Source organism: Clytia hemisphaerica, unplaced genomic scaffold, assembly GCF_902728285.1.
Source record: "Clytia hemisphaerica strain Z4C2 unplaced genomic scaffold, Clytia hemisphaerica genome assembly, whole genome shotgun sequence".
NCBI lineage: Eukaryota > Metazoa > Cnidaria > Hydrozoa > Leptothecata > Clytiidae > Clytia > Clytia hemisphaerica.
In genome coordinates, this window is record NW_027103532.1 from 97753 (window position 1) to 164047 (window position 66295).

The following is a 66295-nucleotide window of genomic DNA, read 5'->3' on the forward strand; positions in this document are numbered from 1 at the left end:
GATGGTAATCTAACATCATGCGTTGAAATCCTTCCTAGCCCCACTGGATCAGCATGGGTCAATTTCGATATGGGGCAAAGATTTCAAAGTCTTAAAAACGTTCGTATTATTCAAAAAGGAGAAGCACAAGCATTAAACGTCAATAATGGCTATTCAGGGACTTCACCAGATGCTCTTTGTATTGGAAATGAGAATTTTGTGACTGGCTCACCAGCTAACGGGACATTAGCATGTACAGATCCGAGCAAAAATTATGGTGCTACTTACACTACCATTTCAAAAACAATCAGTGATAATACATCTATGACATTGTGCGAAGTTGAATTCTACGGTGAAAGTAAGTTACATTTGATCTAAATATAGTTACCTTTTTTGGATGAGGAATGTTAAAGAATCGAATGTTTGCTTCCATAATGGGGGAAATTAAGTACACGTTTATTTTTTATAAGGAACCTTAACTTTGCTCTGAGCCTGGAGTTCCTTATTTTTACAGAGAATTTCAGCCTCAAAGTTCCTTATCGAGTTCCTTATTTACATAGCTGCTAAGTTTGGATTCGCAAAAATTGGATTCCTTAAAACTGGTTTTCTTATTCTCAGCCTGAGCAGTTCCTTAACAATTCCTTATTTTTTGGACCATTTTCAGCCTGGAGTTCCTTATAAACGTGTTCCTTATAAAAAAAAACGTGTAATTTAAAACTTTTTTACTCGCAGTCAGCTTTGATTTCGAAAAAAAACCTATAACCTTCAAGATACAGTGGACCCTCGTTAATTCGAATTTCTATTAACCATCTTTCTATAATTCGAACTCATTTTGAATCCCCGTTAAAAAGAGAAACCTTTGAAAGATGCTTTCTATAATTCGATTGTTTATTTGATTTCCCTTTGAGTCCGAATAAACAAAAGTCAAATGTATATAACGCAATTTTTTCACATTGAAAAAGTAGTAAAAAATGTATTCAGCACCTTAATCTAATCCAATAATGGCTAAAACGGTTGATTTCAAACTATTCTGAGTGGCGGGCGCGATGTAATTAGGGTTTTATTAATTACCGAACCGAAACTATTGTATTTAGCACCTTTATATGATCATTGATTTCTAATCATATAGTAAGAGGCCATCATTATAGATTTCTACTGATGCATTTTTTTCAGGTTACGGGTGTTGGAGCGATTGGACATCGTGGTCCTCGTGTGAAAACAATCAGATGAATCGAACACGTTTTTGTAACGATCCTGCACCAATTCCAGCTAATTATTTGACTCGATGTTATGGTCTTGATCAACAATTAAAATCCAGTGAAACTCAGTATTGTACAGATTGTTCAGGCTGTGTCTGTAAGTTTGTTTTCATTTTGTTAAGAAATAGACTAAATCAAGTATTAAATCATTTTTCCCGGGCCATTGTCATTCAGATTATATGAAAAGATGAAATTCAGGAAACTGTTTGCCATACCGATAATGTGTTGGCATTGGAATTGATTCTTGTCATCAGATGGAGCATGAAAACGGAAAAAATATTTACTTACAACAAGTCTTGTACTCAAACACACTAAAGGTAATGGTCAAGTTCGAAATCCTGTCAAATCTTTTACGTTTTGACTACTACTACTATCTTCAAACTTCAAAATTTGACTTCTCCGTATGGCAGAATTCTGAACCTCAAATGCCTGTATCTCAACTTGATGTTGTACACTTCATTGATCAGAACTTTAGTCTCTATCCGATTATTTTCATTGAATTCAACTTTGAAAATTTGCAAGGCCTTTCTGACGTGCTAAAATCTACTTTCGAACTAATCACACGTACTCTTAGGTGTCAAATAAACGGGGGCGTTCGAATAAACGGAGGGGGGTTGGAAAGTTTTCGAAATTTTAATAAACGGGGCGGGGGAGACCTAATTGCCGGGGGGGTTTGAAATTGTACTTCTGAAAACCCCAAAATAAGGTAAATATAGGCTAAAATCAGGCTTTTTGGAGCAAAATAAGGGGACTTTTGCCAACTGAAAATATTCTTAAAAATTAATAAATGGGGGTCCTAAAAAGGTCTGAGGGGTTGGAAAATTAACAAGCGGGGGGGGGGCGTTTATTTGGCACCTAAGAGTAGCCGGATTCCGTCGGATTCAAGTCACAGAATTTTAACTCTTCGAACATCTTCCTATTTTTTACTAGGGGAGCATCTTAGGGGGAGGGGCTTGAGCCCCCCTTAATATCTTAAGATTGAAAAGTGCTATGACCTTGAAATTTAATGATTTACAAAATTTTGGTTCGGCCACCTATATGGTTGGTATTTTGCAGACCAAAATGTAAACTTGACCAAAATCATGTATTGGCTGATTGACTCGTTTGATTTGACTGAAATTTGTTCCTGAAGGCTGATTTGTCAAATAAAAGAGAATACTAACTGAAAAAAGTCGTTGCCATGAGTATTTGATACTTTGCACACCGGTCTGTAGAATACTAGTTGACCAGCTGCCGGAACTCGGGAACTAATTAAAAGTTTGAAATTTTCACAAGTGATAGATATTTACCATCTAAGACAATGTAAAAAACAGGTGGAAAAAAATTGACCCTCTGCCCCAAAAAAACATGTCGTGTAGAGTAGACTGGCACGCCAGTCGGGCTGGAACGGTATCACGCGGGAAAAGTGAGCGTAGGAGTTAGGTAAGCGTAGGAAGAAATTTTGTCGGCGGCGAGGGCTGAAAGCCCGACTGGAGCGAAACCCCAGGAAGGAAAAAACGGCTAAGCTGAAGCCCCAATCTTACAACGCCAGATTTCGGCGTTGTAGAAATGAATGAACTTTGAGAAATTCGTGAAATGAGAAATGAAAACTTCCGTCAAAGTCGCAGATCGTGTTGTTTTGATTTTTGAGGAGGGAGTGATTGGAAAAAATAATGGCTGACTTCTAGTGGAAATTTTTATTTGAAAAGATTTTGTTTCTTGTTTCTTATTGATGAGTCTCTTCTTTGTGTATATGTGGCTTTTCTTCATGGTTCTCTGCATGCAAAATTCTTTGGCTCATTTTTGATTGTTTTTTGTTTTGATTTGAGAGGCAAGAGAAGATGGAAATTCTTGTAACATCAGTTATCAGAACTTGTTGACTTGTTATCTTTTCCTATTCATAACTCATTCAATTTTAGGAATGGAGTATTCAGATTGCAAACACTATGGACTGTGAGTTTTTTTTTCATTTCAGCTTTCTTTTTCCTAGGTTTGCAGGTGGTAATCAAAGGGATAACCCAGGTACAGTAGCTAACAATTATTTACTGACATTCAAACACATAAGACATTTTAATTTTCCAGGACTCACAAGTCAAAGGTTCTTTATCAAAAATATATGGTTGTTGGACTACCAGAGACTACTACACGACACTGACACAATGTCGTGTGTATTGGAAGTGCTACAAACTTTTGTGAATATCTACCTGGTTATCCCTTTGTTTTGAGTTTAATACGTACTGTATCTATCCCTATGATAAAATTACCCAGTTTTGAGGAGAAATAAAGTCATGGTAAAGCGGCACTGACAAATTTCTCCAAAAAATATTTTCTTTCAAATTATGAAATATTAAAAGTCTTCTTACATCTAAAAATGATTAAATTTTTTCGCCATGCTTATGTTTTACTCAATTCTAGTATTTTTTCCAAAACTTATATATACCTACGTAGAGGGAAAATTAAAGAATTCTCAGTTTGGCAACAAAAATTTCTCAAACGTACTGTACACATAGTACCTACTATAACTTTAAACATTTACATATTTTTAAATTGCCAGATTAGTGTGGCAAGAACAAGTGGATTTTTCATTCAGCCATAAATCTTCAAGTGTGAAGTTAATTTTATAGTACACATACTTACAATTTACAGAAAAATGGGTGATAAGTATATGTCACATGTTCAACAACCCATTTTTTCCACAGCTTACTTGTTCAACAAATTCTTGTCAAATTGAATGTCGAACAAGTGGGTTGTGGAACAATAGGTGCCAAAATGATCGACAACCCAGTTGATTGACAATCCACTTGTTCGACAATCTATATAGTTGTTCAACAGACCAGTTGTTTGAGAGAAGAGTGTCGAACAAGTGGTCGTCGAACAACCATGCAGTCGAGCAAATAGGTGTCGAACTAGTAACTGTCAAACAACCGGTCTAACAAATGTACCGTTGGACAAGTATACTGTCGAACAAGTGGGATTTCCCCAAAATTATAGTTGTACGTAGATGAAAATTTGTCAGAATTTATATTACGGTGAAAATTCAGAATTCTCAGTTTGACAACAAAAATTTCTCAAATAGGTAACTTTAATCTAAATAATTATATTAAATTGTAAAATTAGTGTGGCAAGAAAACTCCCAAAAAAATTTAGCCATAAATCTTAAAGTGTAAGGTTAATTTTTCAGCATTTTTGGTGTGACAAGAAAATTCTTCAGTGCATAGCCACAGTCTATAGAAAAGGTCAGAATTTACAATAATTCTCTTCTCATGACAAAAATACTGCATTTTTCTAAAATCATGAATACGTGTACCCAAAAACTTTTCTGTCACCATATAGACTCTGGATTTTCTACCAGAGCTATCTTATCACAGCACTAAATTCTGCAAATTTCAATTTTTCACAAATTAAATTTGTACATGACAGATGTTACATTTTTCATTCGACAGACTGAAAAACTTAATTATAATAATACACTTATAATAATAATTATGCACCAATGTGTCATTGTTTTGAGGTTGGAGTTTTAGTTTAAGTTATTCAAAATATGACATCTTAACTATTAAAAGTAAGTACTTTTCTGTAAGTTTTCCATTTAATTTTCTATGTGTACGTGTAATTTTCCTGTGCTTGGCTGGTACGTTACATGCTGACAGTCAGGACAGGTTGTTTTTTGTAGCAGTGAGTCTGTCGAAGAGGGTCGGACTGTCAGACAGCAGCCTGGCAGTAATGACATTGAGAGTGATGAGAGGGATAATCTTTGGAGTTTCTTTAAACTAACCAGGAAACGCTGTTTATTCTCACGATAACCTAAAAATAGTTTTCAAACTGTACCAAAAAAGTTTTTTCTTGTAAACCTGTGTTAGATTATCGTGAGATATTAAAAGTGTCAGAATTATTGATTATTATGATATGTTATTATTCTTAAAATAGTGTCAAAATTTTTTCAAAAAGGTTATTTTGTGGGGTACTTTTGAGCAGAGTTCCTGCCTGGTTAGTGTTACTGTTGTATTCATAGAAAAGAGTGTTGGAGGGGTTCACTTAGCCACAATGAGACTAGAGTAATCAAGTTCCTTAACAAGTAGTCTGTAAGTACTAAAATAAAAAGCAAAAAGTATTTAGGTGGAACCAAAATAGAAAAAATATTTCTTACCTTGAATCCTAGGCTAGCAAAAAGCCACCAACCTGCATAGGGAAAACTGAATAATCCTTGTACGCTTTTGATGATTGTAGAAAACTGAAGCTAAATTGCAAATACTTACCTTTCTAAGAATGTATGAATAACAAAAACAACTAAAGATGTAAAAGTTTCAAAACTTGAAAGGTGGCTCCTCCACCACCCAAAATTCAAAACAAAGTGGTCTGTCGGCTTTTCTCCCTCCAAAATTTAGGAAAGCACTCCTCCGTTCTCACAACCTCCAAAATGAAGCCGTGGCAGAATGTTCTAGTCTGTATATCAGCAGCCTCTCACCAACTTTTGCTCGCTCTCCTACGCAGCTCCTATTTTAGCAAACGCCCGCCGCCTTTATGTTCCCGCCCTCTGACATGATTAATTTACAGACTAGTTTGCTAGTCTACGTGTAGAGTTACCTCACAAGATTTGGGCAAAAAAATTAAAGCGAAAAAAAAGTTAGAGGGTTTTTCGGTTTTTCGGTATTTTTAAAGAATGATGACATCAATGATGCTGAAATTTTCACCAATGATGCCGATTCATATTTGGGTGCACGCAAAATGTCAAATCAATTCGATAAATATTTGAAAAATTATACAAAAACTTCATTCTAGGGAGTTGCCCCCTCCCTGAGATGCTTGAAGGGTTAATGTACATTTTTTAAATTTTAGTACAATCACACATCACGTGGATCGACGGTGGCACCACACAATACGAATCAGTTGATGAAAACATGCCACCACTTCAATACGTCCATCGTGTCAATACCGTCAAAGTGTGCCATAGTGTGCAATTCCGAATTCAAGGCGGTGATGAACATGGGCAATTTTTTATTGATAATACGGGCCGTATCTACACCTCGACGCTCTTGGATCATGAAACAAAATCGCATTACAGCCTGAGTATCAGTGTTTACTATGACAACGATGTAAACAAGATTGCAACACCTAATGATCCTATTGTAAACATTACAGTTAATGATATGAACGAAGCTCCATATTTCAACACAATACATTACCAAATTCATATCTGCTACGAGCCGGTCTTTAATGAATCAATTGATCATGTGACTGCTCTTGATCAAGATGCAAATTTCACCAATAATGTATATACTGGAAATTCAACAATGGATGATGTATTTTATATCAACGAAACAGGACACATCTTGAAGGGACATAAAGATTTAAGATTGGTTGACGCTGATGAGTTTTTGATCATGGTCCAAGCATTTGATGCGTCAGATGCAACTCTGGCGAGTACTTTGGTTCCTGTACATATTCATTGGTGTGACGTCAACATTCCTGAATTCGTACAACCATTAACTCGTAACTTCAGTATTATTGAGAATGACGAATCTTTCGTTTACCAAGTCCAAACCACAACTGCAGATGAACATTTTTATATTGTAGAAGGGAATGAAAATGATTATTTTCACCTCACTGAGAAAGATGGTAATCTTACGATAAAAAATCCTCCTGATCGTGAAATAAATGATTTTGCACGGTTAATCGTCCAAGCAATAAGTCTTTTTGGGAACGGTGTAAAATCTACAGCAAACCTGACACTCAATTTCCATATTCTTGACACCAATGATAACATACCTCAGATCACCTCAATAAATGATCCAAGGATATTTTATACAAATGTAACTTACATTAATGCCACATTTCCAGCTTTTAACGCTACAGATCCGGATCTTGGTAACAATGGTACTTTAACTTATGAAATTACGTGGAATCAATTGATTTTTCCATCTGTCTCTTTTTTACCTACTGGACAGCTCCGAGTAAATGGTCAGTTTAACATATCGATGAACATGCATATATATGTCAGTGTTTGCGATCAAGGATTACCACCAAAATGTCGGTCCGCCTATATTGGGCTCAGTAAGTTTCACCTTTCCTCCTTTGTTGAAGTTTTAAACCTACTTCCCATTTTGTCTTTTTTCGTCAGGACCAATCTGGTTTTCGATACTAATTAAGAAGGATTTTCGCCGACAAAATATTACATATTCAACTTTAATGAATTCGATCATTCATTTAAAGTGATTACTATCAGTGCTAAAGACCTCCATTATTTTTTTACCTCCCCAAGTCTTTCCAAGGCAGGGTTACAAAAACAACAAAAAGTCTCTCTCCTCACTTACATAATTTATCCACTTGAAAGTGATGGCATTGTCATATCTATCCACTTGTCGTTTGCCAATTGAATCATTTTAAGTCCACTGTTTTTTCGATGACCTTATTAAGTGTTTTTCGTTGTCGACCTCGGATTTTTTTGAGAATTTTCTCTCTTAGGGTAAGTTTTCGCAAAAACTGTTAGTTTCTCTAATTGTCGGTTTTCAGAGGTTTGATCCGCACATACCTGACATTTATCAACTCTAACAGGAAATTTGAGATATATGATACGAGCCCTCAGAATACATTCGGGATGTGTCCTACCCATGAAGTAGTAGGAATCACGGCGCTGACAGACACTGTGACTTGGCAGACGTGAGCTGTAAAGCCATGGCGTATACCATGACACTCGAACGACACTGGGAGAGCGATGCTCACGTGAGGCCGAACCTTATGAGTGCCATGGCACGTCGCAATGTCTATATAATCTATCCACACTCTTGTATCAGAGTAATGGTATCCAATTCTCCTCACATGGCATGGGTTGCCCCGGGCGAAGGTATATTCACTTGCCAAGTGAATCGTAGAGATATGGGGAGTATCGAACTCAGGCCTCCCAGGCGAGAGTCAGGGATGATAACCACTATACCACTACGCTTATACGGGAAATTTGATGCGTTCAATAATCTTCATTTTGTAGGAATCGACAGATGCAATTGTGCACAACAGTGTATTTTGAATGATACAACATTCGATTTATATTGTGGATGTGATGTTGGATATGAATTATCGACGCCCACTGACTGTGCTGGTAGGCTTTCTTATTATGCAGTGGAGTTTATTCAACTCAAACCACTATAATTCGGATTTCTCCCTAACTCAAACAAGTTTCATGGCCCCAGTTAATAATGCGTCATAAACCGTACTCCATAACTCGATATTTCAGTATTCGAACAAATCTTTGTTACAGTTATGGAGGAGACTCCACTGTATCAGCCATACCGGTGAATATTTTTACTCTCTTTACAGCGTTTGGTTTTTCAGAAGAATTATTATAACTTGATTGTTCAAGAGAACCTTTTATTTGAGACATTTCGTTAAAGTAGTAATATTCTGTCTGTTTTGTATTCTTGCTGTCAAAAGAAAGGGCTCAATTTCCAACAAGGTGTTAGTTAAGTAGATACCGCAGTGACAGTTTAAATGTATCCGCATTATAATAAGTTACGAAACGTAACTATATTTTTTTGCAGGGAATGGAATCATTTGTACAGGTGTTATGTTTGTATTTTGTCTCTCTATTTATCTGTCTACACGAGAAGGGTTTCATCTTTTAAAGTGCAAAGGTAATCGGCAGGCAATCAAACGTATTTTAAAATGACAGGGAAGAACAAAATATTATATTCCCACAATATTGACTTTTCATTTCAAGACATTGACGAGTGTGCTGCATCACCTTCGCCGTGTTCAACTGATGCTACTTGCGCAAATACCCCCAGCAATTATTCATGCGTTTGCAATGCAGGCTTTACAGGGAATGGAACAACTTGTATAGGTGTGTGTTTTGTTCATGTTTTACGTATTGTCTGTCTAAGTGTTTGCACTGAGGAAGGAGACTAATTATGATGGAGGGATAGTTTACAGTAGTTTTCTACTTGGGTGATAATCAAAGCCTCTTTCAGTTCATACAAAAATAAAAGTCAACACCAAAATATTATTCATTGTTGTAATTTTCGTTCAAGACATTGATGAGTGTGCTGCATCACTTTCGCCTTGTTCAACTGATGCTACTTGCACAAATACTATTGGGAGTTATTCCTGTGCTTGCAAGACTGGTTTTATTGGAGATGGGATAACCTGTAGAGGTGCGTATTATGTTTGTTTTTTATCTGTCTGTCTATTTGTCTGTTCGTCTTTCTAAGTGTTTGTACAGAGGGGTTTATTTTGGAATAGGGATAGCTGACGATCAAAGGGTTTTTCTTGGTTTTTACTATGCTAAAAAAGTCTAAACCAGAGTCTTTTTTTTCTAATTCTCGTCCAAGTACTATATTTCTCATTCACATTACACGTTTTTTAGTTAGAAGAACATCCAAAATTTTTGAAGCCTTCCGATGTTCTTAACTTTTTTCAGTTTTAAGCCTAAAAATGTTCTAAACGCGTTCTCATTTTCGCCATTCTTTGAATATTTTTGTCCATTTTCCCAAGAATTTGGATGTTTCAGAGTCCACGAAGCCTTAAAATATTCTTAACTTGTTCTTATGTTCTTATTTAGTTAGCTCTTATAAAAGTGCCTTCGTCATCGCCTAAGATTAAGATATCATATTCTAACAATTCTAACAATTCTAACAATATTGAATTTTCATTTCAAGAGATTGATTAGTGTGCTGCGTTACCATCCCCGTGTTCAACTGATGCTTCTTGCACAAATACCCCCAGCAATTATTCATGTGTCTACAATACAGGTTTTTTTTAGCAGATTTTAGTGAAAGAAAACAGCTATAAATTACAGGGTATTGTAAGGGATTGTGGTGCCTATTTTACATGTTGCTTATTTATTAAAAATGGTTGGGTTTACATCGATGATTTAAATTCTGACAAAATATAAATGAGATGTTTTCTGAAAATGAAGGAGGATGGTTTTTGCATTTTATAGAAAAACTGATTCTGAAAAAATTGATTTTGTTATCAAGAACGATCCTCTTCAAGCAGCTAAATCTGTTGCTGAAAAAGCTGATGACGCAAGTCCATTGCGAACGAACGAGACCGCCCTTGTGGGGCGCCTCACCTTTAGCGTTGTGTTACACACTGATCGAATACACCCTCATAATATAATGAATTGCATACAATCTGAACAGTTTCGACTGAATTTTCACTTGTGATTTTCTTACGCATGCGTAGTACAAGTTTGGGAAATTGATTATCACAAATGTGAAATCAATATTCCCAATCTAAACTTTCTAGGTGATATATTTTCAGTTTTTTTGTATTTGAGGTTTTAGAAACAAAGTTTTAACTGGAAATTCCAAGTTAGAAAACTAGTCTAGAGCACTGACGGCGTGTGTTTGTCATATTGTGTACACACCCTTCTCACAGACCCACTGGGAACCCTTCCAACTGGAAAAATTGAAAAAATGTCGTCCCAAGTGGTCAGCAAATCCTTACTGCAAGTTTTAATGTTTTAAAAGGGTTTAAAGTTAAAACCAAAATCACAAGTTTGGGAAATTGCAAATCCCAAACTTATGGAATTTTATGACAAAGTCTAGATATATATCACAAGCCTGGGAACGGCATTATCCCAAACCTAGTTGGTTGTTTTAGCTTTAAGTGTTTTATATAAGTTTTCCACATTGTGATTTTGGTTTTCCCAAGGCATTTCTAATTTAACTTAAACCCAAATCCCAATCGTGAAATGCAATATCCCGAACCTCTCAGAATCCCAAACTCAAAATTACAAAGTAAACATAATGTGAAAACTTCCAGATACGTAAATTAAAATTCCCAAATTTGGGAATCGAGGATTTTTTCCTGTGGGGATACAAAATCAAAACAAATGTCACATGCCAAAACATTAAACCATAACAAATATGGCAGACTTTCTTTATTTCTATTGTTTTCAAGTTTGTTTTTGTCAGTAATATTGATTATTTCTTTTAATGACACGTGGTATGCGTAGTGTTTACATTTTACTACTTTTATGTCCCTTTAAATACGCAAAACTCCTTGAGAAATGTCATTTACTAGTAAAACATTATTGGACCTTCAAATGACTAAATTTGTGTATTAAAAAAAGACGGTGGCAGTTAGTCGCAACTATGACCTAGTTATAAGTAATAACCAACTAGTTTACTAGGCTAGAGAACACTCAGAAACGCTAGCTAGGAGATTGAACATCTGGAAAGAAGGAGACTTTGATAAATTGTTGAGGAAAACAAGAGAAATACAGAAACGTCTTCCCCGAGTTGACGCTTTAAAGACTAAAGACTAAAACAAGCCAATCACACTCTTCACGAAGCACATGTTAAAGGGCAACATCTCCGCGGCAATCAGAACTCTTGAAGATACAGCTTCGAGTGGTATCCTGCAACCAACTGGGGATGTAATAAACACTCCTAAATCGCTTCATCCAAATACAAACGAACACATCGACGATCGTATCATCTCCAAGAAAGAAGTAGTTCCAGTTGACCCAATCATCTTTGAGTCCATTGATGGGACTTTTTTCCATCGAATTGGAAAAAAGCAAATGCTGTCCCTGTTTATAAAAACAAAGGGGACAAGAATGTGTTAAAAAACTACAGACCAGTATCTCTTCTACCTATTTTTGGTAAAATCTTTGAAAAATGCATCTTTGACTCTGTTTACACCTATTTTGAAAACAACAATCTCTTTACTAATTCCCAATCTGGTTTCCGCAAGGGTGACTCTTGTGTTTCCCAGCTTTTGTCCATAACGCACGACAACCTGGTAGGTTTCGATTCAAATCCACCTCTAGATACTCGTTGAGTATTTCTTGATATTTCCAAAGCTTTTGACAGAGTTTGGCATGATGGGCTGACTTTCAAACTTAAGTCATATGGTGTGTCCAGGCCCCTTCTCTCATTACTTCAAAATTTTCTCTCAGGTAGGTTACAGCGGGTGGTTCTTGATGGCCAAGCTTCCAATTGGACGGAGGTCTTGGCCGGTGTACCTCAAGGCTCTATTCTAGGACCGCTCTTCTTTCTGATATATATTAAAGACCTCCCTGAAGGAATTATTTCCATGATCAAAATTTTTGCTGATGACTCGTCAATATTCTCCCTTATCCTTGATCATATTCGCTGTTCAGACGAATTGAACAGTGATATGCAGAAGGTTAGTGAGTGGGCTCATCAATGGAAAATGGCCTTCAACCCTGATCCTTCTAAACAGGCTGTTGAAGTGTACTTCACTCGGAGGATAAATCTACCTGATCTTCCAGAAATTTATTTTAACAACGCAGCCATTGCTCGACAAGATCATCAAAAACATCTTGGTCTCATACTTGATCAAGAGCTGGCTTTTGACCGTCATCTTGATTAAAAAAAAAAAAAGCCAATCAAGATTTTGGTCTTAATCGTCGGCTTCGTGCATTCCTACCTAGGGATTCACTAGTCACGATATTTAAAACCCATATTAGACCACATTTAGATTATGGAGATGTCGTGTATGATCGTCCAGGTAATTCCAATTTTTCTGAAAAACTAGAATCAGTTCAATATGATGCTTGTCTTGCAATAACTGTTTCAAATGTTTCAGAGGAACATCAAGAGAAAAAATTTATCTTGAGTTAGGTCTTGAAAGCCTGTCGGACAGGCGACTAAGTCGAAGACTAATTTACTTTTATAAAATAATCAATGGCTTTGCACCTACTTATCTCTCAAATGTTCTTCCTCCGCAAAGAGGGGAGGAGGAACGTAGGGCAGGGCGGAGGATACAACCACCATTTGAGGCACCATTTTGTAGGACTGAACGTTACCGTGCCTCCTTTTTTCCGTTTTGCATCAATGAATGGAATAACCTGGGCGAAAATATACGAAATCTTCCTTCTATTTCATTATTCAAACAAGCAATTCTTAAAATTTTTTAGACCTTGCGCTAACTCAGTTTTCAGGGCTAGTGACAACGATGGCGTGGTTCTACTTAACCGATTAAGGGTTGGTTTCAGTCATCTTCGGGACCACAAATTTAGACACAACTTTGCAGACACAATCGACCCATTCTGCAACTGTCGAAGTAATTCTGTTGAAACGACACAACATTTCCTGATGCATTGCTCTGATTACTCCAATAACAGACTTGTTATGTTCGACAGCCTTCTTCAACTTGACATAACCTTGTTTCCATTTAATTCCAAAACATTGTGTAGAATACTTCTTTATGGCGAACCCGATTTTAGCATTATCCAAAATCATGATATATTGAGTATAACGATAAAATTTATCTGTGATACAAGCCGTTTTGGGGGACCGCTATTTTAGTCTTTTACTCCAACTGCTCTCCTAGCTCTTTTAGTTTTTGTTTTTAATTTCTGTTAGTATTTATCCTCTGTAGTTAGTTTTTTTCCCATTTATTAGTTCATTTAATAGTTTATTGTTAGCTTAGTTTGGGTTCCTACCTCCTGGCGGTATGATCTGGTCACGGTCCTTTTGCGGGAGGCTAGGAACCTTTAGTTTTGTACTATTTGTTCGTGTTACCTATATATAGATAAAAAAAAAGATGGCAGCCATTAAGACAAAGGGTGCTGCTGGACTATCAGGACAAGATGCTGACCAATGGAGACGTATCCTTGCCTCCAAGAACTATGGCAAATACAGCTCTGATTTGAGGGAAGCAATGGCACGCATGCTAAAAATCTTATGCCGACAAGAAGTTGATGTTAAAAGGCGATCAATTGAAGCTGTACTTGCTTGTAGATTGATACCTCTAGACAAAAACCCAGGGGTACGACCAATTTGAATTGGAGAAGTGACGAGACGTATCTTCAGCAAAGTTCTGATCAACACCATCAAGCCAGATATCCTTAAAGCAACTGTTAGTGTTCAAATGTGCGCTGGACAGCAGGCTGGCTGTGAAGCGGCAGTTCACGCAATCAACCAACTCTTCCAAGAAGATGAGACAGACGGAGTGATAATAGAGGTACAGCGAATGCTTTCAACAGCATTAACAGAAGATTACTGATCCACAACATCAAAATATTGTGTCCAGCTATGGCTCAATATATTCACAACTGCTACCACCGCCCATCAAGACTTTTCCTCTTGGGAGGAAAGAAAATTGCATCGCAAGAAGGTACCACACAAGGCGACCCTACAGCAATGCCAGCATATGCAATTGGATTGATGCCACTGCTTGAGATCCTCAAGAAGATTTGCTGACACAAGGAGTTAAAAATGCTGCATATGCTGGTGACCTCGCTGGTACTGGGAAGCCTCAAGCCCTGAAGAAGTGGTGGGATAACGTCAATGACTTAGGACCTCTGCTAGGTTACAACCCAAAAGCTTCCAAGTCGTATTTGATAGTGAAGGAGGAGAAGCTCGAAGAAGCAAAGGTGCTATTCAAAGACACAGGAATCAACATCACAATTGATGGACACAAATATCTTGATGGTTTCATTGGTCAAGAGGGTGACCAACAGGAATATGTAAAGAAATTGATAGGAAAATGGCAAGCTGAGCTCCAAACACTGAGTGATATCGCAAGATCAGAACCACACCTCGCCTACTGTGCATTCGTTGGTGGGTATGTTAGCAAGTTCACCTACTACCTACGTGTGATGCCCAGAATTGAGGAATATCTGAAGCCCCTCGATGAAGTTATTGCCAAACATTTCATTCCTTCAATTGATGAAAACCATCACTAAGGAAGAATTCCAAAACTCCAGAGAACTTACAATGAAGTTCTCCCAAGACATCATCGAACAGAAACCAGTGTACGAAGTTGACAACAGGGCAGCAAAGTCTGAGATCAAGAGAAAACGGAAAGAAGGAAGAACAATCATCCTCGAAAATCTCCGCAGGGAAATGACACATCAAGTGGTGAAAGCGAACGATCTTGCTCAAGCAAAAGGTGCATCCAATTTGTTGACCACTGTACCCCTGAAATTTGAAAATTTCAACCTATCAAAAAAGGGAGTTCTTCGATGCAATTGCCGTCCGATACAGATGGAACAAGAAGCACCTACCATCGACATGTGCGTGTGGCAAGTCGTTCTCTGTCGAGCATGCACTTTCCTGCCCTAAAGGAGGGTTCATCTACCAGTGGCACAACACTTTTAGGGATACAATTGCTCAAATGTTGAATCAAGTGACACATGATGTCGCTATCGAACCAATGTTGGAGCCGATCACTGGCGAACGTTTAAACAAAGGTGCGATCACGACTGACAACGCGAGAGCTGACATCAGTGCTGGAGGCTTTTGGGTTCGTGGACAACGAGCATTTTTTGATGTAAAGGTATTCAACGCCTTTGCTCTGAGATACACAGCCCAAATTCTCAAAAGCGCTTTTGTGTCAAACGAACGGGAAAAAAAGAGAAACTACAACGAACGAATTATCAAAGTTGATCATGGATCATTCACTCCGTTAATATTTTCCATGAATGGTGGAATGGGTGTAGAGGCTGAGCACTTATTTGGAGTGTTAGCTAATCTACTAAGATAAGACTGATTCTCACGCGTCTCAAACTAAAAATTGGATTAGAAGAAAAATTTTGTTTGCTTTAACGAGATCAGTCGTAACATGTATTCGCGGTACACGAACACTTAAACCAAACCTTAGGTTTGATGAAATTGATTTGTTAAATAACAATATTTTGAAATCTTAGCTTTTCATAGATTTTAGTACTTCTCATAGTTCTGGTTTTAATTTTTTCATCGTATTTTCCATTGCTTTTGCTTATGCTTTTGGGGCTGGCATGACCCGCTAGGTTGTGCTATTTCGACAGTATTGCGATTCAGTTTACACTACATTTGTTTGTGTCGTGATCTCAATTTTTTATTCAACTTTAAATTATATTTCCTAGCTCTACGTATTTTAAGCAATTCAATATTGAACGTTTTGATTTAATATTTAATTATTATTAATGCAATGGTTTCAAATCCAGGAACAAATGAAGAAAAAAAAAGAGATTTCATTTGGTCTTGGATTTTGAAATCGTTGCATTGCAGTGTAACTTTGTAACGTCAGATTTTTTTATGACGTATTGTTTTGAAAAGTTCCCCCTCTGAGAGGAGGAGCTTGCATCAGCCAACGCCAGGGTATTCATGATATGCACCACTGGAGAGTCTTCTGAGAAGAAAATTTTCCACCCAACACGTCACTCAAACAATAGAAAAAGTGACGTATTGGGTGGAACAAAAACAGAAAAGTTGCATAATTTCGTGAATTCATTGCAGTGGTGTATATCATGAATTCTCTGGCGTCAATAAATAACGTAAATAAAGCCTGGAGTAAACGGGAACAAGGGGCTCCTGTTCATTGTAATTGTAATTATTTGGTTATTCATTAGCGATCGGTGGTGATTGTTGGCAAGGTGTGAATTGTGGAACATGCGGTGGATGGCAAGGCAGTATCAACGGTGTTTCCGTGTGCTGCGCCTATTGTGAAAAGAGTGGAATGGCTTTAAGTCCAACTTCTTGTAATTGTTTGCACAATGGTAGGTCTTGTAACCACGTGACCATTTTAATGCGAATTAAGTGAACTCTTTGACCATGTTCACACGTTACCGTTCCGTTTCACTCCGGTATGATTTTCGTTACGTTTCATTACGGATCGAGTGTGTTCATATTGGTTTCGGAAGAGCAAGAAAACGAGCAAGAAAACGAAGCAGTTCCGTTCCGATGAAAAAAGTGAAGTGAAACCGTTTCGATCTGTTTTGCTTTGTAACGTCTTCGTTTTTGACGTTTCGAATTTTGATGTTCACACTTGTTTCGGAACTGTTTCGTTTCGAAAAGGAACGTAACCGTAACGTCTGAACATGGTCTTTATGTTTACATTCCAAATAGGCTGCACGCATCCCCTCAAATATGGGTTGATCAAGGATTTATTATACACTGGATATACAAATAACAGATTTTTGTAATCTGATAACAGCTGTTCATAATTTTCTTACGTGCACGGTAAACCTCTGAAGGCACTTGAAAATTATACATCTGAGGAAAATAGTTCTCCCGCGGAAAATTCTACAACAAGAATCTTGTTGTGCGCCTGAAAGTAAAAAACTGATACGGCGCCCTATTCATAAACACAATCACGCAACTTTGTTGTTATCCCCAGTCCTTTTAGACGAACGCGGTCCTTACGATTTTGAGATTGCCCATCCCTTTAGAGCTTCAGCGTTGTGGGCAGAAAACAACCACAATCCGATCTCAGGTTAGATTTTTACCGATTTCTCGTGTACTAGCTATGTCCGCAGTAATGATATTATTGTTCACTCTCCTTCCCTCGTTAAATGATTTTTCGAAGTATTTTTATTGCATTTCTTCACGAAAATCACTCATCCAATTCCCAAAGAGACTTAAAACTTTCCTGTGAGAGTTAGATTCTTCCACTTAAGTAATTGATAATTATAAGTCGTTATGACGTTTCAAGCTGTGAGAAAGATGCAAAAGACGTGTTGTGTATAAAAAATTTAATGTTGACACCGGAAATTTTCAAACTTCAACCTCAAAAAAACCACCTTGCCACCACGTGCCTCCAAAGGATTTTCATACCACAGTGGAGCCAAGACACTCAAGTCTTATGTATGTTAATTTCAGCTCTTCTGGGGACAGTCTTGGAAAAATATTTTCAATTGAAAGTTTTGTGTCACTATAAGCAATTTTGTCTGAATTTCTTGTCTAATGATGTTTTTCTCACATTAGATTTCACAAATGTATCCGGCTTGGAATGCTAGCCTTACTTTCAAACTTTTTTTTCTGCAAATGTACAAAAAGAAAGAGCTAGAGAACTTTTTAAAATTAACAATGATAAACATTTTTAAAATTCAGACATCTTCGAGCCGCCATGACAGTTGTCCTTTACGGACAAAGCTAGAACATCAATTGTTTTCTGATACAAAGGAAATACAATGATCGCTCTCCATCGTTTTATGAGTCGTTTATCCAGTGTATAATAAATCTTTGGGTTGATATAGCAGATGCGTATTGTGTATAGAATTTCCGTCTGAGCATTACCGTCCTTGTTTGTATGAGCAATTTGATTATCTTGATTATTAAGTTTTACACAATACACGTCTTTTTTTTTTAAGAAACACACTTTTAAGAAACATGAGGCTCAGAATGCCTAAAAACTAAGAAACATCTAAGAAACATGCTGAGGCTGAGAAAATAACATTTTTTAATTCGGTTTTTTATAAGAACCTTCCAATCAAGGCTAATTATGTCAAAAAGTTTAGAAACATGTAAGAAACATTTAAGGCTCAAAAGGCCGATTTCTTAAGAAACATTGAGGCTGCTTGGTAAAACTAGTTTCTTTAAAAAAAAAAGACGTGTAGATTTTTAGATTCGTTAAATTTGCATTAAAGATTTATATGACCAGAAGTTAGTACAATCCTTAGTTAGATTTCTAAACCTTTTAAAAAAAATTGAAATTTGGTTGCTCCAAATTTGGGGTAACTCTCGCGGACGGGGATTTTGTACACGATTAGCATCCCCTATATCAAAAACATACCAGAGGGGATGCGTGCAACCTACATTCTATTTTAAGAGACCAATGTTTTGTTTTGGGATACAGAAATTACTGCATCCAAATTTATTAAAGATTATTTAGATTATTTAGATTATGGCCTCGCTTTTACAGCATTTTTAACGTACTCTGTACCAGAGTGTATCTCACGTTTACCGTTTCGTGATCCTCTACGGCAATGAATTTTTAAATTAGTCGTAGATATCGGGTCTGTGTAAAAACTATTTTTAGAACAAACTTTTTCACCCTCAAGTGCCACAAATTCCAGTTGATTTTGTTTGCAATCAAAAGAAGCACTGTCTTTATCTCAGGTGACGACAAGCCAGAAATAAGTGGTAACTCAACGATCATTGAAAACGAACAGCTGGAACTTAAATGTACATCCCTTTGGGGCAGGTCGTTTACTTCGTATAAATGGTTCCGCAATGGAATGGTTATAAATGGTGAAAATAATGAAATATATCAAACAATCAACTTCGAAAGAGGAGCTAGCAATTATTCTTGCCAGGTTTCAAATGGTATTCTGACAAAGACGTCGGATAATTTAACTGTCATAGCTTTATGTAAGTAACTAATATTCTTCTCGTGAAGGTACCTCTTACACAGCTTTTTCTAAGAATATTTTCCATAACACCCCTGAGTGCCCTTGGAAAATTCGGCCAAAATGTCTTCCTCGTGAGAAAATGGAATTTCAGCCCCCACTGGGAAATTAATTTTTATTTCATCCCGATTCGAAATTCAATGTTTATTTTTGAACACCAAAACCATCTCAACTAGATTTTTTAATCTTGGAAAATAAATTTTCTATTCCCATTGGGATTTCAATAGAAAATTTCATCCCCACTGAGAAAAAAAGTCCCATCGGGGTTGCGAAACAGGGTGTTTAATAAAAAAAATTTGCAAAAATATGTAAGATTCATGCTTTACACCCGTGCCTTGCAGCTCTGGTAAAACCACAGAGAGAATAAATTAACTTATTATTGTTATTTTGGCGCTTCATAGTCACGTGATGTTAGACTTTAAAAAAAGGGTGGCTGTCCGAAGCTATTCACAGTTTAAATTAATTACAACCCGCCAACCCGCCCACTTAAGTAGCTATTGCCTTATTGCAGTCTCTCTATTTACAACAAATCTTGTCTTATGACTGCTTTAGCGCTAAAGTATTAATACATTGCTACGTACGTTGAATTAATATGTGGTATTATTTCAAAGTAAAATGGTGCTATTGTCGATAGCATTTATAAATTCGTTGTTGGTATATATTTACATTTATGTTTACGTAATTATCTTGCACCAGTGAGAGTAAAAGACTAGAATAACGGTCCCCCAAAACGGCTAGTATCACAGACTGTACGCTTTCTAGACGACCCGCCAATGTGACAAGAAAAGTTGTTTATCTGTTTTTTTTGTCATCTCTTTTATTAGCAAAATACTGTAATGGTATATAATGGCTTGATTATATCATACTAAACGCTACTGTACTAAACTGCCATTTTACTGTAATAGTCACACGACAAGTTTTTGAAAGGTTACTAATTTCTAATTCACGTTGCTAAGAGCGGTTAATAACTACTTGTGGTTTAAATAGGGAATTTCCCAACAAAAAAGGAATTTCCCTTAATTCGAATCCCTGAGGTAATAAAAAAAGACCTATAGAGCGTTGAAAATGGGTAATCAGATCAAAACAAATCCGGAAAAGTGTTTTTAATAATGATAAAACAAGAAGCCCGTGGGGCGTGAAAGCCCATCAACTTAAAATTATGAATATGTAGGCAGAAGAAGAGACCAGCCTTGAAGAAGTTGAAAACTGACATCACCAAGGAAGTTAGACTGTTATAGAACGGTGTTGAAATTAACAAAATTGGTCATGACGGTATTCATAAATTCAGTTTCAGTAATTAGTTCTTACAAAGTAAACAAAGGAGGGTGCACAATATTTTTCTTATAAGCATATACTTTATAAGAATCAACTCAATAACTCTTGATAGATGGTGATATACCTTTCGGTAAATTCACTGAAGGTTATTCACTGAAGGTTATTTAAAAGCCATTGCAACGTCTATCAAGAGTTATTGATTTGATTCTTAATCAAATGAGGTGAAATCATATTCAAAGAGTGCTCGATAAAACCAACCAGGAGTAGAGCTTCTTTAATCAAAAATATATTTCAAACCAAAAAATTTAAAAATCCATAACTCTTCCATATCCAAATCCATAACAGAAAATGAATATGCTCATATTGTGCGCCGTCCTTTGTTTACTTTATAAGAACTAATTACCGAAAGATATATCACCGGCTATCGAGAGTTATTAATTTGATTCTTTTAAAGTAAATGCTTATAAGAAAAATGAATATGCTCATATTGTGCGCCATCCTTTGTTTACTTTGTAAGAATTAATTACCGAAAGGTATATCATCATCTATCAAGAGTTATTGAGTTGATTCTTATTAAGTAAATGCTTATAAGAAAAATAAATATGCATATTGTGCACTGTTCTTTGTTTACTTTGTTTAAGAACTAATTACCGGAAGGTATTTCACCATCTATCAAGAGTTATTGAGTTGGTTCTTACAAAGTATATGCTTATAAGAAAAATAAATATGCTCATAATGTGCGCCATCCCTTGTTTACTTTGTGAGAACTAATTACCGAAAGGTATAACACCGTCTATCAAGAGTTATGAAATTAAGGAAAAAACATGACGCCGTTATCGCAAAAACTTTTGGCGAACGGAACCACAAACCACAGGCACATCTATTTGAAAGGCCCTTTTCGCTACACTGAGCCAACAATAGAAATACAGTCAAGCTAAGAATGTTAGATCGACTCTATGAATTATATCGTAGATATCAAAATATGATAGTCACTTTGACTAGGCGTAATAAGAAAAACCACTACACCACTACTAAAAATTCTAGAAAAGTCTGGTCTTCTGTTCGTGATATAATCTCAACAAGGGCTAGCTCAGAATCACCCATTTCAATCATTACAGGTGACTCTTTGACATCAGATCCTGAGAAAGTAGCCAATTCCTTAAATGATTTTTTCACTACTATAGCTGATTCTATTCGTGAAAAAATGCCGCTTTCTTACAATCACTTCAGCAGTTTCATGAAAGATCCAAATCTGCTTTCCATCCTCTTAGCACCAACCACTTGTCAAGAAATTGCGAAGGTCATTGGCTCTTTCTCAATAAATAAAGCAAGTGGTCCTCATAGTATTCCTATAAAAATCCTTACACTTTTAAGACTTGAAATTTCTGTTCCAATATCGGCGCTAATAAACTACTCCTTTCTCAGTGGTATTTTTCCCTCTACTCTCAAAATATCTAAAGTGGTGCCTGTCTTCAAACACAAAGGTTCTCCCCTTGAAGTCTCTAATTATAGGCCAATTTCACTTTTATCTTACACTGAAAATTTTTTTGAGAAAGTGATGTATTCACGTCTCTCTGACTTTCTTGAAAACCATAATCAAATCTACTCTCGACAATTTGGTTTTCGTAAGGCTCACTCTACTGAGCATACACTCATTAATATCATCGAACGTATTCGAAACTATTTTGACAATGGTGGGTTTGCCTGTGGTGTATATTTGTCGATCTACAAAAGGCTTTCGACACAGTTGATCACGAAATCTTACTTGAAAAACTCGATCACTACGGAGTCAGAGGCATTGTTAACGACTGGTTCCGATCTTACCTCACTAACCGCTCCCAGTATGTTTCTCTTGCAGGCTCAAATTCCCTTTTAAAATCTATTAATCATGGAGTTCCTCAGGGTTCAGTCTTAGGTCCTCTGCTGTTCTTGTTTTATATAAACGATCTTCACCGCTGTATGAGAACCTCTGAAACATATCATTTTGCTGATGATACTCATTTACTAAATTTTTCAAAAACTGTATGGAGTCTTTGTGGAAGGGTTGCTGATCTCAGAGTTTTAGTCAGCTAGCTTAATGCCAGCAAAATTTCCTTGAATGCTAGCAAAACTGCGTTTAATAATAATAATAATAATAATAATAATAACGATATATTTCACAGTATCTCCAAAGTTTTACAATTGGCTCTTCACCTGGAAATTGAGTATGATAAATATATATGTAGCGTATAAAAAATATGATTTTCATTAAAAATACTGAGACCGGTTGTAACTAGAGACTAGAAGTTTGTTATTTTTTGTTCTCCTTGGAGACAGATGGACTGTATTCCATGAATTAAGCTTTGCAGGAAAATTCTATCACCAAGTAAGAGTGTGAAGTATTTGGGTGTTCACCTTGACAATCATCTAAACTGGAAAAGTTCATACTTCTTTCGTTGCTGCTAAATTAAGAAGGGCAAATGGGGCAATATCCAAACTCCGTCACTATGTTCCAATTCACATCCTTCTAAACATTTATCATGCAATTTTTGCTTCTCATGTTCGCTATGCTAGTCAACTCTGGGGACTGTGTGACAAACTATCACACATAGAATTCTTACTCTTCAAAACACTGTACTAAGACTCGTGACCTTTAGTGAGCCAAGAACTTCTGCCACAAATTTTGGACTTAACTCTTCCTCTCGTCTTTCGTCAAAACAATGGAATAAGTTACTAAAATCATCCTGACACTGATTTTCACAACCTTGATACTGATGAACTAAAATCTTTAGCTACAAAATTCTATTTAGACAAATACAAAGCTGTGCGTGTGTGTATGTTTTACGTTTTGTCTGTCTAAGTGTTTACACTGAGGGAGGAAAAAACTAATTACAACAGAGGGATGGTTGAAATTAGTTTTCTACTTGGGTGATAAACAAAGCCTCTTTCAGTTCATACAAAAATAAAAGTCAACACCAAAATAATATTCATTTTTTAAATTTTCGTTCAAGACATTGATGAGTGTGCTGCATCACCTCCGCCGTGTTCAACTGATGCTACTTGCACAAATACCCCCAGCAATTATTCATGCGTTTGCAATGCAGGCTTTACAGGGAATGGAACAACTTGTTCAGGTGTGTGTTTTGTTCATGTTTTACGTATTGTCTGTCCAAGTCTTTGCACTGAGGAAGGGAACTAATTGTGACAGAGGGATAGTTTACAGTAGTTTTCTACTTGGGTGATAATGAAAGTCTCTTTCAGTTCATACAAAAATAAAAGTCAACACCAAAATATTGTTCATTTTTTTAATTTTCGTTCAAGACATTGATGAGTGTGCTGTATCACCTTCGCCTTGTTCAACTGATGCTACTTGCACAAATACTCCTGGCAATTATGCATGCGTTTGCAATACAGGCTTTTCAGGGAACGGAACAACTTGTATAGGTGTGTGTTCTGTCTTTATTTTGTCTGTTTAAGTGTTTACACAAAGGAAAGGACACTAATTGTGACTGAGTGATAGTTTACAGTAGTTTTGTAATTGGATAACAATCAAAGCTGTTTTTCAGTTCGTATATTTATAAAAAACTACACAAAAATGTCATTTACTTTTGTAATTTTCACTTAAGACATTGATGAGTGTGACGTAACAAATTCGCCTTGTTCAACTGATGCCACTTGCACAAATACTCCTGGCACTTATTCATGCGTTTGCAATGCAGGCTTTACAGGGAATGGAACAACTTGCACAGGTGTGTGTTTTATTCATGTTTTACGTTTTGTCTGTCTAAGTCTTTGCACTGAAGGGAACTAATTGTGACAGAGGGATAGTTTATAGTAGTTTTCTACTTGGGTGATAATCAAAGCCTCTTTCAGTTCATACAAAAATAAAAGTCAACAACAAAATATTCTTCATTTTTGTAATTTTCGCTCAAGACATTGATGAGTGTGCTGTATCACCTTCGCCGTGTTCAACTGATGCTACTTGCACAAATACTCCTGGCACTTATTCATGCGTTTGCAATGCAGGCTTTACAGGGAATGGAACAACTTGCACAGGTGTTTGTTCATGTTTTACGTATTGTCTGTCTAAGTGTTTGCACTGAGGAAGGAGACTAATTGTGATGGAGGGATAGTTTATAGTAGTTTTCTACTTGGGTGACAATCAAAGCCTCTTTCAGTTCATACAAAAATAAAAGTCAACAACAAAATATTATTCATTTTTTCAATTTTCGTTCAAGACATTGATGAGTGTGCTGCATCACCTCCGCCGTGTTCGACTGATGCTACTTGCACAAATACCCCCAGCAATTATTCATGCGTTTGCAATGCAGGCTTTACAGGGAATGGAACAATTTGCACAGGTGTGTGTTTTATTCATGTTTTACGTTTTGTCTGTCTAAGTCTTTGCACTGAAGGGAACTAATTGTGACAGAGGGATAGTTTACAGTAGTTTTCTACTTGGGTGATAATCAAAGCCTCTTTCAGTTCATACAAAAATAAAAGTCAACAACAAAATATTCTTCATTTTTGTAATTTTCGCTCAAGACATTGATGAGTGTGCTGTATCACCTTCGCCGTGTTCAACTGATGCTACTTGCACAAATACTCCTGGCACTTATTCATGCGTTTGCAATGCAGGCTTTACAGGGAATGGAACAACTTGCACAGGTGTTTGTTCATGTTTTACGTATTGTCTGTCTAAGTGTTTGCACTGAGGAAGGAGACTAATTGTGATGGAGGGATAGTTTATAGTAGTTTTCTACTTGGGTGACAATCAAAGCCTCTTTCAGTTCATACAAAAATAAAAGTCAACAACAAAATATTATTCATTTTTTCAATTTTCGTTCAAGACATTGATGAGTGTGCTGCATCACCTTCGCCTTGTTCAACTGATGCTACTTGCACAAATACTCCTGGCAATTATTCATGCGTTTGCAATACAGGTTTTTCAGGGAATGGAACAACTTGTATAGGTGTGTGTTCTGTCTTTATTTTGTCTGTTTAAGTTTTTACATGAAGAAAAGAAGGAGACTGATTGTGACGGAGTGGTAGTTTACAGTAGTTTTCCAAATGGATAACAATCAAAGCTGTTTTTAATAAAAAACAACACAACAATGTCATTTATTTTTGTAATTTTCACTTAAGACATTGATGAGTGTGATGTAACAAATTCGCCTTGTTCAACTGATGCCACTTGCACAAATACTCCTGGTACTTATTCATGCGTTTGCAATGCAGGCTTTACAGGGAATGGAACAACTTGCACAGGTGTGCGTTTTGTTCATGTTTTACGTTTTGTCTGCCTAAGTCTTTGCACTGAAGGGGACTAATTGTGACAGAGGAATAGTTTACAGTAGTTTTCTACTTGGGTGATAATCAAAGCCTCTTTCAGTTCGTACAAAAATAAAAGTCAACAACAAAATATTATTCATTTTTTTAATTTTCGTTCAAGACATTGATGAGTGTGCTGTATCACCTTCGCCGTGTTCAACTGATGCTACTTGCACAAATACTCCTGGCACTTATTCATGCGTTTGCAATGCAGGCTTTACAGGGAATGGAACAACTTGCACAGGTGTGTGTTTTGTTCATGTTTTACGTATTGTCTGTCTAAGTGTTTGCACTGAGGAAGGAGACTAATTGTGATGGAGGGATAGTTTATAGTAGTTTTCTACTTGGGTGACAATCAAAGCCTCTTTCAGTTCATACAAAAATAAAAGTCAACAACAAAATATTATTTATTTTTGTAATTTTCGTTCAAGACATTGATGAGTGTGCTGCATCACCTTCGCCGTGTTCAACTGATGCCACTTGCACAAATACTCCTGGCAATTATTCATGCGTTTGCAATGCAGGCTTTACAGGGAATGGAACAACTTGCACAGGTGTGTGTTTTGTTCATGTTTTACGTATTGTCTGTCTAAGTGTTTGCACTGAGGAAGGAGACTAATTATGATGGAGGGATAGTTTACAGTAGTTTTCTACTTGGGTGATAATAAAAGCCTCTTTCAGTTCATACAAAAATAAAAGTCAACAATAAAATATTATTTATTTTTGTAATTTTCGTTCAAGACATTGATGAGTGTGCTGCATCACCTTCGCCGTGTTCAACTGATGCTACTTGCACAAATACTCCTGGCACTTTTTCATGCTTTTGCAAGACTGGTTTCAATGGAGATGGGATAACCTGTACAGGTGCTCTTCTAAACTATTTTAAACAAACTATAGTCCTTGACTAAATTGTGCCCATTGGTTGGAAAGTCATTCCCCCTTGATATTAACGTTGATGTGTTGACTTTTTCTTTCCAATGGCAGCTTCGATACGGCAATATTGACCTTACGGGGATGGGAATCTCTGCCACAATGTTTAGTCCGGGATTAAGGTCAATATTACTTAAAGATGCATACTCTAAAGTTTTAACGACTTTTATGCGCTCCAAAAAGGATACATTTTGATCTTTATAATATATCTTGATACATCTTCTTATGCAAAACATTTGACACATTTTTTGTGCCTGTTTTTCAACAGATATTGACGAGTGCTCTGTAATAACATCACCTTGTCATGCTAATGCAGCATGTACCAATACACTTGGTGCTTTTACTTGTGTTTGTGACGATGGTTTCTATGGTGATGGCCAACAATGCAGTGGTAAGTGAAAACTGAAAATTGAACCTTAACCGAAGGTGCTTTTAACTCCGGGAGGGGGGATAAATAAATATATCTTTCATAAAGAATTCTCCGAAAATATTTTATTCTGACAATTTATATATTTTCTTCTTTCAAAAAGGTATATTACCGAACCCTCCACATTTAACCAGCAATTCATATACCGTTATCATTGGTAACAATACTCAACTCGGTGAATTTGTAGAAGAAATCAAAGCAATTTCACTGGATGAGAGTGGAACAGTCGTTCAAACATCTGGTGTCATTGAAACTGGTAAGAATCAGTATTGAAAATTTTCCGTCTCAGTGAATATATAAAGAGGCTTTTACGCTTCAAATTTTTGCATAGTTCACCAAAATTTTAAGAACATGTGCTAATTTGCAATTTTCCGTCTCAGGCGATAAGCTTTTACCACTATTAAATTTCTAGCAAAGATTCATCCTTTCTCTGTAACATCGCCAAGTTTCTATCTAGTAGTAGTCGTAGTAGCAATCTACCTTTTTCTCGGATTTGCGAGCAAAGTGTTATTTGATAAACGTAAGCTCTCTTTAAAGAGACAAGTATTTGTGAAATTCGGAAATAAATTTTATGCAGCGGGATACAAAATCATAGCAAATATGACAAACGAGTTTTTTGACGAATGGTCCCCTGGATATCCACAAAAATGGCTTTATTTTTTGACCTGCTAGATATCCAGCCCTTTTTACGTTTACATCCTCAACACCCTCATCGCATGCAGTCTTTTTCTGGAATAATGTTCTACTCCAGAAAAAAAATAATGTTCAAAATATGTATCACATTTCACCTTGCTGAGCCATAATCTCTTTCAAAATATATTGAGAATTTTGGTTATTTCCTCGCTTTTAAAAATTTGAAGACTGGGCGAGAAACTCGCTTTTAGGTTATTTAATTTAAATGTAGGCGAAAAGTTCCATTTGGGAGGGTTTATAGACTTGCATGCGATATCTTGAGCCTTATTGGACCAATCTTGAACGTTTTGATCCTCAGAACACTCGAGTTAAAACTCTAAACCTTAGTAAGAGCACCTTTGCAAAATCCTTTTTGGCTATAAGACTTCGTGGGAATTTCCCTTTTTTCTCAAATATTACGAAGTTGATTGTAGCTCATCTTATAATTCATATTATCAAGAAACACCCTTTGTAAACATTAAACATATTACAAATACCTTAGTTAAAAATACTATTTTATTATGGAACAGAGAGATTTGTATCGAAAATCTTCTTTTCTTTATTTGTAGACGATTGCAATTCGGCTTTCACGTTATTCCTACCAACTCACTCCAAATCAAGTTTTTACATCAAACTTGTCAAGAATGCCACAGATGTAATGGATACTTGTTCCATCAAACTTCGATTCTCAACTCCAACTGGTGCTTTTGTTTTTGCTGATGTCTTCTTTGTTCGCAGACCATACGATCGACCGAAATTCGATCTTGATTCGTACGCAACGTACGTCAGCGAATCTGCCAGAGCTGGAGACAGTATTCTACAAGTTAACATCATCAACCGAAACGCAACTCAAAGAGAAGAAATCTTTTACAGTTTGATAGCTACCGACCACAACTTTGGATTCTTCAATATCACCGATTCTGGATCGATCTCATTGCTGAAATCTCTGGACTATGAACAATACACTGAATTTATATTCTCAATTGTAGCTTATGATAAGATAGGTGATATCTCATCTGAAAACACTCCAGTTCGTATATTGGTTGCGAATGAAAATGACCATAACCCGGTGATTGATAACTCTACCTACTTTGTCACAATTTCAGAATCGATCGGCGTCAATACTGAGATTCTCCGAGTCTCAGCTTCAGACGGAGATGCTCTTGGCGAAGGAAACAAAGACCACCAATCAACAACATTCGGTATTGTTTTCCGTAACGATAGCAACAAGTTTACAATGACTCAAGATGGTATCCTCACAGTGAACACAGCTTTAAATTACGAAGCAGCCACAAGCTACAAGCTTTCCTTCCTCGCCTACAACCTTGATGGAACTCAGTCCTCGTTAGCTGACATATACATTACAATCCTAAACGCAAATGAGCATGCTCCTGTATTCACACAAGCCAACTATCATTGGTATATTAATGAGAATAATCATCCAGCATCTTTCAACGATATCAGTGCCACAGACATCGACGGAGGTGTTGATGAAGGAATGTCTAACATAGGTTACAGTCTCTTAACATCAACACCAGTACTCACTATCAATCCTACATCAGGATTAATTACACTACAACAACCTTTAAATTATGAATCCATCTCACAGTATTTATTCACTGTACAAGCATCTGATGGTATATTCACCAGTACGGCCAACCTACATATTCATGTTTTGAATTTAAATGACAACGATCCAGTCTTTGGAGATGACGATAAAGAAATAGAGGTTAGATCAAAGATATATTGGGCTTTTCCAGAAAAAATTGGAATATGGGGGGTGGAGGATATAACATTTTTTGAAATTTACCCCCCCGAACATCGTGACTTTTGACCCCCGGACAGCAGGTCTAACCGCACGGACAAGCATTAGCTGACCGCCCTAGACATTAAAAATTACCCTCAAACAGAGTAAAATTACCACCAAAGAGAGCAACTTAACCCCCAGAGAAGGCAAATTTTGAAGATTTTTCACTATCCCCCCCCCCGAAACATATCCTCCACCCGCCCTGCCCCCTTGTACGAACATTTTATGGAAGAGCCCATTATATAAAATACTAGATGGGGCTACTGTGGTCTAATCTAGCGTTTTTTATATCTATGGGTAGGACAATGTAAAAGCGCTTCTTTTAAATATCCTTAGTTTCTCTGGTGTGTACTACTTTTGAGGGAGCTACGACTACGGATTACGAATGAAGTTTTCGATCCAAAAATATTGAATTGTTTGAGTAAAGATCTCACTTCTGTTTTCTTTTTGAGTCTCAACTATTCCACCTTTCCCCTGAATTATATCAAGGTTATTTTATCTTCAATTTCTTCTTCAAAGTATCCAGCTGTCATTTCATTTTTCTTCTTTTTAGCTACAAGAAAGTCAAGCTATCGGATCCATCGTTGCTTTGTTCGAAGTCTCAGATGCTGACAATGATACGCTGACTTTCAACCTCTCACCACCACAGACACAATTCTCAATCACTTACCAAAATGATTTTGCTACCATTACTTTAATCCAACCTTTAGATTACGAAAGGAAGAGCTTCTATGATTTCAATATCACAGCAAGTGATGGAGGACTGAGAAAGGCTGTGGTGAATCTAAAGATAAATATCACTAATATTGATGAGAATCAAGTTGTGTTCTCCAAAAGTATCTACGAGTTTGAAATATCGGAAGCCAGTGATCTTGATTTCGCATTTGGCCTACTTCAGGTCATTGATGCAGACTTGAACCCAAGCGTAACTTTCACCTCGACTTCGAGTCTTTTCAAGGCAGAAAAATCAGGGCCTCTCACTGCAATCCTTGTTGTTCAGAATGAGCTCGATCGGGAGACTCAAGCTTCGCATTCTATCGATGTCACCGCTCAAGAAGGAGGTGTGACCGCGCGAACACGAGTGATTGTCCATTTAACAGATGTGAATGATGTTGCGCCACAATTTCAACAACAAGACCTTAATTTCTATTACTTATCATTTCCAGAAAGTCTCAGTCCGAGGACTATAATGTTTAATCCGTCCTCCTTCAACCAGATTATCGACCCGGATAAATTTGGAAACCCGTTTTTCGAGTTCGAACCCCCACAAAATGATTTCGAATTGGACAATAGAACAGGTCGTATCTCAATCAAAGACATAGATCGGGAACGAAAGGATTTCTACACATTTGAACTTGTGTATAGTGATGGTATTTTTACTGCTCGACAAGAATTTAATTTCACAATTACAGACGTGAACGATGAAAAACCAATCTTCAAAAACTTTCAATCAGCTATTTCTCTTTTTGAAAACATAACAACACCTTCTGAAATCATTCAATTTGAAGCCACCGATGCAGATATACCAAGTAACGGAATCATCCGATTCAAAATGACCGGGATAGAAGAAGAATTGACCTATTTTGGCTTAGATAGCATCACAGGAAAATTGACTCTCCAAAAACCTCTCGATTTTGAAGAACGAAAGTTGTTCACTTTATTCATCTCGGCATTCAATGTGGACGAAAACGGCCTCATGGTGCCAAACACTGAAAACGAAGCGAAAAAGTTTGAAGTCGACGTTTTGGATGTAAATGATGTTCTTCCAGCCTTCACCAAATCGGAATATTGGATTCAAATTCGGGATTCTTCGCCGATCGGAATGCAAATTCTTACACTTTCAGCAACTGATTTAGATGGGCCAGAAGAGTTTTTTTATTCGATTCTCCATGGTAACGATGATGAACTGTATCAAATCAATCCCTCAACCGGTGTTCTGGAGATTACAAAGAGCTTAAAAGATGCTGACAATGCAACTTTGAATGTCTCTGTCACTAACAATGGAGGTTCACACGAAGATACATGCTTGGTGCATCTGGCAATCACCAAAGATGCAGCATCTATTTTTACACAAGCACAATACAGCGTTTCGATCCAGGAAGGTGTTCAACCACAATTCTTGGTTAATCTCAATATCTCTATTACAGATCCAGCAATCGAAATCTCTTTTGAAAATCCAACTCATAATGACTTATTCGAAATCAACCAAGAGACCGGAGATGTTTCCACCAAGGTACAATTGAATTATGAGGATTCTCCTGAATACAATCTTGTCATCAAAGCTACAGATGGACAGTTCATATCCACTGTAATTGTCACTGTCTCTGTCATTAATATCGACGATGAGGGACCAACGATTACTTCAGAATTGACCGGAACATTCTCAGTACAAGAAAATGCACCGATGGGAACCATTGTTGGATACATTGAAGCTAATGATCCAGATTCACCAAATCTTATATTTACAATATCAACAACACCTCCACCATTAGCTGCTCGCCGTAAACGAGCTGCCACTGCACTTCCTTTTGAGATGTTATCATCAAATGGTACAGGCTTTTTGGTGGTGACTTCAACTCTAGATGCATCAACTCAAAGTGTGTATCAAATATATATAACGGTTGCCGATAGTGCTGGCAACCTATTTCCAGAACCTCTTCATCGATCAATCGTTATTCAGGACATCAATGATAACGCACCTCAATTCAACCAGACTGAATATCGATTTAGTGTATCTGAAGACACAGCGATAGGAACCACTATTGGACAACTATTTGCCAGTGATATCGATATCAATGCCACATTGACTTACAATGCACCTGGTGATCAACAAAAGTTTCGCGTCAATAACCAAAGTGAAATCGTGGTACAATCTGAACTCGATTTCGAGACAAGGAGAACTGTTCGATTTGTTGTTCTTGTCAGTGATGGCACTCTTATTGGTATCACAAACGTCATTGTGGATATTCTACCAGTATTTGAGCACAAACCGATATTCGAAGGTCCTTTTGTGTATGATTTCAAGGAAAATACACCCGTCGGTAAGATATTCCAAGTGGAAGCAAGAAGTGCAGATCAATGTCTTGATCCATGTACGATGACCTTCGAAATCACCAATGAGACTGTTTTAACCAGAGATGGCACTACCGTAAATGTTACCGATTTCCTTCAAATCGAAGCTTCAGATGGAACAGTATCCTTGCTGAGGTCTCTAGATTCAGTGTATTCTGAAATTCAAGTTGTGGTCAAAGCATCTTGGGGACTTACATGGAACTCAACTACAATCACAATCTACATTCAAGACATCAACAATAATCCACCAGAGTTCATTGGAGAACCGTATTCTGCCATAATTGCCGAAGACAGTGCTCTTGGTACAACTGTCATATCTGTTTCAACCAAAGATGGAGATTTCGGAGATAACGCTGAGGCTGAGTACCGTTTGATTCAAAACAATCTCTCAGAGCTTGACTATCAAATAAGAGTTCCTTTCTACATTCATCCAACGTCAGGTCTCATTACCAAAAGCTCACCCCATTTAATGGATTTTGAACAAGTGCAAAACTATACGTTAGTCGTTGAAGCCAGAGATAAGGGTAGACCTTCCCTAGCCTCTTATGCTTTAGTTGATGTGCAAATCATAGATGTGAACGATAACCGACCTGTCATCTCGCCTACCTTCTATCAAGTTGTTGTTCATGAAGATGCACCTATTGGTCATCAAGTTGTTCAAATACAAGCTGAAGATAAGGATAGTGGAATACTTGGTGATTTAGTGTATTCGTTAACCACTGAAGATTCAAGATTTACGATCTCATCTACTACAGGGATGATAACCGTTAATGCGTCGTTAGCATCTGATGTCGAACAAATCATTACTTTGAGCGTATCTGTATCTGATAAAGGTGGCCTGTCTTCTTTAACAGAGGCGATGGTTAATATCACTATTTTACAGACGGTTCGTTCAGCACCGAGGTTTAGCCAAAGTGTTTACACTTTCGATTATGCGGAAGGTACTAATCTATTTCTCATCCAATTCATTTGGCCAGCATTAGAGGTCACCGACTCTGATTCCGATCGGATTACTTTGAAAGTGATATCGGATTACGGGGATTTATTCGGGATTGATCAAACGACGCGAAAAATCACATTAAACCAAATACTTGATTTTGAAACACAAAGACATTATTCCTTTATGGTAGAGGCTAGTGATGATTCGACACCTCCATATACAGACGCTTGCCAAGTTATTGTCAATGTTCTAGACAGGGTTGATGAAATTCCAGTCTTCACCACGCCGACAAACTTTGTGGTTAACATCTCAGAAACGACACCAGTTGGGCATACAATCGCTTTCCTTCACGTAGATGATCAAGACACGGCCTCGCAATTAGATGGTGGGATGCAATTTCAATTACTAGGAGATACAGATCCTTACGAGTTAAAAGTGAATAAACTAAACGCGTACATTTTATTGAAGACACCTTTACATTGTGCTCAACAGCAGATGGTATTACAAGTTGAAGCAAGAGATGCTCAGAATTTCAAAACAAATCCAAACACGTTCATAACAGTCAATGTGATGGATTCAAATGATAATTGTCCAATGTTTATTGCTCCTTTATACAAAGCAACACTTACAGAAGATTCTCTGTATCCTAATTTATTTCCAGTCAAAGCTAATGATCTTGATTGTGACCAGAACAAGAAAACAATCGAATACAGTTTGGCACATCCGTCGGAGCATGTAGAACTTCATCCAACAACGGGTATGCTATCTATTGTGACACCATTTGATTACGAAAACACAACGCGTGTCGAGTTCACTGCCATAGCAACCGATATAAACAAACAGTCATGTCAAGGCTTCACGAAAATTGTGTTCGATATCCTTAATATAAATGACCACGATCCAGTCTTTGTGTCAACCAATAGATTCAGTTTCTTTGAAGACACACCAGTTGGGACACAAGTCTTTAAAGTTGAAGTTGAAGACAAAGATGCTGGACAGAATTCAATGCAGTTCTCAATCAGACCAAACTCTGTTTACTGGGACCACTTCCAAATCACTTCAGACGGGTCTATTTTCCTAATGAAACAGCTAGACTACGAAAATCTAATGGCTGGTTCAAAATACAATATCTCGATTCAAGTTATTGATACCGATTTGTCACCAATGAAAGTAGTTTTCCAAACCATAGAATTTTCAATTCTGGATGTCAATGATCACAAACCTGTTTTCACCAGTGAAGACCACTTATTCGAAATCAATGAAGAGTTTAGTGAAAATGTTTTTATTGGTTGTGTTAAAGCTATAGACGCAGATGGCACCTCCCCAAATAACAACATCAGTTACAGCATCTTCGACACTGTTTTTTCCGATAGCTTTACCATAGACTCCAATGGTTGTATTCATACAACGAACCTTACCATCGATGTTGACAATCTACTTCATAAAAGCCAAAGATTCATCAAACTCCCTCTATACGTCACAGCTCAAGATCATGGTATACCACTATTAGAATCAAGTACCACGTTAACAATCGATGTCTTAAACATTAACGACAATGCACCAGTATTTCACCAACCAAAAGTTAATATCAGTATCCTGGAGATTTTACCGATCGGTAGTGAAATTACCAAACTTCAAGCTTCCGATGTTGACATGAACGATTTAACCTATCACCTACTCAACATAACTGATGATGCGTCAAGTGAAAACACTTTCTCTATCGATTCTCGCTCAGGAATTATCGCGCTGGAGAGAGAATTAGATTTTAATCACCAACATAATTACACGTTATTTGTCAATGTAACGGATGGAAAATATCATTCTCAATGTCGTATTTTCATTACAATCATCAATGTTGATAACCATCAACCTAAATTCCATATTGCCAATTATGAAATCACAATCTCAGAGCAAACACCTGTTGGACCTTCTGTATTATTGACAGTGACAGCTTCAGATTTGGACGGTGGCAAAATTGAATACTCTCTTGAAGATTCAGATTTCTTTGATATAAACCCAAACACTGGTGATATCACTCTAAAACAATCTTTAGACTATGAGACCCAAAAACTACACGTTCTAAAAGCAATTGCAATCAATAAAGTTGGTGACAATCAATTCACCGGAACTGCCAACGTTTTCGTCAACATCGTAGATGCGAATGATCATCGACCTGTTTTTAACGAGACTGAAAAATCTGTCTATCTGAAGGAGAATCTACCAATCGGATCCTTCGTTGAATCTGTTTCAGCAACAGACGCTGATTCTGGTTTTAACAGTAAAATTAAGTATGAAATTTTGGAGGCTTTGACTGTGCTTAGGGATAATATAATTGCATCATTTCCATCAAGTCCGTTCACAATTGACGAGCAAAGTGGAAACATTTATCTGCAAGCACCATTAGACGCTGAGATAGTGATACGATATGTATTAACCATCTCAGCAAAGGACCAGGGTGACCCAGTGTTGATCTCCACCAATAATGCGATCATAACAGTCCACTTAAATGACACCAACGATCACTGCCCAGTCTTCCAACAACCATCATATCAAACAACCATTAATGAAACATTCGCTCCAGGAAAATCTATTCTCAAAGTGAGTGCGGAAGATTCAGACATCAGCTCAACGATTTATTACTATATATTTGGTACTCCATACTTCATCACTGACCAGTTTGGTGAAATCAGTCTCAATAAAACATTACCGGACTACAAAGATTACCCGAGACATGATTTCTACGTAGAGGCTTCAGACCAATCAGCTAGACCATGCAGAAGTAGAGTTCCTATACGAATTGACATTCTAAATGTCAATACTCACCAACCTACCATCAAGACCACCACAACAACATACAGAGTGCCTGAAAATACCGCCGTTCTTGAACGAATATTCGAATTTCAAGCTGAAGATCTGGATGGTGACACTTTGGTGTACAGTTTAGAATCTGTGGACGAGAATCCAGTACCTTTTGATGTCATTCATACCAAAGGAACTGTGTTTTTGACCGAAGCTTTAGATTATGAAAAGCAGAACCGATACGTATTCAGAATCAATGTTAAGGATGGTTTGTTTACAACATCGAAAGAATTTACCGTTCTGGTGATCAATGTGAATGATAACGAACCAACATTCAATCGTGTTAATTACATCTTTTCTGTGGTCGAAGAATCACCAGCAGGCACCAACGTTGGTTGTGTCCAAGGTACAGATGTCGAAGACCAAAGCAACCTTAGGTACGACCTCACCTACATTCGTGGAAGCAGCTCTGCAGAGGTGTTCAGTATCAACCAAACAACAGGTTGTATCCAGACTACGTCTTCTTTGGACATGGAGCAGTATCATACACACTGGCTTCGTGCCAACGTCTACGATACAGGTGTACCAGCTTTGACTGATGTAGCCACTGTCGAGATCCAAGTCACAGATATAAACGACAACCCTCCGAATGTAGTCTGGCTACCTACTAACCTCTACCTCTCAGAAGATACACATGTACCCACAACTCTTTTCCCAATTCAAGTCACAGATAAGGATTCTGGCGATAACGCAAGAGTATTGGTCCAATGGAAAGCTGGTAGCTCAACATCATCGTTCTATCTCGATTCTTCTTCACCGATATCCAATGGACGTTTTGATGGTCAGTTTATGCTGGTCAAAAAATTGAACTATGAAGAGGTAACTTATTGTTTTTTAACGTTTTTCGTACACGATTCTTTTCATGATAAAAGATTTATTAAGCGTAATTTAGGCCAAATTCTAAGTTGAATAAAAGGAAGTAGAATCAAAAAATAATGTCCTAAAGTTTTGATAATGGTTTATAATTATTTTCCTCACATATTTTGGATTTTTGAAAAAATGTGTGGCAAAAAATGGAATTTAACTATTGAATATGAAATTTAATATAATTGTAACATAAATGCATCTGCAGGCCCTTTTTGCCAACCGTGACATTTTTTTCTAAAATCCAAAATATGTGAGAAAATGATTATAAACCATTATCAAACTTCGGGGAATCGTTTTAAGGGGAAGTACAGATATTTCTTTCCATTTTTAGGCAAGTACACACGTGGTTGATTTTGTATTTTTCGATATGGGTTTCCCACAGAACAGTGTCTCAAGAAATGTCACTATTCACGTTCTCAACACCAATGACAATCGACCACGATTTGAAAAACCATTCTACAATATCACATTACCTGAAGATTACCCTCTCCATGAAGTCTTTCTGAACGTGTCCGCCGCGGACGATGATATGGATAGCAAACTCAGATATGAGATTCAAGACACAACTCAAAACACTTTTACTATAAACCCTATTACTGGTGAACTCTCCCTGAATCAAACGCTAGATTTCGAATTGCAGAAAACACATACTATCTCAGTGACGGTAACTGACCAAGAACATCTATCTCGCATTGCCAACACCATTGTGCAAATTACCGTCTCCAACGTTAACGATAATTCCCCAAGATTCACACACGACCAACAAAACATCACTGTGAATATCTTACCAGATGAACCAGTAGGATCCCTCCTCTTAACTCTCACAGCAACTGATGTAGATTCTGTAACCAATGAAGAACTTACTTTCAGAGTTGCACCAATACCTACCCAACCACCAGAGGTCTTTGCTGCTCCAAGTCTTATCCCTGGTCTCCCATTTACGTTAGATTCCAAAACAGGAGAGATACGCCTTTCGAGACATCTTACTGATCATGATCCAGTAGTATTTTATTTCACCGTACAGGTCTTTGATGAAGACCAAAAATCAGATTTGATGGTCATCATTATCAAACAAGTTCTTGGTAACACTTTACCAAAATTCGACGCTGATACGTATGTCTTTACCATAGCTGAAAACACTATCAGTGGAGACCTTCAGATAGCAGTAACAGCAAACGATCTTGATTCTGGCAATTCTGGTAAATTGACATACCAAATCATCACTATCGAGAAGAATCTACCTTTTGGTATAGAAAATAAAACTGGTGAGCTCATCCAGAAAGAATCATTGAATTTCGAGCAGCAAAAATCATACACATTCGTCGTTCAAGCTATTGATCATGGTTATCCACAAAGATCAACTTCAGCTTTGGTCAAAATCAACGTCTTGGATCAGAATGAAGTTCCAATTTTCACTAAAACTCAATACGAAACACGAATCAGTGAAACTACATTGCCAGGGCAACCAATTGTCTTATTGAGTACCTTAGATATCGATTCTGGAATTGATGGTCAATTAGACATGGAGATTTCTGGTAAATCAAGTGATTTCTTTAGAGTCGAATCAAATACTGGAGCTATTCTGTTGAACAAAACGCTCAATTTTAACATCAAAAGTAGATATGAATTAACGGTCTCACTTCGAGATAAAGGAACACCTTCATTGGCTTCACCAGAGAAAGCTAATGTCACTATCCTTGTCACCAAAGATATGAATAATGGTCCAACGTTTAATGATACCAGATATATCTTCTATGTCCAGGAGAATCAGAAAGGAGTCTTTGGTAAAGTTTTTGTTAACCACGACCAGTCTTCCACATTGGTTCTTGAAATTCCCAGTCAAGCTGATAAATCAATGTTCAGTCTCACCAATGATGGAACTTTGTCGATTGTCGGTAATTTAGACAGGGAAGTGAGTCCAGTTCATCACTTTTTGATTGAAGTTTACGAGACAACTGCTCAATCCGTGGTCAACCGTGCTGTGGTAACAGTGCACGTAAACGATGTTAATGATAACTTACCAAAAGCATCCATCAAAGAGATTGATGAATCTATTCCAGAATCAACACTCGCTGGTAGCATCATCAGTGTATTCCAAGTTACAGATGCTGACACAAGCAAAAATCAACTCTTCGTTTCCTGGTTGTCACCTAAACAAGATCATTTCGCTTTATTACAAAATGGTAGCACTGTTATGTTGGTTTTGTCAAAAGAATTGGATTATGAGACCTCCAAGAGACATCAATTCATAATCTCAATCTCTGATGATATTGAGGATGACAACGAAGATATTATACCAGTATCGATCCAAGTAACAGATGTCAATGAGTTCGCTCCTGTCTTTGACCAATCATCTTACACAGTGTCTATCTTCCAGAATTCCACAATCGGCCAACAGCTTTTAACCATCAATGCAACAGATGCAGACGCATCAGAGCAAAATTCTCGCATTACCTACAACATTTTACCACAGTTCTCGGATAGGATTCGTTTGAATGAAACGACTGGTGTTGTCACTCAAATAGGATCATTTGAAAATACAGAACAAACAGTTTTTCATTTCACGATCATTGCTAAAGATAGTGGAACTCCTTCCATTCGCTCCGAAACTACTCTCACCATTATTGTCATCCAACAGAATCTCAATGCACCAACATTCACCAAAACTTTCTATAATAAAGACATTTTAGAAAACTCTATGATTGGTTTAACTGTATTGAAATTCGAAGCGTCAGACAAAGATAAGGTTGGAAAACCTCTCATCTTTGCCATCAGCTCTGGTGATCCTGATTCTCATTTTAGAATCTCACCTGATGGATCCTTGTTGATCAACAAGAATATTGACCGGGAACAAATCCAAGATTTCAATCTAGACATCACACTTCGAGATAGTGGAGCACCAGTGTTATATTCACCACAAAATGCCATAGTGAGAATCAAAATCCTTGATCAAAATGACAATAAACCTGTATTCAACACAACCAACACAGTCAGTATTCTAGAAACACAACCAATCGACCAATCTTTTGTCATGTTATCAGCAACTGATGAAGATTCTGGACTCTTTGGACAAATTGAATACTATTTCCAAGAGGCAAATCTCTTGGAAGAATTCAATTTGAATGAAAACACTGGTCAAATCAGCGCACGTAAACTTTTGAAACCTGGAGTGGTCAATCTCTATGTTGGTGCTCGAGACGGGGGTGGTAATACTGCTCAACACACTATCAAACTAACCATTGGTGATGTCAATTCACCCCCTGTTTTCTCGCCTTCTGAAAATACTATATCAGTTTCAGAATCGATAGAGGTTGGGGCAACTGTGATAACTCTGGAAGCAAATGATGTGGATCAAGATGATGAGCTCGAGTACTCTTTTGCTCCAGAGATGCAAACATTTGACTCCTTTGAAATCGTTGGTGATAAAGTGGTGATAGCTCAAACTCTAGATTATGAGACGAAGAACAGTTACCTCGTGGGTATAGTCGCCAAAGATAAAGCCCGCTCTTCATCGAATATCTTTAGATTGACTATCAATGTTGTTGATAAGTTCTTTAAACCAGCTTTCAACCAGAGTTTATATGAAACAAGGATGAGTGAATCTTCTGAAGTCAATACTGAAGTCCTTCAAATGAAAGTCACATCTGAAAGCACAGTCTCTTTCACAATAATCTCTCAACAACCAAATGCTCAATCCTTTGAAATATCTCCTACAGGTCTAATCACTTTAAAGAAACCACTAGACTATGAAAATAACGAGAAACATCGACTTGTTATTCGGGCTAGTGTCTCTATTGACACATATAGTGATGCAGTTGTTATTGTCAATGTCATCAACGAAAATGAACATAGACCACAATTCAACCAGGACTCGTATCAATTCTCCATTCGAAGCCCAACCTTTAACAATACGGTGGTCGGTACCATCATTGCTTCAGATGCCGACAAAGGGTCTTTTGGAGAAATTATTTACCAAATTACCAGTGAAGATGATACACTACCTTTTGTATTGGACCAAAACCACATCATTACGACCTCAGATCTACTATTTGCACAAAAGAGTCGATACACGTTGGAAGTTAAAGCCACAGATGGAGGAGATTTAAGTTCAAACAATGTTGAAGTGATTATCAACGTAGTCGATAACACTGACCGTATACCATATTTCCAACCAACCATTATTGAGCAAAACATAGCAGAAGATACATCTTCCGGAACAAGCCTGCTTCAGCTGACGGCAAATGATCCGGATACGGGAATATACGGACAATTGACATTCTCCATCAATCCTTCTGACGACGCTTCAATATTCTCCCTTGATGAGATGTCCGGTGATTTATCATTGAAAGCGGACCAGAAACTAGATTTCGCCATCAAACAGAAATATGTACTTATTGTGAGAGTGACAGACGGAGTTGGGTTAACATCACTCGGTACTGTTATTCTAAACGTTGTCGATAAGAATAATCACGCACCGATTTTCCAACAACTTCAATACAAAGCTTTTATTGCAGACACGGCGCCAGTCGGTCTCTCGATCACAAAGGTTCACGCTACGGATAAAGACGTTGTCACTGGGCATTTGATTTTTTACTGGATTATTTCCGGCAACGGTGGACAATATTTTGATATCCATGGACAAAATGGTGAAGTTAAATTAAAGAAAATAATTGAACCAGATATGGAACAGAAATTATTCACCTTAGAGATCGAAGCCTTCAACAGGTTAGCAGATAACACAGAAATTGTCTCAGTCAATAAAACAAAAGTCATCATTGAGATCCTTTCACAGACATCACTATACATCCCAACCTTCCAGCAAACAGAATATAACAAAACCATCCAAGAACCAGGAGAATTAGATCAAATCCAACTCCGAGTGTCTGCTACAATTTCTGATGACCGCATTGCAGAGACCATACGATACAACATCCAAGACTCCAAATACAACGATGTTTTTAGAATTGATCCATTAAGTGGTGACATCACTTTACGAAAATCTTTAGATCGTGAACAAAATGATCTGTACGTTTTCACTGTAATTGCCTTCACAACCTTCCACGGTGAACAAGATAAAGCAACTGTGTTAATCAAAGTTTCCGATGCCAATGATCATTTCCCAATACCAATAAATAGAGAATATGAAAGAACGATCGACATTGAGGAAAATCTACCAGTTGGTTCATCAGTTCTCACCATATCGACATCAGATGAAGACCTTGGTGAAAACCAGGAAGTCCAATTCACAATCAAATCTGGTAATACTGGGAACATGTTCGAAATCTCCAATAATGATGGAATCCTACGTGTTAAATTACCTTTAGATTTTGAAAGCGAACCTAAACGGTATGTCCTTAAAGTCAGTATATCAGATTCTGGCAACCCGCCAAGAACCAATCCCCAAGATATGACTGTTACCATAAACATCCTAAATTCCAACGATAATCGACCAAGATTCGACCAGCAACAATACCAAACAAATATCAATGAAACCATCGATGAAAATCAACTTATTTTGACCGTAAACGCCAGAGATGCTGACAGTGATAAACTTGAATATGCCTTACAAGGGACCGAATCTGAGAAATTTAGAATCGATTCTGAATCTGGTCAATTGTTCACCAACTCTAGTGATTTCAATGCGAACATGCAAAATAAATTCTGTTTCTTGGTGAAAGTTACTGACGGTAAATTCTCTGCATATTCCAATATCATTATTAACGTTTTGGATATCAACAATAATGATCCTGTTATCATCAACCAAGACAGAATCATCAACATCCCTGAAAATCTCAATCCAGGTACAATCCTTAAAGTCATTGAAGTGGAAGATGAAGACCAAAAAAACTCTGGACAATTATCAATCACAATCATATCTGGCAATCAAAACTTGTTCAGTATCTCAAACAAAAATCTCTTGATTCTATCTGGTGATCTTGATTTCGAATCTGAAAGTCAGTATTCTATCACATTACAAGCAACCGACTCTGGATCACCACCAAAGAAATCACAACCAGTCACCTTCCAAATCATTGTTGAGAATGTCAATGATAACACTCCAAGCATTTCAATAAATCCTGAAGTAGATTTGCAAGAAGGAAATTACAATTCTAAAGAAGTGTTGACTTTCAGAATCACTGACGCTGATGGCTCCTTGAATCCACTTTCAGTCAATCTTCTTGGAGAGGAATCTTTATTTACCATCCAAAAGGTATCTGAATCAGATTACAATCTTCTTGTAACTGGTAACATTGATTTTGAAACGAAACGCGAATATGCATTGACTCTTATTGTATCTGATGGTAAATTCACCAACGTCTCCACAATCAATGTCAACATTCTCGATGTCAACGAGCAACCAGTTGTACCAGTGACTTCCTACAAAGTGAACATGTCCGAAGCTGCACCTACCAACACCATCGTTGCTCAGATTCAAGCTTCAGATGCAGATACTGGCATCAATGGAAAATTAATCTACATTCTAGTTACTGATACAAATCAATTTACTATCAATACGGAAACTGGTTTGATTCGTTTAGTGTCTCCATTAGATTATGAAACGCAACAACAATACCTACTCCGTGTTTCAGTATCTGACCATGAATTACAAGCATTATCCAACGTATTGGTACTAGTCAATGTCCTCCCCATTAATGAACATTCACCAACTATCTACACTTCATCAAAGATTGTCACAGTATTGGAGAACAACCCACTGGAGTACAAAATCTTTGCTAACGATTCAGATTCTCACTTAAACTACCTTTGCTGTCGATTCTCAATCAAGTACCAAAGCACACCAGGGTTGTTTGAACTTGTAGAAGAACCTGGTAACCCTGAATTGGTGACTTTGAGAAATACTAGAGTGCTAGATTACGAAGAAGAACAAATTCATATCGTCACGGTTGAAGCGAGGGATGGAGAATCACCAAGTCGTGTTGCCGTCACTGGTGTCCAAATCATTATTGAGGATCAAAACGACCACAGTCCAATCTTCGGTCAAATTCCTCAAACCTTGCGAATTCCTGAAACTTATCCGATAGATTCAATCGTCGCATTTATACCAGTTACAGATCTTGATTCTGGAGTAAACGCTGAGATTGGGTTATCATTCGAAAGTGGAAATACAAATGGAGATTTTGAACTCACACTAAACCATGCTCTCGTTGTCAAGAATGCTTTGAACGTACAGCGAACCTCAAGCTACAATCTCGTTATTGTCGCCAAAGACCAAGGCACTCCATCTCGCGATAACAAAACATCAATCAAAGTAGAGATCATCAAAGAGAATATACATCCACCAGCATTTGCAGTTACTTTGGTTAGACGGTCAATAGATGAAGGAGTTTATGATGATCGGGAGATATACAGAGCTGTCGCCACAGATCAGGATGGTGATTCTCTTCAATACACACTCCTTGGTCAAATGCCAGGAATAAATATCACTGCAGATGGCGCTGTTGAAATTTCTGGATCTTTCTTGGTAAAAGAGAAACAGGATTACAGTGTTGTTATCCAAGCCAGTGACGGACGATCCAGTGCTACAATGGTTTTGCAATTGGAGATTCTGGACATCAATGAAGCACCAGAGTTTTCAGAAGAAGAGATCACGATTGAGATTCCCGAACAAACGCCTGTTAATTCTCTCTTAAACGTTCTCAAAGCAACCGATAATGACCTTGCTGATAACGCAAATCTCTCATATGAAGTCATCTCTGGGAATGGTAATAACATCATTCGTATTAATGATGATGGAGCTGTAATCTTGGCAACTCAATTGGATTACGAAAGCAAAAACTCGTACAGGTTTGTCATCCAAGTGAAGGATGGTGGAAGCCCATCCTTAACTGCAAATATAGATTTTAATCTGAATATACGAAACTCGAATGAACATGTCCCAGTTTTCGATGTCAAGCAATATAATTTCACAAAACCAGAAAACACAGTTTTCGTGGAAACGTTTACTGCTCGAGATGTTGATAGTAACACTAATATAGTCTACTCTCTCGAAACACTTTCAAACTTCAGAGGTATGTTCAAGATTAATTTCAATACTGGAGAAGTAGTAAATGAAGCTATACTTGACTACGAGAAATATGAAGAAATTATCTTCAATGTCATTGCCACAGATGGGAAATATGAAGCTTTCACACAAGTCGTGATCAAATTGACCAATACCAATGATAACAAACCAGCTTTCATCAAAACCTCCTACAACATTCCAGTATCAGAGACAACCTCAATTGATCAGCTATTGGTAACCTTGGAAACTTTAGATCCAGACGAAGACCAGGTTAGCTTGAGCTTTGATTCTGGCAACAATGATGAGACATTCCGTATCCAAGACCACGGGATCTACCTGAATAAGAAACTCGACTTCAAAGTGCAATCTATCTACCAACTCTCAGTGAACGCCTCTGATGGTCTTTTCACAGCTGATCAAAAAGCTGAGATAGTGATCAGAGTTTTGAACGAGAATAATTTACCACCTGTATTTGGGCAGTCTTCAGTTGAAATATCGGTCAATGAGTATGTTGACGATGTGGATATCTATACAGCTTTGGCAACAGATGGAGACTCTTTGGAGCCTTTGTCTTACTCTCTGCGTGGTGGTTTAGGGTATTTCCAAATCGACCGAAACAATGGTACTGTTAGAATCATACGTCCTTTAGACCATAAGATAATCAGCCAAATAGCTGTCAACATCATTGCATCGGATGGTTATTTGCAAAGTGTAATGACACTGGTGATTGATGTTGAGGATGTGAATGAGAAACCAGCCTTCCGACAAACAGAATATGAAATCTCACTCAGTGATGCCACATCTGTTGGAACCTTCCTGGTGCATTTGCAAGCTTCAGATCCAGATTCCACCAGTAATTCTCGATTGACGTATCAACTCATCTCTGATAACTCTAAAGGTGCCTTTGAGCTGGAAACAAGCACTGGCAACTTGAAGCTTGCCAAGAAACTTGATCATCACAGAAATAGTTCATTCGTTCTTCAAGCTAGGGTCTCTGACCAAGGCCAACCAGCACTGTCATCAGATAATCTAGCAACCATCAATATCCAAGTCTTCCTCGACGAGATTATTGTTCCTTATTTCCGAAAATCTATCTATAATGAACGGACTGTTGAAAACGAGGATTTCAGATTCTTCTCAGATGTGATTATTCCAAACCCCCATCAAAAAGTTGAATACTCCTTAACTGAGGAACCAACAGACGGACAAAAATATCTACAAATCAACAAAGATAACGGCGAAGTGACCAACTTTGTTAAACTAGATTATGAAAAAGTTAAGATAATCTTTGCCACGATTTACGTTGCTGACCAGAAAACGCCAGATGTCAAAGGCCAAGCTTCGCTGTTCGTTAACATTGAAGATAAAAATGAATTTGCTCCAGAGATTCGTGATGAATCTGTGGAAATTGAGATTCCAGAAAATGCAATTTCAGGCACAGTTTTGTTCAACTTTGAAGGTTACGCCACAGATAATGATACCAGTAACCAAGGAATATCTTTCCGCATCTTGAACAGGGATGAATTCTTCATTATTGAGAATGGAACGAATTTAATCTTAAACAAGACTCTGGACTACGAGACTTCAACAGCTCATTCCATTAGTGTCCAAGCTATTGATAGTGGAATTCCAGCATTACGATCGACCAATACCATCAATGTCAACATCAAGGTTCTCAACGTCAACGAATTCTCACCAGAATTCCCCGATAATTTGCGGGAAATAAATATCAATGAAAATCTGAATATTGCAGAAACTTTCAAAGCTACAGATGAGGATCGTGATGAAGTTATTACTTATTCAATTGATGAGACTTCACAATATACTTTCGAAATTAACCAAGATACTGGTGTCCTGCGAAACACCACAAGAATGGATTATGAGCAAGTTCCCCAGTACACCATCACCATTTTCGCTACAGACTCAGGTTTGAGATCCAATCACACGATACTTTTGATCAATCTCCAAGACATGAATGACAATACTCCAACTTTTGATCCTCAAACCTATAGCATCAAGATCTTAGAAACAACACCAGTCAACCTAACACTTTTGACAGTTTCAGCATCAGATTCAGATTCTGTTTCTGAGGGAAACATTGAATACTATCTGACAAAAGACTCAGATAAATTCAGAATCAACCATCAAACTGGTGATCTCAGTTTAATCCAACCAATAGATTTTGAAACACATGATAACGAATACATTCTCCAAGTGATTGCCAAAGATGAAGGGACTTCTCATACTTCTGAAGCAGTTAACATCACAGTCCAAATCATTGATCAAAATGATAACGCCCCAGATTTTGGATCGTCAGGAGAAAAAATCACTTTCACTGAGACAAAAGAAATCAATCAGTTTGTCTTCAAAGTCACCGCATCTGATGATGATCTTAATGATCAAATCACATTCTCAATTATTGGTGATTCTCCATACTTCAACATCAATTCAACAACTGGTGTTATCACAAACATCAAACCCATCGATTACGAGAAACCATACGAAAAGAGTTTCCATCTATTCATCAAAGCATCTGACAGTGCTGGCACTTCATCCACAATCAGAATCGAAATTATCACCTTGGATCAAAATGATAACCCACCCTCCTTCAACCAGACCACTTATACAGTTCAGTTACCAATGAGCTCCAACTTTGTCGTCAAAATCTTAGCTTCAGATCCTGACAATGGAGCTAATGGTCAATTGGTCTTCGAAATCAATCCTCCAATACCAGGTTTCACTATCGACAGTACCGGTTTGGTCACTGTCGACAATATTTCAGCACTCCAAGATATCGAGCAGATTGATTTAAAAATCCGAGTCAGAGATAGTGGGTCACCTCCATTCTACGCCAAGCAAAATGCTATTGCTTATATCACCATTAATGGTCGACCAGAGCCTACAGTTGTTTCACCAACATCCTCCATGTTTAATCTTCCTGAGAATGCTGCTGTCGGTAGCAATGTCACTCAGATTGTTGCCAGAATCAATGGTGGTCATGGAAAAGTATTTTATTTCATTAAAGATCCAATCGAAGCGAATTTCTTCTCCATAGATATGGAAACTGGCGTCATTAAAACAACCAAACTATTCGACCGTAAAAAACAAAATGTACACAAATTTTCGGTCATCATGGAAAACACGTTGGAAAGAACAAAAATGACTTTCTTCAACATCATCGTCAATATTATCGATATCAATGACAATCGACCAGTCTTCGAATCTCAATCTAAAGATATCTTCATTGAAGAATCAACAGGAATCGATCGCCTTATTGCCGTAGTGCGAGCAACAGATAAAGACTCTGGTGAAAACAGTAGAATCACATACACGATTACCAATGCAGCTGATAATGATGATAAATTCAAAATTGATGAATACGGTTCTATCCGTTTGAAAAATAAATTGAAATTCTCGGAGAAGGAATTCTACAATCTGGACATCATTGCAACAGACAATGCAGCAGAGAATTCATTATCTTCAGACATTTTAACGTTGAGAATCACAGTTAAAGAGACACCAAAGGTTGAACAACCTCAAGCATTGGTAGAGATTCCAGTGAATGATTATTTTGAACAACAACCAAAAGAAGTGAATATCGAATTACAACCGGATGATCCCGGCGATGAAGATTGTAAGTCTTTCTTTTCGTTTGAAAAAAGCTTGATTTGATTTCTTTGATTATCCCTTAGTTTTTTGTTTCATGATTTCTCTATCTGTTTTTAACAATAAGGAGTATGTGATTTTTTTGAGCGATTCACTCAGTTTTTACTTCGCCATTTATCATGGATAATTTTAACTTTGCTGTAAGTCTATATAGTAGGGGGAAATTTGTAAAATCGCTCGATTTTTTAGTCAAAGCCCTTGTTGTACATTTTTGGAAAGCTAAGGGGTAGGGGAATCAAAATAACTTGGGTGCCAATTTTTTTTCGGACACTTTCGTGTGATTTTCGGACAAATACGACGGTCTCAGGCAAAAATCATAGGTTGAAAAGTTAATGAAAATTTTAGCTTGAGAAAACGTAGACCTGTTGTATATTTTTGGAAAGCTCTCAAAAAATTAAGATTAGGGATATATTGCGAGTATATGTGATTTCTGTACCTAGCTCGAGATATTAACCCTTAAAAACAGTGTTTTTCAGCCAGAACAGGCCAGAAACAGCTGTTTTGCCCAGTTTTTGCGCTTTTGGAAGCTCAATATCTTCTTCAAATTAAATTTCAATCATAAATCTTTAACTCGTATAATTAAATTTTTGAACCTTTTAGATGGCTATTACAGTATGCTTCCACGTATGTCGTGGTATCAAGTCAACTACCAAGCCAATACAAACAAAAATGGATTGAGAAAATATCTAGCCTACTCTGTCACTCTCGACGCACAACAATCCCAACAAGGTATCAGCTATATAATGACAATGTTATCCATATGCAATGCTTTCTCCCTAATCTAAAACGTCCTAAGAGTTACTGAAAAATATCGAAAATATAATCTGCGTGTAACATACCTTATCGGGGAAAAAATGTCGGCGGAGAGTGACGAAAATTTTGAGGGGTTGACGAAAATTTTCCCCGACAAAATATTTCCCTGACATTTTATAACCCGACCAAAACTTGTACCCGATTTTTTTATCCCCAACCAAAACATTTCTTTTGGGCAGCTTAGTCGGGTGAAAGTGACGAATTTGACGAAATTTTTCCCCGACTAATTAAAACCCCGATATTTTTCCCCGATAAGGTAGTTAAGAGTTGTAAATCAACTTTATTTTCTTTGACTTGCCATCATTGTCATTTTCTTGGTCTCTTCAGATTCTTTTTATTAAAATGATACTCAGTTGACGATCTCTAATTCGTCGTTCTACCATTCGGTACGCTCCATTACTTGATGATATTGCGAAAGTCATCGTCAACAAGAAGTAACTTTCTTAAACGACGCTTTACTATCCGATGCGGTCCTTATTCGATGAAAAATCCAATTCCCTGAGTCAACTGTCATATGCGTACCCTGCAAAATTTATGACGGAGTTGCAGACGTTTATGACATATTCATAATTTTTTATTAAACAAAGACAATAATTACAGTGTCGTAAAAACCGCTCTCATCCATAAATTTTGCAGGGTACCTCGCTACACGCCTATGACTGTAATTGATACTTGACATATTCATTCTTTAGGAGGCACCCGTAAGAGACGTGCTTTAGACAATCAAAATGGAACGGTGTTCGATCCGCAAAGTGTTCAATTTGAAATCGGATCACAATCAGAATGTCCAGATCCAAGAAATAAGGACGTCCCTTGCAATGGTCCTGTGCAACAAGGAAAGAAATTCAGGTGCAATTTTCAAAATCTTTAATTTTGCTTTATCTGAAGAAAGAGCAGTTGTTTTAAGATACCTCATAGACTTTTGGTCGATCAAATGCACTATAGATCCAAATAGTACCGTGGGATGGCTAAACTTTCTTAATCCCGGCAAAACTTTCCTATTATCACACTACAACAAAACAGACTAGGTGTTAGGTACGAAAGAAGATTCAACATCTTTTTAAACGATTAGTCTCGCGGCCGTAGTGTGATGTTTAGTATTTGTAAGCTTCAAAAGAAATATTTTTACTGTTTTGTCCGCGAAAAAACAGCGGAAAGGTCCCGGAAATGCGTCAGGAATGTTTTCCGGGAATAAGAAAGTTTAGCCATTCTACGGTACTCATGAATGTCTTTGGAATCACCCTCACAGAAAACGCGAAAATCTGTAGCCCGAGACTCTCCAATTCTTATTTGAACTTCTATTTTTTATTTCAGATACGAATTGACAGCTGGAAAAGTCGGTGAAAATGAAGTTCGTTCCAATCGAACGGTCAATCGTGAAAATGCAACTAGCACTGATGATACTGTAGTCACTGGTATGTATTTATTATCTTCTTGGATCATGGTGACTTGATAGCTCAATTGTTTCGTGTAGAATTTCGTTTCAGTCTCGATTTCTGTCACATGCACTCTCATTAGCTTCATAACAATCTGAACATATCAGAAGAAAAGTGTGGAGAAATCCTCCACCTTGCGCGATGATGAGAGAAGACCCTCTAAGACGTAGCCAAACGTAAATCTCGTGATATCCAAGCACGACAAACCTCCAATATGAATATCACTGAATCGGTAAACTCAATCTTGTTTAGATTAGCTAACCATCTGGAGAAAATCTTCGATAGTCGAGTGTATGAAAAGAATGCCATATTGTAGCTACCATCATCTGTGACTGGCTAAAGGGTACAAATAGAGATCTTAACTTTCGTAACCTGTTATCTAAGCTCACTTTTCTCTCCCTCTCTTATTCAATAGCGACATCAATCACATTGGAACCGTTTGTGGATTTGAGTTCAGGAAACATTCACTACATGATCGGACTTGTAATAATGGGAGTGCTTCTTGTCATCTGTATAACCATCATCTCGTTTCTTGTTTACTACAACGGGTAAGAAATAATTTATGAACTTATTTACCAAAACATGGGTTTGGTCAACGGGGTAGGGCGGAGGAGGTGGGAAATAGTAGTAAGTAAGTCTGTGATCGCAGTCGAAGGTAACTGTATATCTCCTCTTTCGATATCTATCTACCCGAAGGTAGGGGAAGGCACTACTCTTTCTCCCTGGATTGCTCTATTTACCCTTGATACTTCTATTTAAATGCTGAGCATCAAGAGTTATCAAGTTCAATCTTTTTTGTACTAAGTACGAAATCTTTGGTATGAACCGGTCGAGAATTTAACCCACGACCTTGCGGAAGCCGGATACTCTACTACTGTACTAAGGTGCCAGATAGTCATGAATGACGTCCTAAATTATTTTTGAGGTCAAATCCTGTTTTTATCCAATTAAATAACGTTTTATGGTTTGGAGAAGGTACAAAGAGCTAAAAAAAATAATTGGCGGTGGGCGACAATTTTTTCACCAAAATTTTGGCCATCTTATTTCAAGCGGCTCAACAGGGCTTATGTAAAAGACTGATTTAGATTTTATAAAGCCAACGAAAATGCACCCAGCATTAGATTTTTTTGTCAATAGTCGCAACTCTCTTTTGAATTTTTTTAAAACCGTGCTAGGATAAGTTTGCTTGCAGTCAGATAAAAAAACTTTTCATCCAATATTATGTGATATCGACGTAATTTTTCCTGCTTTTCATTCCGGATGCATTTACGTCAGCCTTTAGAGTAAACCCGTAGTTTTGTTATCGGAGAATTCTCGGGATAAAGATTAATGTTACGTATAATACATATAATGATTAAAAATCAATTTCAGATTTTGGAGTTTCAATTTTTTAAGGCGAATATTAAATATTCTCTTTGAAAGAGCAATGAATATTTCGAAACATTTAATAAAGATCTTCCTAAAAAAGTACTGGTGCTAAAAGTAAGTGTTATTCAAATAGAAACAAAAGAAAACACAAAACAATGTATCTTTTACAAACCTCTTACTCTGATCATTATCTTTCCCATTTTCAACTTCGTGTCTTCAAAAAGCTTTTTAAAGATATTGAATAATTTAGTTCCCTTTTACATATCACTCCCCAAATACGTAATGAACTCTTTTAAAAAAAACCCTACAGTAACGAAGTATTGTATCTATGTAATTCCAAAATTTTCTTTGACGGAGGAACATGGGTCAGAAGCCATCAAGCAAAGTGTATGTAACATGATATTTTTGCCTATTTTTCGAAACATCGTATATCGGTATGATCGGCTGGCATTGTTATTAAGAAGTTATATCAGGGCATGTCTTATTAGTCCAGATGATTTAGTTGAAATCTCACTCTCTGAAACATGGAAAATTGAATTCCCAACAAACTAAAACTTGGTAAAGCACTTTCTCTACTAGAAAAAAATCGTCGATAGGGCGCTAACGAAGGATCGTTGGAAGGGGTGGATGATTTCTTCATATATCACCACCTCTAATTTCTTGAGCTTCAGTATGCTGCAGTAAAGTGTCGGCTTGTTGGGGCTTTCATCCACGTAAAACACCAATAGTCGGGCTATACCAAAGATTATCAAAATGGTACTTGATGCATCTCTGCTTGATGCTCAGCAATTAAGAGAAGGGTCAGGAGTAAGAGGAGCAATCCAGGGAGAAAGTGTGGCGCGCTCCCCTACCTTCGGGTAGCCATAGCTATCGAAAAAGGAGCCTTTGGGTCGCCTCCGAATGCAGTCACAGACTTACTTACTCACTTACTGCAGTTATATCTCTGATGCAGGGTTTTGAGTGTATGATTTGGAGGCAGATATTGATACAGGTTAGCTTTGGCGGGAGGGATTAGTGTCAATGATGATATGGTTTTCTTTACCCCCCTTATCCCCCTATTATTAGCTGGAACTAAAATAAGAAAATCTTTTAGCCTTCATCATTTGCTATTATCAGAAAAAATTTGCCGTGAGGCCTGCGCTCTTCGATTCCATTTTTAAATTCATCTCCATACCTACTTTAATTTCTTTAGCTATTGGAATGAATCGTACGACACATTATACCCACCATCCTCTGCTTCCTCCTTCACACTACCGATGCAAATCAACGATCGGCTTATTGCACGTTCCCGATCGGGATCCATAGAAACCACGTCATCACAAGGACTTCAACCACCCTTCATGGGACCAAACTCAAAGAGACGGAAAGCTCCTGATAAATCAAGATCTAGCTCCTCGGCTTCGAATAGTTCCAGAGCTTCACGAACAGGAAGTGGGGCTAGTGACGGATCATATTACGTCCCACGGGCTGCGTGAGTTTATTTTCTTCTTTCAGTGTTTAAAAATCTTATGTTTCAGACTGACTTTCGTCTCAGCAAGACGTATATTCAAGCCGTACAAACATTCGCGAAAAGGTCGGAAACGGTCGCGAAAAGGTCGGAAACGGTCGAAAATATTATAAGGGGCATTCGCGAAAGTTTATGCACGCGAAAAATTGTCGACAAAATAGAAAATATGTAAAACTAGCCGGTACCCGGCGTCGCACGCCGGTTAAGCTGTAGCTGACACACTAAAAGTCCTTTGGATGTTGAAGCTGGCTTAAAAAATGATCAAATTAATAAAAAGATATCTTCAAAGTTTGACTCTAACCAGTGGCGGCCTGGCAGGGGGTGCAGGGTGTGCAGTGCACCACCCAGAAAGACCTGAGAGGGGCGCCAAAAAAGCTTTTCAAGGGGGCGAAACATTCGCCAAAATTCTTTTTGATGTTTAGTTGGGCGATTTTGCGATCTTTGACACGTTTTAAGCGCCTTCTATAAGTGCAATGTAAGTTTTATTTTACGATTTCAAAACTACTATCAACATTGAATTGCGAAAAGTCAAAGCAAGAGAAGTGTTATGTATCCACCAGGGGTTAAAGAGGATGCTCACCCCCAAAATGAGAGATTGATCGAAACTGCTCGCTGTGGTTTTTGTGGTCTTATGCGAACTAACTTTCTCCTTTTTAGAATATCTTATAAGCTGTTTGACCTTTCTTACACCAAATTTTTTTGCCTGCGGCGCCAGAATTACAAACATCCCTTATTCTTGCCAACTTGTTGAATTTTAGGGGGCCTCTTTCAGCCATTGATCTTTAATCGAGAGTAAAGTAAGACCAGGAAATAACAAGGAAATAGATATCAAATTATCATTACCACTTACACCACCTTCGTATAAATAAAAGTTTGTTAACTCAGGGATTCCGGGCGTTACTTTCAACCAGTCACTGCTCTTACAGTTTAATAGTTTCACTTAATGGTATAGGGCGCAAATAAGGACAAAAAAACCAGGGGCGCCAATTTCATAGTTTGCACCACCAAGACAATTAAGCCAGGCCGCTACTGACTCTAACCCTCGAACCCTCCCCCGGAGATCTTTTTCTCGCTTCGCTCGCATTAAATACGCCGTCCAGCTTTCGACAATTTGAGAAAATGTCATGGTAAAGAGGAGTGAAATGTAGACATGACAATTCTTTATGAAAAAGCGGGAAAGCCACAAAGAATAGTGCAACTTTCGAACTTTGTTTTTATCAGATTTAAAAAGGTAAATAAGTCAATTCTAAATTGCTTTTTTTAAAACTTTTTAATTTTCATGTTTTGATTTACATTTGAAATGTTCTTTTCTATAAAAGAAACTTGTTTTGTTTTGAAAAGAATTCGAATGTCATTAATAAATACGATCGTTAAATACATTCGCGAAAATATTTCAAACAAAAGAAAAGAAAAAACAGGATCGGCCAAAGCTGGGCAGAAATTAAAATTACTAAATGTAGATGGGCCTTAAATTTCAAAACAAAGGCTGAACAAAGTCTAAACCATGCTCTATTCGATCTGTCAATCAAAGCAAACTTATCGAGAACAAAACATTGCTTGCGAAATAGAAAGTGTGCAAATCGCGCGAATCCAATAGAACAAATTTGTGGAGCAAGAGACTAAAAGTCATAATTTTAAAACACAAACAAAGCGAAAACGAAAGTGGTGACACACAGACACACAAAGCACCGCTATTAATATATAGACTTCTGACTTAAAATTAAATGTGGGATTTATGGTGTCTTTTAGCCTGTTAAAGCCTCGTGAGTCAAAAGACAAATTTTTCAACCCATGTCAAGAAGTATTTGTCCTTCGAAACCATCTTTTCTTGTGAAAATATTCATTTTTATGTCTTGATTCACGAAGGTTTATGCTCGCGAGAAGGATTTCTTTTCAAATTCGCAGAAGTAAATTTATTCCGGTAAATTTTGCGATTTTCAGACCCCGCTAAGGTTTCTGCTCGCAAGTTTGTACGCCAAAAGTAGGCTTTCCATCTCAATTTTCAGTGAAACTTTATATGAAACATGAATCTTGGTGTGTTAATAAATTTTCCATCCAATGATTATAAAGAGTCACGCATAAGAGCCTTTCCTGGAGAAAAAAAACGAGACACTCAATTCTTTTCATTTCAGGCGGTACAACAGTCCAACGTACGATTACCGAGAGAGTGGCTATTTTCATGACGTCATAAGGTAAGAATTTTAACACACACCCCCTTTTTGAGCCATTGGGGGTAAAAGTAACGGACTGAAACTCGATGGGGATTGATATTCCCATGTTTTTCATGAATTCCATTATTTTCGAGTCAGAAGATTTAGTGGGGATGTAGAGTGGATCTCCAGAGTTTACTTTGATATTTTTTGATAATAAAACATATCAGAGGAAATGTGTGCAGCCTAGTGGGGATTGAGAAACTAGCACAAATTTGTTTTCAGTGAGGATCTGCTCATCTGATTATTTTCAGCGTGGACAAAAATAAGAGTACGATGAAGAATTAATTGCCAAATAGAAACTCTGAAAAACCTTATTATGCTATTGACTTGTTTGAAGCAAACAGTACAACCTTTAAAAGTTCACCTCTAATGGTTTTAACTAATTTCTTACCCTAATGAAAAGCCATAAAAATCACAAAATCAGGCGTATCTATTGTGACACCCTGTTTCACAGCCTCGGTGGAACTTTTTCCTAAAAGCGGGAATAAAAAGTGTCTACTGAAATTCCAATCGGGATGAAAATTCTATTGTGCCAAGGTTAAAAAATCCAGCGTGACGGTTTTGGAGTGCAATATCTAAACATTGAATTTCGAATGGGGATAAAATTAAAGTAATTTTCCCAATGGAGCTAAAATTCTAGGATATTTTTCCCACCGGGAACGAAATTTTTGCCAAATTTTCTAGTGGGGTGGTGGTCCCAGCGGGTCTGTAACACAGGGGTGTATTGTGAAAGGACGGTTAAGTAAATCAGGCCTTGGTGCTTTAAGACTTCTCGGTAATTCAAATATTTGTAATCTTCAATTTATTACAGAGCGAAACAAGTGGAATTTGAACGTGAAGGGATAGCTTACGACGAACCTGACGATTATAATGATGGACACGCTCATACGAATCAAGGTAGAGTTTTATAGATATATCATACTTTCTCTTAACTACCACTCTCCAATATACAACTCAATATCCACATAAAGGCCATCCCTAAAGTTTCAGATATTTTCTTGAAAATGATGTGCGAAAACCTCTTTGGAGAAAATAAAAATTTTTAGAACACCTGGAAACTTTTCTTAAAAATTTGAATACGGGGATGGAGGATATAGCATTTTTTGAAAATCTACCCCCACCCCCGGACATTGTGAATTTTGTCTCCCGGACAACAAATCTTACCCCCCAAACAAGCATCAGTTGACCCCACAGACATTTAAAATCACACCTCTGATCAGAGCAAGTTTTCCTCAAAACAAAGCAAGTATTGCAGATTTTTCACTACCCCTGGACAAAATATCCAATATATCCTCCACCCCATGTACAAATATTTTCTGGCTGAGCCCAATGCATCCTAAAAATGTTCATCCCTTTGATTTAAGTATAAAAAATGTCAACATTGAATTTTCATGTAATGACAATTTCTCCGTGTACACAATTTTTTTCGTTATAAGCACTACTTCTTTATCAAGCTCTCAGAATGCTTAACATTCCATTTTTCTTAAACAATCGAGCCATTTTTAGGTATCAAGAACTGAGCCTGCATATGCTTATAAACGTTATGCTTATAGAAATCTTTTCTTTTTCTTCGTTTAGGTCATTCTCCACCATATAAAGAAGAAAACGTTCCAACAAAGAATTTCACATACATGGATGTCAATGATATCGCTTTCACCAGGAAAGGATCGCCCATATTCTTCGAGGTTGACCCTGAAGGTTGGTACTTTCCCTTTCAGCCGCCCACACGCCCTTTTTTATTTATTTCTTATCTACGTGTTTACATAACACGAACCTCTATAACTCGAACAAGTTTTTTCTTCCCTTAAGTTAACAAGGACTGCGGAGTGACTAAAAACTGAACAACCCGCAGTTCTGACCCACAAAATCGGGGATATGGTGAAAATGTACTGATTTATCGTCGTTCTTAGTCAAGTCAAGGTGTAAATAAATCATAGCTAACCGTCTCTGTCACAGCAAAAAACACACTTACACGCTTTTTTTATAAGAATAACTTCTATAAAAATATCGTTAAGATGTAATAAAAGAATCTTATTACTTTTTCTAAAGAACGCGTCATCTCTATCACTTTAAATGACCAATTAGTGAAGTATCTTGTAAAATCTCCAGCTCATCCCGAGATTTCAGAGTCAGCACAATAGGCCTTTTGTTTAGAACAATAGGAAAATAAGAATACTGCTCACCCTCAGCCAAAGAACACTATTTTTATTAAAAAAGCCATCGTTTCAGATTCCCAATAAATTTACTTTCCATATTTCTTTCAGTTCCCAGCAACATGCAAAAACGTCCTGTCACTGGACCTGGACTTGAATCTGATCCCGCAATCGTTGACCCGCAAAAAGGCACACCCGAAACAGCTACCCTCGAAACTGACTTACCGGCTTATTAAAGTAAAGTATAGAATTTAATGCACAATATTTCTTATTACCTTGTATGGCACCTTTGATACTTAAAAAAGAACGGCACGTTATATTATAGAATTTGACCTAAATTACATAAACAATCATGGTCTAAATAAATTGAGATTTTTGTGCATTTTAACGTTTTTCAGCCATTTAAAGTCCGGGCGAGAATAGTTATTTTAGCATTTCCACTTTCTTTCATTGAATATTTCGATTTTGGAGGGGTTCCGTTGCCTCTAGGCTATATTCCAAGCCTTTTTGGAGCAAATTTGAGCTTTTGAATTCTGAGATCCCAAGGTCCTAAGTTTTAAGTCTCATGTTAAAACTCTACTTTCCAACTGTAGTTTAACGCGTATAAAAATTATTTGTGGTGTTTAAAATTTCGCAGGGAAATTCCCTTTGTCTCAAATATTTTGTCCATGATTGTAGTTTTAAATTCGTGCTATGTAACAACTATCTTTTTAAAATAATACAACATGCATGAGTCTGTCTGGTACAAAACTCTAGCCCTTTTTGAAACAATTTCAATTCTGATTTTATGGTTAATGTTAGGAAAAATTGTATGACTTTTTTGCAAGCTTTCAGTATTAGGTAATAAAATATGAACACAAATGAATCATAAAAAATATGTGTCGTTTATTTCTTACTCTTAGGTTCCCAATTTGGAAAATTTACTATATTTTGATAAACGGGGGGGGGGCTAATTACCAGGGGGTTGGAAATTGTACTTCTGAAAAACCAAAAATAAGGTAAATATAGGCTAAAATCAGGCTATTTAGAGCAAAATAACGGGCCTTCTCTTTGACAGCTGAAAATATTCTTAAAAATTGATAAACGGGGGGATTCTAATAAGGTCTGGGGGGGTTGGAAAATTTTCGAAACAAGCAAGTAGGGCGTTCATTTAGGGGATGAGCTGGAGTTTTTATAAGATACTTCACTAATTGGTCATTTGAAGTGATAGAGATGACGCATTCTTTAGAAAAAGTAACAAAATTGTTTTATTACTGGTTAACGACCAACCAAATCAAATAAGAGCTTGTAAAAACTCCAGCTTGTCCCGGGAGTCATTTAGAACCTAAGAGTACAAGCCTTACAAAGTTGTTTGAAGTTGGAGTTGTGTGGCGGTCATCTGTCTTGGATCATGTCTGATAGACCTTAGTTTGATGATTCCAATTCTACTGTGATTCATTTGTTGACAGGTGAGTGTACCCACAGATATCTGTAAAGCCCGAATGGCTAAATTTGCGGCTTTTATCAAAAAGTGAAGCTCATCTTTGGAAGGATTTCCTACCAGAGTCACGTGACTAAAATATGCAATTTCACCGGTTTGAGAGATGTGAAATAGCGTTTGAAGCCTACGTTTTTTGATCTCGTGCTCCGAAAACAATTAAAATGCTAGATCCTATCCATCGGCACGAAATTTAGAAAGTCAAATTTTTGCTTCACTTCTTTTTGCTGGAGAAAGCTTAAAGTTGCCTAACTAGCCCTTCGGGCTTAGATATCTGTGGTGTACCTTCACCTGGGACAACTCATACCATGTAAGATGGTACCACTACTCTGGAACAAGAGTACGACCGCTTCTCACAAACCCGGTAGGATTTTTTCAGTCAGTGGGGATTAAAAATGATTGACTGAAACTCGATGGGGATTGATGCTCCCATATTTTCATGGCTGGGGGTTTAAATTATTTTGCTTTCAAGTCAGAAAATTCAGTTGGGATGGAAAAATAGAACAATATTTTGCAGTGATGATTGGTTTATTAGATTATTTTCAGTGGGGACAAAAATTGAAGGAGAGTTTCCCACCGGGGACGATACTTTGGACAATTTTTCCAGTGGAAAGGGTTCCCAGTAGGTCTGTGAAAAGGGGGTGTAAGTGTGAGTAGATGTTACAGGCATTTTTATGTAACACCGAACTCACCACATGTCACAGGTTCAGCCTCGCGATGAAGATAGTTTTTCTAGTTTCGTTCGAGTATCAAGGTATACACAATGACTCCATAGCTCAACTTTCAGCATTCAATTGTGCTTTTCTCTTTACTTTTATGAGAACAGTGGGGCTAAAAAATGCTAAAAATAAGAACAATGCCGAGCCTGGTATTGCTGAATTTTAATCAAATTATTGATTAGTAATTAGTAAAACCTCCGATTTCCCCTTAGAAATAAACAGCAAAGCCTACAAAAGATGTAAAAAATTTTATTCTTACTAAGATCATTTCTAGCAACACAATTACTCCAAATTTCCAACCAAGCCCCAAATAGTACGCAAAAAACTTCTCCAAGATTTTTATAAGAATAACAATTTTATGAGCATATATTTTGACCACAATGAAAAATTATTACTACATTACTAAGAAAACACTAACTTTAAGAACATTTTAAGCCTTTAAAATTATTACTACATAGACCAGCCTCCGAGATTCAGAAAAGGGCTTAAAATGACTTTCGTATGGCACCCTTTAGATCAGAGCAAATTTTTGATATTATCTTCCAAATAAGGTGTAGAATTGACGAACAAATTTGCCCTACGAATCTCCTGCAGTTTTCGAGTGAATCGATTTTTAGTTATCCACTACCTCGGCCGCAGGTCTAAATCACTATAAGAAAATACTAATTTTAAGAACATTTTAGGCTTTTTCGAAAAGAAAGTATGATTTGCTAACGAGTAATGATAAAGTTTAAGAACAATGTTTAAGCGAACATTTACATTTAGTATACGGAATCATTCTCGTTCTGTTGTTTCTTTGTTCTTATTTTCAGTTTTTCCACAAAGTTTTCCATAGAGTTTAGAACCATAATAATAACCAACCATTACACAAACCCAACCAAGACAAACAAAAGCTGTCATCAAAAACAACATTCCCCCACCAAAATGATCATACGCAACTCCACCCGCCATATTGGCGATCAAAATACCGAATCCAAATTTCAATCCGTTTACAATACTGACCATTGTAGTATGAATTTCCTTTGGTGAAATGACCGTCACGTGTTCCATCATGGCAGCAAAAAAAAGTGCAAATCCAAAACTATGTAAAAGCTGTATTGGCAGCATCCACCATTGATTAGTGACGAACGACGTCAATAAGAATCGTAAGAAATAGGAAAAGATACCAGCGATTAAACACGGGATAGTATCGACAGTTTTGATAATTTTGTGGGATACAGGAAACATAATAATTTCTCCGATGCTCCCTATTACGACACACAACCCCATGGCTGTTTTTGTTGACGATAACTCCTTTTCCATGTACAAGAACATGAAACCATACAATAAACCATGAAAAATTCCACAGAGTAAAACCGATAACAAGAAAACGATATTTGGAATTTTTCCACATGTTTTCAAAACTGGTTTTAAAAGAGATTTTTTAGCTTGCTCATTGACATCTGTCTGAATCTGTCTATCTTCTGATTTGAGAGCCACGTAAAATGACATCGGCATAAAAATCACAAACATCGGTAGAAACACATAAAATGTTGCTGTATAATCCGATAGGTAGTCATCCTGGTACCCATCGATGGCCACACCAGCCAGAAAACTTGTCAATGCGAACCCAATCGCTCCGAAAAGACGTTGACGACCAAAATTAGTCTTCTTAGCGCTTTTCTTAACTAGATTCATTGTAAAAGTATCGAGAAAAGAGACCACATTTAACTCGACAAATCCTGATGCGAACATGACAGCCATCATTATATAAAACATTGTGTTATCACCACATTCTGTTGTACAGTACTTGATATCCTTGTAAGATCTTGTGCCGTTTTCATAAGACGTTATATTTCTTCCAAGCTCAAAATTACTCACGTGTTTTGCGATCCAAGGCATTGGAAAAATTAACGACAAAAATGTGAAAGATAATAGCATCCATAAAGTTTTGTGATGACCAGTAAAGTCTGCCAACATGCCCCATAAAGGTGCTCCGATGAATGCAGGAATGGCACGTAAACCAGTGATAAGACCAGCTTGAGTAGCCGTCAGACCCAACGAAGTTAAGAAGACATTGAAGTATGGGACACAGCAGGCTAGAGCACCAAAAAGAAAAAAGTAAGCCAACTTAGAGGGGATCATGTTTAAATCCGGTGTTAAGATGTCACGAATATTCATTCTTCGATTTTTGGATGTATCAACATTGTTGTAATCTTTTTCTACAAAGTTGGAGGCTTCGCTATCCACCATTTTGGAGAATGTTCTCACACCAACAAGTTTTTGTCTGTTTTTAGTGGTTTCTTTACTTCTAGAATATGAATTTAATGATTAACTTCAAACACTTTAAAATGGTTATTATGGTATTATCTCTAGATAAACTTAAGATTATGCACGAATAAATCCACTGCAATCTGCTTTTCCCTCTTTCTCTTGCTTAGACTTAAAATCAAAATTAATAAAACGCACGTTTGACATATCGAGACGGTATACATGATTGCATATAATTTTTAATGAATATAATCAACAGTAATTTGTGGTGACAAAGTGCTCTATACCATAGACTAGCAATAGTCTGTTAATTAATCATGTCAGAGGGCGGGAACATAAAGGCGGCGGGCGTTTGCTAGAATAGGAGCTGCGTAGGAGAACGAGCAAAAGTTGGTGAGCGACTGCTGATTAACAGCTTTCAGCCCTTGCCGCCGACAAAATTTTTTCCTACGCTTACCTAACTCCTACGCTCACTTTTCCCGCGTGATACCGTTCCAGCCTGACTGGCGTGCCAGTCTATCTATACCAATGTAGAGCTAAATTCAAAACTTAAATTCTTAAACTTAATTTTATTTAAAAATTTAAACATAACAGGCCGTTTCACGCCAGAGACGATCATAAGATGTATGAATAAAAAAAAATGAACAAAATCTTCTGTGTAAAGAACATATAAGAAAGTAATTAACAGGCTATAAAAGTGATTAAAAGTGATAGAAGTTGAGTTAATTGGCTAAAGAAATAGGGTGCGTTCACACTGGAAGTTTTCCTTATTTAGGGCAGGAGCAGCCTTTAAAACAAAGATTTTATTAAGGAAGCATAAACAAAGGATGCGTGCATTGAACAAAAAGTTTTGCGATTTCAAACACGAATGAACTGAGGAAAAAAAATAGAAACAGTGCAAACAGTGTTGTTGATGTGTAAGACGAATGCAGGTTATGGATCACAACCAATACAACAAATATGCTTACGGATTTCAAGTGATGTATCAATTTCAATATCAACCAAATCACAGGCGAAATCGGAACTCTCAATAAAAAATCAACCAATAAGAAGCCTGAAGCAAAATCAATTAACGTGTTATAATAGATCTCGTGAAATACCGATTTTGTGTTAACGAGTTGTTCACGTTTAGAGGTGATTATATTCACTTTTTCAGCTAAAAATAAATTGCAGCTTTTTGAGCCATTTCTGTAGGATCAGAGGAATGTAAAGAGATGGAAAAACAGCTTTTCTGATTACTCAAAGTTCAACGAAAATTATATTGTAAAAACGTTGATTATGTCATTAACCCTTTGAGTGCCAGGGTCCTTTTTTCTAAGTTTTTTTTTAAAAATTGCTAGTTCAAACTTTAAGGGCTTATATCTTCTGATCTAGAATGAATTAGAAGCTCGTATATAGCTCGTTGGATAGCTTAGAGTCTCCTCTTTCTTTTGGGCGCCTTCGGCGCCGCCCGATTTAGGAAGGGCGTGGTGGGCAGCGGCCAAGGGGGGGGGTAGGTTAGGTTAGGGAATTAAAGCAGTCAGGCCCGCTGCGCGGACCTGACTGAACTGATGGAAAGGTGCCCAGTGGTAAAACTTCAAATCGACTCACTAGAAGACAGAATAAAGTAAAACAGGGCCAAATTTAGAGGTTCTTGGATCACTCGTTGACCAAAAATAGTCAAAAAACGGTCAGAATCTCAAAAAAGTGAATTTTTGTCAATTTTTTGCATTTTTTTGACTTTTTCGCTTAAAATCTCGCTGGAAAGACTCACTTTTGAAATTTTTTTTGCTTGACCATAAAGGACAATCTAATTCCTACGAGTTCGACCAAAAATAACGATTTCTAAATCAAACTGGGCATTACAGGAGGGCTTCGCCCTCCTATATAGCCCATGTCGTATATATACGACATCGGCACTTAAAGGGTTAAATGAAAGTCCAGAAAAGACGACTCGCCGTACAAATCGGACGGTTTCTACATGATTTGACGATAAAAATGAAAATTAGTTTTTCCTTTTTTGCCGATTACTAGTTCAATTTTTAAGAATAAGGAGCAATATTTTTACCAATGTATAGAAAAAGAAATTCTTAACTCAATGAAATTAAATTGGTTCTTGTAAAACTGTCAGAAGTCGAGTAAAATAAAGATTAAGTTATAATTTTCTCGAGCTCTAGCTTTCCATATTATGGTGCGGTCATGATGCGGTTATACCAGTAGAATCGCTAGGAAATTCTGAGCAAGAAGATATAGGCGGTTAGTGTAAAACGCAGGTCACAGGTCACAGGTCACGGGTCACAGGTCACAGGTCAGTGTTGACAGGTCAGTTTCAAGTACTGTAAAACACAAAGAAAATGTTTGAAAAACAGTTGTTAACGTCAAAAATATAATTCCAAAGGTATTTTATGGATCTAGAACTATTTTAAAGCCAAAAATCTATCCACATGCTTACCACGTGCTTTCGCGTTTCATGCCGTGTATAACACAGACCTGTAATACTTGTATTATATATTACACCTATATCACACATGTTATAAAAATTATCTTTTTAATGTTATATGCATGTTACGTATGTTATATACAAAGAATACGTATTAAAAAACATTGATCTCACCGTTGGCTTTAAACGGTCCCCTAACAGGAAAATAGCTATTTCACAATCACTATGTCATATCTCATTTTATCTCCTGCATCACCTTGGGTATGATAACAAGAATTGATGAAAATAGCACCAATGGGATTATATTTTATAAATGTTTCAATATTTTTATCCCCTGCTTTGTATTTTTGATAAAATGACGTCACTATTTTCATATCTCTAAAACAGCTCTGTTGGAGTATTTATTGTTTTCAAAACCTGTCAATATATCCACTTGTACTTGCAGCGTCAGCATCCTATTATGCATGAAAAATATTTTGATGTTAATTGGTGGACAAAACCTCATACTTTGAGATAACGTCATTACTTACATAATTTAAGTGTCATTTGTTGTCAATATTTGGGGTTGATGATTTGTCGTTTAAGTCTTCTGTAAATAACATATTTTGATATTATATTTCCATTACATATAATATTTTCAGGAACTTATGTTATGAGTTGTATGTTACGAGTGCGTTACAGTTTTCCGGTCTGTAATTTGTATGACCTGTGACCTGTGACCTGTGACCTGTGACCTGTGTTTTACACTAACCGAGATATAGGTAACCTTTTCGTATAAAAGAGGTGTACCCAA

The 66295-nt window shown here is 37.2% G+C and overlaps 2 protein-coding genes across 2 annotated transcripts; one reads left to right on the forward strand and one right to left on the reverse strand.

The window, feature by feature from the left end:
* The first annotated feature begins 15305 nt into the window (after positions 1 to 15305).
* Positions 15306 to 58995, forward strand: LOC136799686 (uncharacterized). The gene is made up of 25 exons (XM_067056400.1): positions 15306 to 15381; positions 16522 to 16668; positions 23565 to 23687; positions 23875 to 23997; positions 24180 to 24302; positions 24792 to 24914; positions 25099 to 25221; positions 25699 to 25821; positions 26006 to 26128; positions 26316 to 26438; positions 26626 to 26748; positions 27083 to 27205; positions 27345 to 27497; positions 28483 to 29642; positions 30274 to 37410; positions 37790 to 49115; positions 49748 to 49876; positions 50653 to 50809; positions 51275 to 51375; positions 51812 to 51944; positions 53957 to 54235; positions 56404 to 56463; positions 57296 to 57381; positions 58063 to 58182; positions 58749 to 58995. Exons 1-25 carry the CDS (start codon positions 15306 to 15308, stop codon positions 58871 to 58873), a joined length of 22419 nt encoding a protein of 7472 aa, XP_066912501.1. The 3' UTR covers positions 58874 to 58995.
* Positions 58996 to 61596: 2601 nt separating this feature from the next.
* On the reverse strand, positions 61597 to 63119 carry LOC136799694 (major facilitator superfamily domain-containing protein 6-like). Its single transcript, XM_067056406.1, has one exon. It carries the CDS (start codon positions 63063 to 63065, stop codon positions 61608 to 61610), a length of 1458 nt encoding a protein of 485 aa, XP_066912507.1. The 5' UTR covers positions 63066 to 63119; the 3' UTR covers positions 61597 to 61607.
* Positions 63120 to 66295: the final 3176 nt, after the last annotated feature.

Excerpts from the sequence above, each read along its gene's own strand:
- LOC136799686 (XM_067056400.1), top strand. The coding sequence starts at position 15,306 with ATGTTGAATCAAGTGACACATGATGTCGCTATCGAACCAATGTTGGAG. Across the intron at positions 16,669-23,564 it reads TTGTAATTGTTTGCACAATG|ACATTGATGAGTGTGCTGCA; the intron begins GTAGGTCTTGTA and ends TTTTCGTTCAAG. Across the intron at positions 56,464-57,295 it reads TATTTTCATGACGTCATAAG|AGCGAAACAAGTGGAATTTG; the intron begins GTAAGAATTTTA and ends AATTTATTACAG.
- LOC136799694 (XM_067056406.1), bottom strand. The coding sequence starts at position 63,065 with ATGGTGGATAGCGAAGCCTCCAACTTTGTAGAAAAAGATTACAACAAT.